This window comes from Protobothrops mucrosquamatus, unplaced genomic scaffold (genome assembly GCF_001527695.2).
Source record: "Protobothrops mucrosquamatus isolate PMUCROS unplaced genomic scaffold, P.Mucros_1.0 scaffold1591, whole genome shotgun sequence".
NCBI classification, from domain to species: Eukaryota; Metazoa; Chordata; class Lepidosauria; order Squamata; family Viperidae; genus Protobothrops; species Protobothrops mucrosquamatus.
Window position 1 is genome coordinate 340,393 of NW_015387754.1, and position 55,178 is coordinate 395,570.

At 39.9% G+C, this 55,178-nt stretch overlaps 1 protein-coding gene across 1 annotated transcript; it reads left to right on the forward strand.

The window, feature by feature from the left end:
* The first annotated feature begins 14,513 nt into the window (after window positions 1-14,513).
* LOC107293340 (rho GTPase-activating protein 42-like) lies at window positions 14,514-45,935 on the forward strand. Its single transcript, XM_015822489.1, has 2 exons — window positions 14,514-14,700; window positions 45,796-45,935. Exons 1-2 carry the CDS (start codon window positions 14,547-14,549, stop codon window positions 45,933-45,935), a joined length of 294 nt encoding a protein of 97 aa, XP_015677975.1. The 5' UTR covers window positions 14,514-14,546.
* The last annotated feature ends 9,243 nt before the right edge of the window (window positions 45,936-55,178 follow it).

The window sequence follows — 55,178 nt, forward strand, 5'->3', positions numbered from 1 at the left end:
TGAGGAGACCCACTCTGTGGGAGCGTACCGGTCTGTGGGAAGGAATCTGCGGCAGAAGGCGGTCTCGGAGGTAACCGGGTCCTATGCCATGGAGCGCTTTAAAGGTGGTAACTAACACCTTAAAGCGCACCCGGAAGGCCACTGGCAACCAGTGCAGCTCGCGCAGCAGCGGTGTCACATGGGAGCGACGAGCCCCCCCAACACCGCTCGCGCGGCCGCATTCTGGACCATTTGAAGCCTCCGGGTGCTCCTCAAAGGGAGCCCCATGTAGAGAGCGTTACAGTAGTCCAGGCGGGAGGTGACAAGAGCATGAGTGACTGTGTGTAAGGCGTCCCGGTCCAGAAAAGGCCACAACTGGTGAATCAGGCGAACCTGATAAAACGCCCCCCTGATTTTATCATGTATCTTGTACAAATATATAATGTAAATTTGATGGTAGTACACAAAATTGCACCAAAATTCATAAATGTTATGATTTCAAAGGCATTGTAAAGCATTTGGAGATAATTGTCTAGCTGCCCTTATTTCTTTTAAGATAAAGTGTCAATTACAGACTGATTTGGATTCAAGTTTGATATCATGGAAGAATTTTACTTTGTCAACATGGTGTGTCATACCAAGAGAGATAATTACTTACATTCTTGGGAAACAGAAATAGTTACCATTCTCCTCTAACTTCTTAGCTTCCTGATTGGCCTCCAACTCATCCATTGTCAAAATCTCACTTTTTTCACCTTTGTTCTCATCCCTTTATAATTTCTCCAATTACTACTGCATTTACTGAATCTGAAATAAAAAGAGTGGCAAAAGAATAACTAAGAACGGAAGGAAAAGAAAGAAAAAAAGTTAACAGTAGGGGGTGTCAGACTACAATGTTAAAAAAAATCCAAGTTTGCTTGGCAATTTTTTTTTTTAAATGCAATATTACATTGAATGCCTGGAATAGTGGGTTAGCTAAGTAGTATTTAATTTCAAGACTTTTCACAAGATTGTCCCTCAAAGAGGATTGTCTCACTCAGTTTTTAATTGATCATGTGCCATCAAGTATCAAATTTCAAATTTGGAAAAAGGAAGAAACTGGGAAAAATGAACTTGATGTGCAGTATGCACAAAGGTGAAATGGACAATAACTGTTAATCAAAATTGATTCTAATCTATCATCCTCCACAAGCAGCTTGCTGATTGGGATGCTAAATAGAAAACTCTTGTCTTGCAACATTTTAGCAGATCCCACTTATAAGAATGGAACGCTAACTGACTTGCAGATCCTTGTCAGGAAACAGTTAAAAATATCTTGCCAAATTGAAATGAAATCAAATTTAGAGATAATAAAAATGAGGAAAACGAAACTAGCTGCTTTTACTGCCCTATAAAATCACATATTCTTATACTGATTTGAACTGATCAGAGCTGGTGTAAACAGAGAAAGGGAGAGAACTGATTTTATGACATATATACATTTGATCCTCAGCACAATGCACAGATTTCCAGGCTCCAATTCCAGGATAGTTTCCAAAATTAATACAATTTTATCACCTGAATAGCACAATCTATTCAGCACAATTATGGGAAATCTTCTTTCCCATAATATTAGATCTGGCAAGATATTGCTCAGTTGGGAATAATTATTTTCCTGGACAATGCATGAGAACTTACTGAGTTATAAACTGTACTGAGCTGAGAAGGCCTTGATAGTACCTTGATCTGCAAATACAGTATTTCTACCAATTGGCGTAAAGTCCTAGCAGGAATAAGACTAAAAAGAGATAAACCATACAGAGCAAGTAAACTTGATTAAGAAGTGGCTAATAGCTATTCTCCTTCCTTCCTTCCTTCCTTTCCTTCCTTCCTTCCTATAGGAGAAAAAAGAAAGACAAACCACGTCTGGGATACAAATATTTGGATGCCCACTGCCTGGCAGCTGAGAAGTAAAGTGTTCTGCATCCCTTTATGAGCATGTAAACTGGTCATCTACCAGTTTGGTCCAGTGGTTAAGGTATCAGGCTAGAAACCAGGAGATTGTGAGTTCTAGTCCTGCCTTAGGCATGAAAGACAACTGGGTGATTTTGGGCCAGTCACTCTCTCTCCACCTAATCCACAGGGTTCTTGTTGTGGAGAAAATAGGTGGAAGAAAAGGTGTTAGGTATGTTTACCGCCTTAAATTACTTATGAAGTAATAAAAGCAAGATAGAAATCTAATAAATAAATAAATCTGGATTTTGGATGGATCGATGGATAGACAGGCAGACAGAAAGACAAATATTATGCTATCAAATCACTGTAATCTCCTAAAGACAATCTTAGCTATTCCTTTTCCAGGAAGATCGGACCCCAACAGGCCTTTCAAGTCTTCCAGTGGTACACCAACTGCCACTACAATTCAATCATTCAACCTTGCTTTGGCCTTCTTCACTTTACTTTCACTTTTCCAAGTATTATAGAATTCTCTGGAGTTATTTGTGCAAACCAGAAGTAAATGCAAAAACAACAACAACAAAAAAAAAACCCTTGTTGCAAATTGCAAGCCGTGTGACACAGGGATACTGCAAACCATTGTAAAACCGAGCCTGTTAGCAAGCCCCCAAAATACAATCATGTGACTGCACAGGAATATGGATGCCATAATTTGAAAAACAGGTTGCAAGTACTTCTGGGGAGGTGTCAAAACTTTGAACTTTTGTTAAGTGGTCAATGGTAAGTCAAGAACGACCTACGGTATATAGTGAATTTAGCTTGGCACACCACGTTTGAAGATGGATATTGTAAAAATGCATTCGGTCCAGAGCAGAATGACCCAAAGGTTCCCAATCTTGGAATGAAATACTTACATAGAAATTGTTGGTGGAGAAATTGGATATGATTATTTTGGAGAAGCAAAGATTGAAGGGAGATTATTTTTTTTTTAGTAATCTTCAAATATCTGACGACTCTCACACAGAAGAGTTATTTCAAAACACAGGACATTAAACAACGGGTTTAAATTACACAGAAGTACATTTTAGTTGGACATTATAGACCATAATAAAAAGCAGTCAGAGGAGGTGCATTTTCATTTTTAATTTCTAAAACTTTATTAACCCCCCCTCCAAATCATTTGAAAAAAACAGCAGTCTCTGTTCTTCAAGCTAATGAAGATTGGAGAGAATCTGTAAATTTCNTTACGACCTTGCTTGCCACAGTTATTAAGTGAATCACTGCAGTTGTTAAGTTGGTAACATGGTTGTTAAATGAATCTGGCTTGTCAGAAGGTCACAAAGGGGATTATATGACCCTGGGATACCGCAACTGTCATAAATATGAGTCAGTTACCAAGCCTCTGAATTTTGATCACATGACCCTGGGGATGCTGCAATGGTCATAAGTATGAAAAACGGTCATAAGTCACTTTTTTCAGTGCTGTTTGACTTCGAACGACCCTAACTGTTGTAAGTCGAGGATGACCTGTAGTCTTGCTATATCAGATATCAAGTAGTTGTAAAATTTCATTATTCTAATTACAAATGTACTTCATATATCTCTGACTTAATAGTTTTGTCAATATTTCAGATTTTCATACTTGCACTTGCTCAGCATCACAATATTCCAGAAAGCTAATTCAAACTACAAAATTTTATGTTATTTAATATTTGATTTTATCATGTATCTCGTACAAATATATAATGTAAATTTGATGGTAGTACACAAAATTGCACCAAAATTCATAAATGTTATGATTTCAAAGGCATTGTAAAGCATTTGGAGATAATTGTCTAGCTGCCCTTATTTCTTTTAAGATAAAGTGTCAATTACAGACTGATTAGGATTCAAGTTTGATATCATGGAAGAATTTTACTATGTCAACATGGTGTGTCATACCAAGAGAGATAATTACTTACATTCTTGGGAAACAGAAATAGTTACCATTCTCCTCTAACTTCTTAGCTTCCTGATTGGCCTCCAACTCATCCATTGTCAAAATCTCACTTTTTTCGCCTTTGTTCTCATCCCTTTATAATTTCTCCAATTACTACTGCATTTACTGAATCTGAAATAAAAAGAGTGGCAAAAGAATAACTAAGAACGGAAGGAAAAGAAAGGAAAAAAGTTAACAGTAGGGGGTGTCAGACTACAATGTTAAAAAAAATCCAAGTTTGCTTGGCAATTTTTTTTTTAAAATGCAATATTACATTGAATGCCTGGAATAGTGGGTTAGCTAAGTAGTGTTTAATTTCAAGACTTTTCACAAGATTGTCCCTCAAAGAGGATTGTCTCACTCAGTTTTTAATTGATCATGTGCCATCAAGTATCAAATTTCAAATTTGGAAAAAGGAAGAAACGGGGAAAAATGAACTTGATGTGCAGTATGCACAAAGGTGAAATGGACCATAACTGTTAATCAAAATTGATTCTAATCTATCATCCTCCACAAGCAGCTTGCTGATTGGGATGCTAAATAGAAAACTCTTGTCTTGAAACATTTTAGCAGATCCCACTTATAAGAATGGAATGCTAACTGACTTGCAGATCCTTGTCAGGAAACAGTTAAAAATATCTTGCCAAATTGAAATGAAATCAAATTTAGAGATAATAAAAATGAGGAAAACGAAACTAGCTGCTTTTACTGCCCTATAAAATTACACATTCTTATATTGATTTGAACTGATCAGAGCTGGTGTAAACAGAGAAAGGGAGAGAACTGATTTTATGACATACAGTATATACATTTGATCCTCAGCACAATGCACAGATTTCCAGGCTCCAATTCCAGGATAGTTTCCCAAATTAATACAATTTTATCACCTGAATAGCACAATCTAGCACAAATCTTCTTTCCCATAATATTAGATCTGGCAAGATATTGCTCAGTTGGGAATAATTATGTTCCTGGACAATGCATGAGAACTTACTAAGTTATAAACTGTACTGAGCTGAGAAGGCCTTGATAGTACCTTGATCTGCAAATACAGTATTTCTACCAATTGGCGTAAAGTCCTAGCACAGGGGTAGGCAACCTCGGCCCTTTTATGACTCATGGACTTCAACTCCCAGCATAGCTGGCTCAGGAATTCTGGGAGTTGAAGTCCACGAGTCATAAAAGAGCCAAGGTTGCCTACCCCTGTCCTAGCAGGAACGAGACTAAAAAGAGATAAACCATACAGAGCAAGTAAACTGTAAATATTTATCAGAGGCTTGATCAAAAAGTGGCTAATAGCTATTCTCCGTCCTTCCTTTCTATAGGAGAAAAAAGAAAGACAAACCACATCTGGGTTACAAATGCCCACTGCCTGGCAGCTGAGAAGTAAAGTGTTCTGCATCCCTTCATGAGCATGTAAACTGGTCATCTACCAGTTTGGTCCAGTGGTTAAGGTATCAGGCTAGAAACCAGGAGATTGTGAGTTCTAGTCCTGCCTTAGGCATGAAAGACAACTGGGTGATTTTGGGCCAGTCACTCTCTCTCCACCTAATCCACAGGGTTCTTGTTGTGGAGAAAATAGGTGGAAGAAAAGGTGTTAGGTATGTTTACCGCCTTAAATTACTTATGAAGTAATAAAAGCAAGATAGAAATCTAATAAATAAATAAATCTGGATTTTGGATGGATCGATGGATAGACAGGCAGACAGAAAGACAAATATTATGCTATCAAATCAGTGTAATCTCCTAAAGACAATCTTAGATATTCCTTTTCCAGGAAGATCGGACCCCAACAGGCCTTTCAAGTCTTCCAGTGGTACACCAATTGCCATTACAATTCAATCATTCAACCTTGCTTTGGCCTTCTTCACTTTACTTCCACTTTTCCAAGTATTATAGAATTCTCTGGAGTTATTTGTGCAAACCAGAAGTAAATGCAAAAAAAAACAGCAAAAAAAAAAAACCTTGTTGCAAATTGCAAGCCGTGTGACCCAGGGATACTGCAAACCATCGTAAAACCGAGCCTGTTAGCAAGCCCCCAAAATACAATCATGTGACTGCACAGGAATATGGATGTCATAATTTGAAAAACAGGTTGCAAGTACTTCTGGGGAGGTGTCAAAACTTTGAACTTTTGTTAAGTAATCAATGGTAAGTCAAGAACTACCTATATAGTGAATTTAGCTTGGCGCGCCACGTTTGAAGATGGATATTGTAAAAATGCATTCGATCCAGAGCAGAATGACCCAAAGGTTCCCAATCTTGGAATGAAATACTTACATAGAAATTGTTGGTGGAGAAATTGGATATGATTATTTTGGAGAAGCAAAGATTGAAGGGAGATTATTTTTTTTTTAGTAATCTTCAAATATCTGACGACTCTCACACAGAAGAGTTATTTCAAAACACGGGACATTAAACAACGGGTTTAAATTACACAGAAGTACATTTTAGTTGGACATTATAGACCATAATAAAAAGCAGTCAGAGGAGGTGCATTTTCATTTTTAATTTCTAAAACTTTATTAACCCCCCCTCCAAATCATTTGAAAAAAACAGCAGTCTCTGTTCTTCAAGCTAATGAAGATTGGAGAGAATCTGTAAATTTCAGAACCATTTCAGAAACTGAGCAGAAGTGGGAAACAAGAATTCTGGGGCAAAGGTCTTTCCTTCCCCTTGCTCAGTTAGCAAGACAAACGTGGGTGGTACAATTTTCTGTATTTACACATTCATACAGATGTGTATCCACGACACAGGACATTCTCTACCGATTTCCAACTTTGCTCATTTTCACACATATAGCATCTTCTGACATAAAGTGGTTTTGCCCACTGTTGCATCTCAAAGGTCCTTAAGACCGTTCTATTCCTATATATGTTAAACCTTCGTCTGTTTGTGAGTGACCAGTATACTATTAATTGTGTATGTTCTTCTGTTGTTATAAACCAGCCATATTGTCAATTGACTGAGCAGTCCACAAGTATGAGGGGTCCTTGGTGCTCTCTGAGATTGTACTGTATTGTATTGCATTATACTGTATTGTATTGTACTGTATTGTATTTTTTTTTGTATTGTATTGTGCTCTCTGAGCTTGTGTCATCAGTGCACTGAAGATTTTACCTAGTTTGGCTAATGAAATGTCTGCAAGAAAACAACCAAGCTCAGAGAACACTAAGAACCCTTCCACAGTGAGCTACAAATATTCTCCTTTATTAGTCTCCTCCTCCTCCTTCTCCTCCATTTTATTCTATTATATGTGAAAAGGATTCCATTCCCAAATTCAAGTCAAAACTTGTTATGAGAGAATCTTGGCTCAATTACTGGCTAACCTGCCAGAAGTATCCCCCAAGTGGCTTACACGGGATAATAAAATAAAATTACATTTGGTCTCTGTTAAAATGCAAAATATTACTCTGAGATAGAATATCAGCATACACCCAGCTCTTTTCTCAGAAGGCCTTTGGAACACTATCCTTAAGGAAGTATAGATGGTGTAAGTAAGCTCATAATCTTTTTGGCACCGGGTAAAAATATTCCTATTTGCACAGGATTTTTAGAGTGGTTTTATTACCTCTGCCTTGCCTCCTGTCTAGACCAGCCTTCCTAAACTTGATGGCTTTAGATCTGCTGGAACCTTATTACAACCTGCAGGTCAACAAGTCAAATTGATCTGTAAGGCACTGCGTTGAGGAAAGCTAACCCAGAATGTATTGGCTGAAAACTTGGTATTCTTAGGTCTCCTCCCATAACTTGACTATTGGCTGCACTGCCTGATAATAATGTTGGATTATTTTCATTGTCTACTCTTTATTGTAATGATTCCCAGTATTTTAAAGCCAGCAGGCAGAAATTACTATTTTGAGATATGACACGGACAAAGAAAACGAATCGATGGGAGGCACGCCAACAGGTAATCCCTGACTTACAACTATTCATTTAGTGACCATTTGAAGTTACAGCAGCACTGAAAAAAGTGATTTATGACCGTTTTTTGTACCTACGACTAGTGCAGTATTCCTTGAGCAGGTTTGTTCTCACTGTCAGGAAATTTTTCCTTATTTCTAGATTGTTTCTCTAATTGTTTCTCAGACCTAATTAGGTCTGCCTGAATCCCAGTGGGCTCAGACAATCCACTTGATGACCTTGACAGTGGTTAGGATGCAATGTTATATATATATTTCTATTTAAAAGATTTTTTTATAGCCCATACACATACTTTAATATGTACAGATGTTAGGCAAAACTTTGCCCTATTTTGCCACATTAGTGTTTTTTTAATCTGGTGAATCTTTTAATTTTTAGCACTGTCATGCACCCCTCTACTAAAACAGCAGCCACCCAAAGCATTCCACCTTAAGGCTACATTATATTTCTGTTTATTGTTCCAAAGCCTTGAAGGCTCTTGCTTCTTAGATTACGTGTGTAAAAAAAAAAAAAGAATTGACCTAAAATTTAATCATGTTTTTTTAAAAGAGAGAGAGAGAGAGAGAGAGAGAGAGAGAGAGAGAGAGAGAGAGAGAGAGAGAGAGAGAGAGAGAAGCCTGGTTTGGACGCTTTGCAAGATAACTTTTATAATAAAGTAATGGATGTGAATATATGCTCAGAGATACAGCCATTAGGCTCCTAAGAAAACATCTACAATTTAAAACAATACAGGGAGTACGTATAAAAAAATATATGTATCAGCAGAAAACCAGCATTCTCTGAATTGAATGCACTGGCATGCAGACTGAGAACTGTTGCTCTCATAATACAATAAAAACACAGGAACTGAGAAAAATAACAAGGGTAGAAAGAAGTCAAGCAAAGGACATTTTCCCCATTAATACTAGCCTCACATATGAAAATATGGAGGGCTTTCCCCCCCTTTCCCTCTCCCTGTCCATCTCAACATCCCCCAACATATACACTCTCTTGTTAAGAAAAGTTCATTTGACATTTTCTTCCTTAGGGTACTTGCCACGTCTGCTTAGGCACCGTGGGAACCAGCAAAGACTTTAATTTGAACATTGCAGCTCTTTGGGCATCATTTTATGAGCTGGAAAACAGATACAGAGCACCAAGTCTTATATTCTCAAAACATGATGAGATTGCTCACTGGGCCCTGACCACGTCATTGTTTGCTGAAAACAATCCTATTTATGTTGAAAAAGTTTCTGGGATTGGTTCCATGGCACAAGCACTCATGCAGATGTTGTTGCCGTAGGCAAAACAAGACAAACTAGAAGAATGCCGTCTGCTGCCCCAGTGTGACATCTTTCTTCGCACTTCTCCTTCACTGCAAGGGCAGGGAAATCATGCACAAATGGAAAGCCTGATTTCATTATTTGTTGTTGTTGTTTTTTAAAAAAAACACTTTGAATTTCATACTCAGCCAAAACTGGAATTCTTCCATCGTGGTTTTGTTAGCTTTTCTACCATAAATCTTATCAGCTCTTGTATTCCTGAATTTCTTATATGTTTGAGTTGCCCAGAAAAAAAAACCCTTACCCTCTCTGAACAATGTTACATCATCCTATGAAGTACAGGTAGTCCTCAATTTATGACTAGTCATTTAGTAACAACAAAAAATGCCCATCCAGGAAGTGGAGTCAACTTATGACTGTGAGATCTGCTTAACAACCACCATAAAACACCATCGAAAAATATCTGATCCCATCACATGGTGCCTTGGTTTACAACTTTGACTACTTACTACCCAGAATTCCAGTCCCATTTCTGGTTGTAAGTTGAGGACTACCTGTACAGGTAGCTTACAATTGGGACCAGAATTTCCACTGCTAAGCAAAGCAGTTGTGAAGTGAATGACATCTGAATTTATGACTTTTTTTGCTATGGTTGTTAAGTGAATCACTGCAATCATTAAGCAAATATTATGATCGTTAAGCAAATCCAGTTTCCCCCCATTGATTTTGCTTGTTGGAAGCCAGCTGGAAGATCACAAATGGTGATCACATGATCCCAGGACATTGCAACTTTAGTAAATACATGTCAATTGCCAAGCGCTCAAATTTTGATCACATGACCATGGGGATACTGTGACAGTTGTGTGAGGTCCGGTCTTAAATTACTTTTTTTAGTGCTATTGCACTTTTAAACAATTGTTAAACATGATTATAAGTTGAGGACGAACTGAATCCTTATAGAAGATTGCTATTGGAGAAATTATGGCTCACCTCTACACTGTGGGACTTTCTGAAAAGAGACTGTCCTTAAAATATCTCCACCAGATGCTAAACATCTAAGAACTATGAGAAGAAATCAAGAGGGATGGGTAAATTTTCTTCAGAGAAAGAAGCACCGGTCCAGGTACTGTTAAGAAGTTCTTAAACGAATTTTACTACTAAGCCTGATTCCAGATGAGATCGTTATTGCATAATTACCAATAATGTTACAAGGGATCCAGATGCCTGTGATCTCTATTTGAAAAGCTTTTGAATTTTTTTCTAGTTTTTTTTTCTTTAAAGGGAAAATTCATTAAGAAAGAAAAGAGAGACGTTATTTGTTTGGAGGCATTAGAACTCTTCCACAGTCTGAAAATTACTGAGGCCCTCCAGCTGTAATTGAACTACAACTCCCAGCATCGCTCATTCCTAACTCTGCAGGCCAGGCCTGTTGGGAGTTGTTCAGCAAGAGCTGGTATGGCAAGCTTCCATTTCGGAGCTCTTTGGCTCAGCGTGTATATAAAAGCTGGGCTTGTGGTGGCTATTAAATGCAGGCCTTGTATTTTTCTGCTGTGTGGTTGCATTACTTTCTCCGATGCCTTTTTTGCATTTCTAAAACTGTTTTTACATATATTTTGAGAGACAGTTTGGTCTAATGGTTAAGGCACCAGGCTAGAAAGCAGGAGACTGAGTTCTAGTCCCGCCTTAGGCATGAAAGCCGACTGGATGACTTTGGGCCTATCACTTTCTCTCAGCCCAACCTACCTCACAGGATTGTTGTTGTCAAAAATAGGAGGAGGAAGATGTGCTGGATAGGTTTACCACCTTGGCTGTTTGTAAACATAATAAAGGCAGGGTACAAATAAATAAATCAATAAATATTAACCACAACATACCTAAATGTTTGAGATGACCTGATTTTATTTTTCTCGTGTTGTTTTACTCCTACAATATTAAAATCTACTCTTCAGCGATGGTCACTGCCTCTAGCATGGCAGATGTGATAGGGTGATTAAAGCCATGTCCCATTTTAGGAGTATGTGATACATGTTAAAAGGGGGGGGGGGATTCTGACTTCCCATTACAGGCAACATTTTGGAGCCAGTCAACATTACTGTGGCTGCCTCAACCCTTTTTGCCTAGGTGCTCATATGATCAAGTCACCCAAGTCTTGCCCTGCTTAGCCCCAGTTGTAAAACTGAATTATATTTCTTCAGAGCCTTATTGGTTAATATCGTATTAACTATATATTAATTAACTCTATTGCTTGTAAGGGTGAGGACTGGTTGTAAATCACTATATTCAGTGCTGTTGTAACCTCGAACAATCACTAAACCATGGATATCCAACAGTGGTGGGATTCAAATATGTGAACAACTGGTTCTCTGCATGGATGCCGTTTCCAGAAGTCCATTCTGGGCCTGGGCAACAAAAATATTAGCTACCAGTTCTGCCGAAGTGGTGCGAACTGGCTGAATCCCACCACTGATATCCAACCTTTTGGCTTGCCTGGGCCATGCTGAGTGAAGAGAAATTGTCTTGGACTACATATCACATAATAGTGTTAAACGTTTATGATCTTGTGGTGACTCATTATTAACTGTCCAGGGCCGCGGCATGTGACCTGCGGCATGAAGGTTGTGTACGCCTGTGCTAAATGTTAAGTTAAGGACTATCTGCAACCTAATGTTGCAGTGGAGCTATGCAGATAATCCTGGACTTACAATCATTCATTTAGTGACCATTTAAAGTTACAACGGCACTGAAAAAAGTAACTTATAACCAGTTTTCACACAACTGTCACAGCATCCTCATGGTCACATGATCAAAATCCAGAGGCTTGGCAACTGACATGTATTTATGACAGTTGCATTGACATGATCACCATTTGTAACCCTCCCAGCTGGCTTCCGACAAGCAAAGACAATAGGGGAAGTCAGATTTGCTCAACAACTGCTTGATTCACTTAACTGCAGTGATTCCCTTAACAACTGTGACAAAAAGGTCGTAGAATGGGACACAACTTGTTTAACAACTGTCTTGCTTAACAATGGAAATTTTGGGTTCAATCGTGGTCGTAAGTCGAGGACTAATTTCCTTGATTTCTTTCTTTTAAGAGTACAGGGCATAATGTTTTCAAAGTCTTAGCTCTCATTGTTTATGCTAATTTCTTGATTTGGGCTTAGAGAAAGGCTACTCCAACAGCAGTAAGCCTGTTTCATCCCCATTTAGCTTAGTCATCATTTGGATTTACTTCTTGGTTGGGACTTCCCACAGCGCCCAACACAGATCCAATCCCCCAATTATCATTCACTATACAGTAAAATTTATCAGCACCATTATTGCATTTTTTGTTTTTAAAACTTACAGTACTATACAGTACTTTGAAAGTAATGGCAACCAGTAAACATGCAGATTGTTTTCTCAGAAAAAAAAGTTTTAGTTACTGTGTAGATTTACATACCTAGAGTGCAAATCTGGATGACCACTAGATGTCACAAAAGAGTTAGTGTTTTCCACCATTTTGCTTCCATTTAATGGCTATGTGGATTTATGCAGACCAGATATGATAAATTTAATCTTGGAGAGACCCAGTTTCTTTAATAAATTGATTTGGGTATTTAAGATTATGAAACAGAGAACCACTATTCCAAGGAAAGTTTTATTTATTCATTCATTCAATTTCTAAAGCTGTTCCTCTCAATCAGTGACTCTGCGGATTATAGCTCTATTATCTAACCCTGATATAAACAAATTTATAAGATAGTCTTTTTTTTCTAGCATATTGACATATATGTAGCAGCTCAATAGGTCAGGCAGAAATCCAACTGATAAAGCTTTTCATATATTATTAGATATCTGTGTGGGAAAAATTTTCCCAGGTAATCTATACTTTCCAGACATTTCTGAGCTGATGATGAATCAGCAAGTTTTGGTGATAATTTTAATCATACCAACCTACCTTCGCTGGTTGTTGCACAAAGCTTCTGAAGATAAACTGCTTTGCTTTTAGCCTTTAAAGATAAGGTGTGCATATTTGTTGTTTTTCATTTTACTTGAATTCTGTAAACTTTTTCTTATATATTTTTCAGCTTTATACACTGCCCAGGAACTATTGAAGTTGGGTGGCTAATAAAATAAATATACAGATTTAAATAAAGAGTGGCTTATCGATTATTTAATTTCTTCTTTCCTTTCAGAACCCCTCCCCACTTTTAAAAATGATGGAGGACTCTAAAAAGAGCTTTTGCATTATTTTGATAATTTTAAAAATTCACATTGATTCAATCATTGCCATTATCATTTCTCACAAACATCTGATGGGGTTTTTAATACTGTACTTTTTCAACATAGGCTGGCAACTCATTCTGATTTGATCTGAGTGAGTTTTGGGGGACTCCAGGGGTCCTGGCAACACACTTTAATTGGCAATCAATCAATCAATCAATCAATCAACTGATTTAAGATAGGGGTGGTCAAATTAATTTTCCCAAGGGGTCACAGGAAAAACTGAATCAGTTGCAGATGGTGGAACCAATAGGTTTTACTTAATTCTGCTCAATATTAATTTTATCATTTTATAAAAAGCAGTAAATTATATGGTTTTGATTAGCTGCTACTGGCAAGAAACCACGATATGCCTTATTTACATCTGATTTCTAATTTCCGATTGACCTCACATGGGCCAGACAGGGGCAGCCAAAGAGCCAGATGTGGCTTAAGGGCTGTAAAATGCCCAGGTCTCCTTTAAGCAATGCAGGATTATTATCATTATTAAATCACCTTGGAAGGAAAGGCAAATTCCTCCTCAAAGCAAGTTTTACCTTCCACCTTGATCCTTAGCTGGAAAAAACAAAAAGGTCAAACTCAGCTGTACTCTCTATTCTACTTGCTGGGGCTGTTTTATTTGATTCTATTTTATTGCTGGAGCACGACCTCATTCGCACTTTAACCAACCTGCTTCTGACGCGGTAACACCGTAGGAGACTTTTTACACAAGAAAGGTGGGCAGAGAAACAGCCACGCGCTTCCCCGGGCGAACTTTCGCAGAAGTGGGTGGTCCCTTTCAGCCCCAAAGGAGGGACGGGGGGGCGTGGCCGGGCAGGGAAAAAAAAAAAAAACCTGGGTGGGGGGCCCAAGGCGGGCTGCACTGATTGGACCGGAGCGGGCTCTGCCTTCTCCCAGCGCAGCTGCTCGTGCTGCGGGCAGAAGAGCCGCCCCGGCCGGCCCAGAAAAAGCTCCGCGGGAGCGGGGAGAGATTTGTGTGTGTGTGTGTGTGTGTGTGTGTGTGTGATCGGCCGGAAGGCGTCTCGGACCCGGCGATGTCCTGCTGGCCGGACCATGTAAGCAGCTGACAGCGACTTCGGGGAGCGCCGCGCCGCTTCGCCAGCAGAGACCCCCCCGAGGCGGGCGGAAGATCCAGCGCCGGGCGCCTGCTTTGCCTGCCCGCCTTGCCTGCTTGGTTCTGCTCCTCTGCCGGGGCTGCAGCCATGGGGCTGCCCACGCTGGAGTTCAGCGATTCCTACTTGGACAGTCCGGATTTCAGGGAGAGACTGAAATGTCACGAGGTGGAGCTGGAGAGGACCAACAAGTTCATTAAGGAGCTGATCAAGGACGGCAGCCTCCTCATCGGGGCGCTCCGGAGTGAGTAAGGGCGAGGGCGAGGCGCGGCGGCGCCGCCGCCGGGATCGGGGAGCAGAGGGGAGCCGCCGCTGGAGTTGTGCTGCGCGGCGGCGGCGGCGGAAAGGGCCGCTCTTTTGTTTCAATGGACCCGGCGGAAGGGGCTCTCCTGCTGATAGCAAAAAAAGAAAGCAAAAAAAAAAAAAAAAAACCAGGGGAAAAAAAAACACCCGGGGGTAGGATGGGTTTTCACACATTCCATTCCACACGCGCTTTTCCGCGTGTGCACATGCAAAAAAGGCCGACGTGCCTTAAGGAGTCGCCGAAGCGTCCCGCCGGCGTTGCGTTTGCGGAGGTTCAATTTCCAATTTCTTTTCTCTGCTTTCGTCCAAATGGGTTTTGGTTCCCCCCCCCCCCCGCTGACTTCTGAGATCGTATTTCCGTGTACTTTTTCCCTTTTGCAGACGTGTGCAGGACGCTGGGCAGACACCAGCGCCTCTCAAATGCAGGTAGTCCTCGACTTACAACAGTTCGTTTAGTGGCTGAACTTAAAAGGGGCATTGGGGGAAAAAAGTGACTTATGACCCATTTTTCTCGCACTTAGAACATTGCTTGGGTGATCTCAATTGAGAAACAGAAGTTCATCATTTTTTTGGGGGGGGGAGGGTTAGTATTTTCTGGTTACTTTGGTGAGTATTGAAATAGGATTTCAGAGTACAATCACTGATGAAAGAATCAGAGGAAAAACATCCTGTATCAGATCAAATCAAGACATGTATTACAACCATAAGATCAGAAAACACGATAAAACTTACTTTATATTTAATTTGATTTTAGAACAGAAACTATTTATTTATTATTGTGGTTTTTAGTATCGCCTGTTCACCGCCCTGAGTCCCGTAAGGGAGATAGGGCGGTATATAAATTTAATAAATAAATAAATATGTATGTGTTTATTTGTATGTGTACATCAGTCTGCCAAAATGCAGATAGTCCTTGACTTACAATGGTTCATTTAGTGACCCATATTCAAAGTTAAACAGCACTGAAGTGACTTATGTCCACATTTCATACTTATCAGCATTGCAGCATCTTCCTGGTCACGTGATCAAAATTCAGATGCTGGCGACTGGCTCATATTTATGACGGTTACAGTGTCCCAGGGTCATGTGATCACCTTTTGCGACCATCTGACAAACAAAGTCAATGGGGAGCCTGATTCATTTAATAACCATGTTGCTAACTGCAGTGATTCATTTTACAACAGTGGCAAGAAAACTCATAAATGGGGCAAAACTCACTTAACATCTGTCTCACTTAGCAGTGAAAATTTTAGGCTGAATTGTCATAAGTCGAGGGCTACCTGTACACTTTCCCTCCCTCGTAGGTGTTTACAATCTTAAGAAACTGTCTGTGGCTTTACTCGGAAGCTAAACATGTGGTAGGTGGTGTGTTCGGTTTATTTTTTTTCCGCCTATGAGCTAGGTTCAAAGAGATTCAAGCTGGGGATTAGTTGCTTTGATGCCTGAACGTTTGTGGGTGTACAACTAAATGGAAGAGGAGAATCACTAAAGAAAAGTTTCCAAGATGCATAGTAAAATACAAAGGGAATACCTTTCTCACAAGGGTTGCAAAGAACTCCTTGACTTACGGCCACAATTGAGCCCAAAATTTATGTTGCTAAGCAAGACAGTGAATTTTGCCTCATTTTATGACTTCTCTTGCCACATTTGTTAAAGGAACCACTGCACTTGTTAAATTAGTAACACAGTTGTTAAGTGACTCTAGATTCACTTGTCAGAAGGCCACAAAAAGTGATCAAATGACACTGGGACACAGCAACTGTCATAAATACAAGCCAGTTGCCAAGCGCCAAATTTTGATCATGTGACTAGGGCAGTGTGGCGAACCTATGGCACGGGTGCCAGAGGCAGCACTCGGAGCCCTCTCTGTGGGCACACATGCTGTTGCCCCAGCCTTGCTTTCTCCCATGACCCCCTCCTCTCCAGCAGCCCCCCTGAAGGAGAGTCGCCCCCGAGCATGGCCCACACAGAGCACAGCCAAGGACATGGCAGCCAGGCAGCGTAGACAAGACTCTGCCCTCACACCCCATCATGCAGTTGATGCTGCAGGGCGCGGGCAGAGGGTGTGGCCACCATAGCGCTGCTGGGCTGCCTGGGCGATCTGCGGCGGGCCCTGTAGGTGGTTAGTGGTCCTATGGGCAGGCGGGGCAGGGGATGGGGGTGCAGAGCGGGGGTGGGGCAGGGGGTGGAGCAGGGGCGGGGCCAGTTTTTGGGCACTCGGTCTCTAAAAGGTTCGCCATCACTGGACTAGGGGGATGCTGCAGAGGTCGTAAGGGTGAAAAATGGTCATAAGTCACTTTTTTCAGTACCATTGTAAATTCGAACAATCACTAAATGAAAGCTTATAAGTTGAGGACTAACTGCTAGAAGTATTTTGGCACTTTCAATGTTGGCGTATTGCAACTCCCGCTATCCTAAATGGTATGGCTACAAAATACATGGTGAGGATAATTGAGTAGAGTAAAGTTTTGTAGGGCACCAGAATCCCCACCCCTAGGAAATCCTATAAAAGCAGCCAAAAATGAAGACTGCTAAATGATGCTTCAGTTATCTATTTTACCTGGAAGTGAGTTCTGGCAGCAAATTCAGCTGGGGATACATAGGACAGAGCGCATGGATGCTGTGTGGGGCTGTGATCTTTGTATGCAAGAAATACATGTTTAGAAATGCATAATTACGCTAGGGAAGCAGACCTGGCTGTCTTCCCAGGATATTTATTTATCTCATTTAGGAATTATTTTTTTTTAGGCTACCTTAACATTTAGGCTACCTTAACAGCTCTGAGTGGCTTATATAAATGCAAAAACAGTGATCATAACAGCTAAAAACGAAGCCCAAACAATTGTAAAACACTTAAAAAATGAAAACAGTAAGCATGTTATAGAGGGAAATGCATACAGTATAGATTTGGTTCCTTCCTAAGCTATATAGAAGAGACCTGTTTTATTCCGTATGATGGCACCAGGAGAGTTAACATTTTAATATCGGACACATCTGTGACAAGGCCTGAAAAACTGATTCCCTAAAACTCGTAAAAAGATGGGCTGTGGATTGTTGCAATTGTGATTAGGCCTAAACTTTGTATATTACAAATGATTTTTGTGTATACAGGTAGTTCTTGAACTTGCAACCATTTGTTTAATGGCGTTCAAAGTTACAGTGGCACTGAAAAAAGTGACTTATGACCAGTTCTCACACTTATGACCACGGCTGCATCCCCACAGTCACATGTTAAAACTTCAGACATGTATTTATGATGGTTGCAGCATCCCAGCTTTCTGGGAGAGTCATTTACAACCTTCCTAAGGAGCCTTTGATAAGCAAAGTCAGTTGGGGAAGGGGGGACACAGACTTGCTTAACAACTGCATGATTCACTTAACTTCAGTGATTCACTTAACAACCGTGGCAAAAGGTCATAAAATGGGGGCATGACTCACTTAATAACTGCCTTACTCAGCAATTTAAATTCTGGGCTCAAAAGGATTACCTGTAGGTATATGTATTAGAAAATGTCCATTGAATACTATGCGTTGATAGATATAGGCACCACGATAAACCATCAGATAATTCACATGTGATAATTGACTCTGTGCATCAAGCTGGGTCAACTCTGGGGGTTTTTCCCCCCAAAAGAATCTGTTCCCAATGTGGTCCTTAAGATTTCTCAAATGATGCAACCTTGTTGTCATTCTGTACATCTTAGATTGGTGCTGGCTGTCCTGCTCTTCTGTTTCCTCCCACCTTTTCCAGCATTATATTCTGAGAAAGAGAGTGTGAACCTGCAAGTTAGAAAGATAATTATAGCATGGTTATTTATGCCTCAAGTTAGGAATTTTGAGTTGACGTGTTCAGTTGACAATTTTTTAGGTCAGTTTTTTTTTCCAACTTGTGGTAGTGCTGTTGAAAATCTTTTCTTCCAAAGTAATGATTTCATGGAGAGGATATTTCCCAGTAAAACTGGGAGGGTTTTCCTTAAAACAGCTATCACCTTTGGGGGGATTAATTCTTCTTTTAGACAACACTGGACTAGTTAAACTCCCCTCTCTGTTTGCTGCTGTCTCCCTTCCACAGTGCTATTTCTTTTAACCTATGCAATAAACATAGGGAGGTTTTTAACTTCCTGTATTGTTTGTTTGACCCTTATCTAAAATACGCCCAGGAGACAGAAACACTTAGTAGAAAAGAAGAAAAAAAAAGTCTTTGTTTTTTTTGTACTGGTAGTCTGTTTTGAAGGGGAGGGGGACAAGAGCTTTATTTTGTTGTATAGATCTTATGGTCCCCAAATGTTCTGTCAGCAGCCTAAAATAAGCAGCTCTGTCTCTCCCCCCCACCACATACACAGTTAATAATTATTCAACATATTTAAATTTGTGTGAAGCTCACAAATAATCTATGAGCAAATGTCTATGCTGTAAAACTTAAAATGACCACTAGCTGGCAGTAAAGAAATCCGTAAAGCTAACTTTTTGCCGCCATCTAGTGTTTACCCAAATTTTGTAGTCTAAATCTGGTATGCTGGGTGGGTTGACTGTCCTCATTTGCCATCTTGTGATACCTAAAACGACAGAACCTGGCTGCGGAAAATATTAAGGCTGTGGTCTGGTGACTTCTGTGACATATTTTAATTCAGTTTAGTGATAATTCATAGAGAATTGATATGTTGTAATGAATTTGTTATGATAGTTTTAAGACTTGGACCACTGAATTCTTTTAATCCTCGTGCATAGGGACTATGTTCACACAGACTAGAAGCAAATAAATAATCATATTGACAATAAAATTGCCCATCCTTATGGAAATAAAGTCCCTACTCATTTTCTCTAGAAAAGTATCTAGGATCCCATGGTCCTTGGTCCCATACAGTATCTGTGATGCCATTAGTGGCTTCTTCACTGTAACAAGCATTTGAGAGGTATGTTCTGTATTGCTAAGCTTAGATATAGATTCTGTATTAAGAGACTAGGTTTTTTTTCTTAGATGGTTGATTAACTGGGTTTATATGTTCACATAGCAGGAGCTGGGATTTTTTAAATATATGGAATTAATTAAAATCGTGGGAAAATGAGTCTTCATTTAAATTTTAGGTTTGTTAAGCACGTTGGACTCAGTTTCAAGAAAGTGTTTTGATACATGGAAGATTGCAAATATAGAAATTGTCTACAATTCTTTAAAACAGCTATGTCTTTGCAACTTTTATTTTTCCTGGACTTATACACAAGCACTGCACATCTCTAGGAAATTTAACCTCTCTGTTAGTTCATAGGATCAGGTAACCTTACTTGGATGTCTCAGATACACAGCATTCATCTAGTTAAATCTTTGCATTGAGACTATAAAAGCAGGTGCTTTTTATGAGTTTGAAAGCTCAGAGGGAAAAACATAATAAGTTTATTTATCACTTTGGGGTCTGTCAATCCGATACCTCTGTTTATAGGTATACATTTATTTCAGTGCTTCAAAAATGTAATATTTGGGATAACTACTGACATATTTTAATTGATTAGTTTGGTTGCATGAATAGAAGTGTTGATCCATTCCCTGAATTTATAGGATCTTAGGGAAATATACCTATGTCCCCCTTTTAAAAAATTACTGGTTACATACAAAAACAGGATTCTTTGTAGTTGTTTGCTGTTACGTAGGTTAATATCAGAACATATGATTACAATGAATGGTCCATAATTCCATCATTAGTATTAATGTCACATTTTGAGAAATATCATGAGAGGCATTTTAAGAAATAGATCTTTAAAATCTTTTCTTAGGTTGAAGCATTAGGCAGGGTTTTCTTCAAAAAAAGAAAACAGTAAAATGGTTTACTGGCTTTGATTTCTTTAAAGTTTCTGATATAATGACATAAAGCAAAAGATTATGGCTTTATCAGACCTAAAAATATGTTAGAATGTTTCTGTCTGCTACAGCAAAGCCATCAAAGAATCTTAAGACAGTTTGAGAAATATTATTTTTATTATGGATATAAACTTTCATGACGTTAGTCTACTTCACTGTACAACCGATGGAGTGGGTTATTATTCTATAAACATGTGAGAATAAATGATCTTTTTAGGGTGACAAAAATTTGGTACTCTATTAAAAAAATCTGGAAAACATAACCAGTTATGTCTGAAGTAGACTTGACAATGTACAGTGTGTGTGTGTGTGTGTATAAACTAGGTAGCAATCTACTTTGTGCTAAATTAATGTTGAATATTATAAACCATATATCTCCTGAGCAAGACTTCTGCTAAAACTATTATCTTAATCTCACTTCTAATCTAAAGAGCTTTAAGCGATGTACAATTACACATGGTTTCTCTATTTTATCTTTGCAACAACTCTGTAGAAGAAGGTTAGTTCAAAAACCGGCCACAAAGTAAGATTTGCGACAAAACAAGAGGTTGTGATCTGTTTTTCCTTGCCTATATATGTTTTCCGATCGCTTAAATATGCTTAAGAGATTTAGAATGCCCTGTGGATTTGCCCAGCTCCCTGCTCCTTCCTTTCCCAGGCTAAGTTTTGGTCTGTTCTTCCCAGTGTTGATTGTGGTGTAGTTTGCTTGCACCAAATATAGTGATGGATTCCACTGTGTTTAAACTTTAGCTCACATCTGAATACTAACACTTGCTATAGTTAAAAATACTCTGAAATCTAAGCTTAGAAAAAGCACATATTTCTCACGGTTCTGCAGAATTTGTTTACTTTGATAGGCCTTTGCTTGAAAGGAAGGCGGGGGGGGGGGAATGATTTCTTCTCCAGGCCTGAGAAATTCCACTGAATTTTAGAGGAAACTACCTTCTGGAAGGTTTTTGGCAGTAGCTCTGGTTTCTGTGTGGTAGACAAAATCCTTTCAAGTTCACATTGCGTGAACCACACTCTCCTCTTATATTGTTAATGTGTAGTTTTCTTTGGCTGATCAGCTTTGCACCCATCATTTTGAAATTCTTCAGAGTCCAGGTGCAAGCAGAGTTCTGGGTCGAAAACTTGCAGGGTTGATGGTTGGAGACTTTGGAAATATTGATTTACAAGTAGTCCCCAACTTACGACTACAAATTGGGACCGGAACATGCGTTGCTAAGGGAAATGATTGTTAAGTGAGTTGCGCCCAATTTTATAACTTTTTTTTTGCAACGGTTGTTAAGGAGATCATCATGGTCATTAAGTGAATCATGCAGTCATTAAGCAAATCTGGCTTCCTCCATTGATTTTGGTGTTGGAAGCTGTCTGGGAAGCTTGCAAATGGCAGTCACATGACCCTGGGATTCTGCAAGTGTTCTAAGAACACACTGGTTGTGAAGCTTCTGAATTTTGATCAAGTGACTACAGAGACCCTGCAACAGTCATATATGTGAGGTCATATTTAAGTCATGTTCTTTAGCATTGTTACAGTTATGAACATGAGTGAATTGATTGTTGAGCACCACCTGTATCACCTTCTCTGGAATAATGTTGCATGCACTGAGTTTTTAATTTTCATACTTTTCTCCTCTATTTACTCCAAGTAACCTCAAGTAATCTTTATTCCATGCAGAAACATTGCAAGAGTATATGGCAGTGATGGCGAACCTTTTAGAGACCGAGTGCCCAAAACCCGCCCCTTGCTCCGCCTCCCACCCTGCCTGCTCCGCCCCCGCCTGCCCCATCTGCCCGCAGGGCCACGCACCTTGTCCATGGCCTGCCGCAGATCGCCCAGGCAGCCCTGCAGCGCCATGGCAGCCACACCCTCCGCCCACACCCCTCAGCATCATCTGCACACTATGGGGGTACGAGGGCGGAGTCTTGTCCCTGTTGCCCGGCTATGTACTTGGCTGTGCGGGCCGTGCCTGGGGGCGACTCTCCTCCAGGGGGGCTGCTGGTGAGGAGGGGGCCGTGGGGGGAGGCAGGACTGGGGCGACAGTGTGCGTGCCCACAGAGAGGGCTCCGAGTGCCGTCTCTGGCACGCGTGCCCTAGGTTCGCCACCACTGGTATATGGTGTGTTCTTTTTATACTTCCTCTTCTTAGCTTACTTAACTTAATGAATAAATTGGGCAAAAGGTTTCTTAAAATATTGCCCCTTCATCGAGAATAAGGCACTTGAAAGTAAATACAGTAATTAAACTGTGCAGAATGTTACTCAGAAGTCAAGTGCCATTTGGGGAAATGAGAGAGTCTTGTATTTTTCCAAGCTGCGTAGCTCTTTCAGGATTTCAGAATAGTAAACTGTTGCCAGTAGTTGGTTTTCTCCTTCAGCAAATATTTGATCAAATGTAATGTAAATAGAGTACTTTCTTTTAATAAAGTCTAGTATTCTAGAACTTGAAAATATTTGGATGCTTGAGGTTAGTACATTCAAAGCTAACCAAATGCTCTGTTCTTTCACTGCAGCTATTTTTTTCTTAATTTGTCCATCTGCTTGGAGGCCTGAAAAGTGCCAGAGGTTCCTCCTTTTCTTAAAATAATAACAAGAAAAGTCCCATTGTGATTACACTAACATTATACAGTCACAGATTGCTGTGAATGTTAAAGTGATTGCAGTGCAGCTATGAAAAATAGTAGTCATGTGCCTTTTTGGACTGTTTTGGACTTTTAGGGCAAACCTGTACTTGGAAACCCACTCATAGGTTTGTGTGCTTTAATTGTCTATGGTACATTTGAACAGGACCATAGCTGTTGTGATTCTCTTTTTTGATGGAGGACCTTCTCAACTTACTGGTTTGCTTTGCAAGTGGGGCAAAACTTTGTTAGGCAACCCTGTGCAAAGTTAGAAGGTTCACATGGGGTAGCTTATAGGTCCATTCTCTGCTCTTCAGTAAATCAGAGCCAGCTATGATAGATTGACATTAATGGCCTTAGTTGAAATGCTTGGCCTCTGGAAAAGCCTAGAGCGAGGGTAGGCAACCTTGGCTCTTTTACGACTTGTGGACTTCAACTTCCAGAATTCCTGAGCCAGCCACGCTGAGGGGAAAGGGAGAGGTTTCCAAGCTGAGCCATGCTGGCTCAGGAATTCTGGGAGTTGAAGTTCACGAGTCATAAAAGAGCCACGGTTGCCTACCCCTGGCCTAGAGGTATTATTGCGAAGCCTGGCTTTAACCATGATTGGATTGGAGGCTAAAACATATGAAGAACAGTTGCAGAAATTGGGTATTTCTAGTCTAATGAAAAGAAGGACTAGGAATGACATGATAGCAGTGTTCCAGTTTCTAAGGGGCTACCACAAAGAAGAGGGGTCAACCTATTCTGCAGAGCATCTGAAGGCAGAACAAGAAGCAATGGATGGAAACTAATCAAGGAGAGAAGCAACCTAGAAATAAAGAAAAAATTCCTGACAGTTAGAACAATCAATCAATAGAATGGCTTGCCTCCAGACGTTGTGGGTGCTCCATCACTGGATGGAGGTTTTTAAGAAGAGATTGGGCAGCAGACAATCTGAAATGGCAAAGGGTCTCCTGCTTGAGCAGGGGGTTAGACTAGAAGACCTCCAAGATCCCTTCCAACTCTTGTTATTCTGTATTTCTATAATGCAAAGCATAATCAGTATGGGGAAGGGATAGGACAAGTTGTATGGAATTACTGGAAAATGGAAGTATTCCTACATTCATAAACTGACTTTTAATTTTTATCCTGTATTGTGTGTTCTTAGAATGGAAGTGTCGGACTTGTGCTTGAATGTACAAAAATAATAGAATGCAGATCCTCCAAGTAGTATTTCCCATCAGTCCCTAGATCAGGGGTCCCCAATCCCCCTGGTCCATGAACCAGCACCGATCCGCAGCATACTAGAAACTGGGCAAGCAAAGCAGTGTCTGATAGACCATTTTCCTCATTGTGAGATATAAATAAGGCCCATTGAGAAGGATTCTTGATTGCAGCCTATAATATTGCTTTCATTTTACTAGATGCTCACTCAGGATGAGTAAGACGTATTGCTTCAGTTCAGAAGAAAATAGTTTCATGAATTTTGTGCTTTTATTAAAATGGAAAAAATGAGTCTGTGTTATCTGCTTGGGTTTTATAGACTGGAAATTGTTGTCTCCAACAGACTGTTTCCTTTTAGTGTTCAAAATGATTTTCTGCTTTATCTGTGTTTTGTGCCATGAGTTTATTTTTGATTGCTTAAACCAAGGACAAAAACTTTTTATTATTATTATTTATTTTGGGAAGATATTCTTTCTTTGTCGAAGGGCAGCCTGCTGGAGGCTGTGCTAGTAGAATAAAGACTTTCAAGCTTACAAAATAGTTGTATAGTTTTGTAAAAGCTGTTTCACAATAATCTGTGAAAGACGTTACCAGTTGGAGGTCAAGAATTGGTTTATTTATTTTGGTTTGTTTATCATATTTTTTTTTTATCATAACTGGGTAGAAAACCTCTGAAAATTATGGGAATTATATTGCAAACATTTAAAGGACAAGAAATTGCCTACTTCTGACTAAGAGTCAAAGAAGCAAATAATCAGATTTACAGCACAATGGTCTAAAACCATATACATTTAAATCAAGGCTATTCTGTAATTTAAAGCACATAAACCACAGAGCTGTTGAGAATACTTAGTGTTGTCTTAGGAAGAAACATAGGAAAAAAATCTCTACTCTCAAATTAGTGAATGTAAATAAATAAAATTCATTTAAATAAAATTTCGAGAATGACTAGACCTTATAGCACTTTGACTAGACCTTGTGCATTTTCTACACAAAATGATATACCCAGATTCTTTTATGAGAGGAGGGGATGAAAACAATTTACTAACAGATATCCAACCATTTTTCAGCCTCTTCTGCCAGCGGAACCAGCTTCAGTATCCAGAAATCTACCACTCAGAAAAAAAGAGTTTAATATTGTATCTGGCTCATATTTTGTCATTTCCAAACATACCAACTTCAAATCCTGGCTTATTAGGGAAGCAACATGCCAGAAGTTCCAGTTACATTTTTTTCTCTCTGATGAATTCCTAGAGGAACTGTATGTAGCAGGATATGAAAAAGGAGACTTTCCTTAGCAAAATAATGAAGGTTATGTCTGTGTTCCTCTTTGACCCATTGTAAACAATGCTTTAATATTTCCTCTATTCAGGAAGAGTAGAGGGATTCATATATAGCTACTAATCTTTGATAAACTTAAGCTCTGGAAAACATCATGGTGGCCTCCAGATGTTTTAGATGACAATTCCCACAGTGCCTTTTCATTGGTTACGCAGGCTGAGGCTGATAGAAGCTGAGAACTAAAACATCTGGAGGGCATCAAATTGCCTGTTCCTAGGAGAAGCTAAGTGACCTCAGTGGAATGGGTGAGTAGACATGAACAGGATTATGAAATTGTCTACTTTCTTTCTTTGTAAATTCAAAGATCACTAAGTTTTGTGCCAGTGAAATTTCACAGGCTGTTTATGTATTCTGCAACTATTCTCTTCAATAAAACTCTTTAAATTTCAGAGTGATTTAAAAAAAAGTATTCCGATATTCCGTAGTTCTTCCGTGTCGTTTCCCCCCCCACACACACACACACTCCTTTGGGGCTTTTTGAGAAATTCTGAGTGTAAAGTTGAAACATTCTTCTTTTGTGGAATGTATGTGCTGCCCTGACTTTATAGGGTCCTCCATAATAAGCAGTGATTTTATTTAAATTATTTTTATTACTCTTAAATGCTTTGTTGCTTTCTAATTCATCTAGGAACTTCTACCTTTTTAACTATTTTTTAAAAATCCCCTCAAAAGTATCTTTAGAAGTTCCCATTTGTTTAGCTGTCTGTGTGTTCCATAACTCACTGTCTGACCTAATATATTGAACTGTGCATCTGCTTTTTATTCTACATCTGGGGGTCCAAATGATGACTGAAAGTGTTTCACTTTCAACATGAGGTTACTGTCTGTCACTTCCTGTTTACATTTCTTGGAACCTTTATGGTGATTAATATGGGGCATGGCATGTCTGTTTTTGTCAATTTAAAATTTAGTAGGTGTCTGTTTCTGAGAGGTGATATTACATGTCACCTTCCCAAAATAATGTCCTGATGTTACTCCAGTTGAAATAGTATTTAAAAAACTATGCTATGCAATGCAGGGAGAATTAGTTATATATAGTTTAATGAAGAGAAGGACGAGGGGGGACATGATAGCAGTGTTCCAATATCTCAGGGGCTGCCATAAAGAAGAGGGAGTCAAGCTATTTTCCAAAGAGCCTGAGGGCAGGACAAGAAGCAACGGGTGGAAACTGATCGAAGAGAGAAGCAACCTAGAACTAAGGAGAAACTTCCTGACAGTGAGAACAATTAACCAGTGGAACAATCTGCCTCCAGAAGCGGTGAATGCTCCAACACTGGAAGTTTTTAAGAAGAGACTGGACAGCCATTTGTCCGAAATGGTATAGGGTTTCCTGCCTGAGCAGGGGGTTGGACTAGATGACCTTCAAGGTCCCTTCCAACTTTACTACTATTATTATTATATATATAAGCATAATCTAATAAATAAATCATAATCCTGTAGCAAACAATTTAGTTTTCTGATTATAGAGTGATTTGGGCAAGGCCAAGTTTACATGCAGATGCTTGCTTTGTCTGTAGGAGGGGCTAATTATTATGCATATGATGCATTGCATTAATACAGCAGAATATTTTGCTGATTTGCACAGCTTCCCTCACTAAAATTTGGTCTGAAAAAAAAAATGTTGCAACTGTTGTAGAAAAACATGGAACAAATAACTCTGCATGTGTTAAAATGCCCACATCCTCTTATTTGAATAATCCAGCCTAATTAGTTGTTCCAAGTCTATGTAGTAAAAGCTCTTAATGAACTAATTGGAGAAGAGGGCTATAATTTCAGAGAGTCTAGCCAGTCTGAATACATCATTGTGGCAATGTCATTTGCATCATTTATGGTTGTGGCATGTTGTTATTATGCAAATGACCACGATGGATGCAAAAGATGTACATTTTTGTGTAATGACTTCATGGATGTAAATTGCAATGGGCTTTGTTTTGTTGGATGTAAAGTCTGTTGCTTTGAGGTCCAGAAAAATTGAGGTTTCACTGTATGCGTAGTTAGAGGATTCTGCACAGCAGAATTGTGACCAATATTTGTTGCTGCTACTCAAAAGCCTGGAATGTGCCATATTCCTATTAACCGAGCACCAGAAATGTTGAATGGAAGAGTCACTAATAAGTGAATGTGTGTGTTTTGTAAGAACCTTGGAATGCAGGTGGCCTTCATATTGCCAGACTGGAGGAATTGTTTATCAAAGACCAAGATCTCCAAATCAAAGAGATTCAAATTCAAAATTCAGAATAGAGCTGGAAGGGATCTTGGAGGTCTTCTAGTCCAACTCCCTGCTCAAGCAAGAGACCCTATACGAGTGATGGCGAATCTTTTAGAGACCGAGTGCCCCAAAACCACCCCACCCACCTGCAGAGCCACCCATGGCCTCCACAGCCCGCCGCAGATCGTCCAGGCAGTCCAGCAGTGCCATGGCGGCCACGCAGAGTCTGTCCCCGCTGCCCGGCTGCAATGTTCTTGGGGGGGAGGGCTGGGGCGATGGCGCGTGCCGACAGAGAGGGCTCTGAGTGCCACCTCTGGCATGCATGCCATAGGTTCGCCACCACTGCCCTATACAATTCAGACAAATGGCTGTCTAGTCTCTTCCTATAAACCTCCAGTGATGAAGCACTAACAATTTCTGAAGGCAAGCTGTTCCACTGGTTAATTATTCTTATTGTCAGGAAGTTTCTCCTTAATTCTAGGTTGCTTCTCTCCTTGATGAGTTTCCATCCATTGTTTCTTGCCCTGCCCTCTGGTACTTTGGAAAATAGGTTGACCCCCCTCTTCTTTGCGGCAGCCCCACAAATACTGGAATACTGCTAACATGTCACCCCTAGTCCTTCTTTTCTCTAGACTAACCATGCCCAAATCCTGCAGCCATTCTTCATATGTTTTAGATCATCACCTTTTGACTTGGCTATTACTGTTTTTAATCAATTATTCATCACTCCTGTCAAAACTTAGGTTTGAATTGAAGCTGATTCACTGTAGCAGGGGTGTCAAACTGCCAGCCCGCGGGCTGGATGCGTCATGCCGAAATGTCCACACCCATCCCAGCTCCGGCAATGGGGAAAAAGTCGCGATACGTCGCAACATGTCACGTGACATGGCGAGTTTGACACCCCTGCACTATAGGATTCTTTGTCCAAAGAGGTTGTTGATACAGGTCTGGAGAAGAAAAAATTACATTGGGCCCTGGAAAAGGGGACTTGAAGACAAAATGGGTGGGAGAACTTGGCTTTCAGTTATAACCAAAATCAAGTGAATAGCATAGAGCAGTGATGGCGAACCTTTTAGAGACTGAGTGCCCAAACTGCAACCCAAAACCAACTTGTGCATCGTTGGGTGCTGGGTGGGTGTGGCCCATTGGGTGGGCGTGGCTGCAGTGGTAAAGGCAGACTGGGTGGGACTAAAAAGTTCAATCAATCAATTCCAACTTTGCAAGATCTTTTTTTTTCCTGTGAAAAGTTGAAATTGACTGATTGAACCTTATTTTTTTGCACATGGCGGCGGAGGCCTAAAGTGAAAAGGTTTTATAAAACCCAGCTGAAGGCCTAGGACTGGGGCGACGATGCGCGTGCCCATGGAGAGGGCTCTGAGTGCCGCCTCTGGCACCCGTGCAATAGGTTCGCCACCACTGGCATAGAGGCTGATAGATTGGTTGGTAGGCTGTGGGAGAGTTAATCACCATGTCCAAATCCTTACTTGAAATTTCCAGGAAAACTAGCTGTTGATCAGTCTGGTACATAATAATTTGTCTATAGCATCTGAAATTTACTAGATGAGATGACTAAGAGGTCAGGAAGTTTATTTATTATAAAATGTTTCTTATTTTTTTTAACTGAATAAATACTCTGTATTTTATTACATAGGAAAAATGCATGAGATTGAAATAAGAAAGTATACATCACTATTCAAAAGATAATTAACAGGAATAATCTGTTTATTCCTAACAGGAATAAACTGTTTCAGTTTGGTGATTATTTTGATTTATTCTGAAATAAATAAATCCAAGTGAACATGCACATCTCATTCTGATAATTTGTGAAGATTTGTTGATTACTTGATCTACAAAATGCTTAGATTTGCTGCTATTGAATCTAACGCAGTCTAAGTCACCTGGTCCCAATTTCTCTTTATTATAATTTAATAAAATTTTATTAGAAATTTATAAAATGAACAGTTTTAAGGAAACACAATATGCTTCTGAATCAAAGATAGTATTTCATTTCAAAATGGTCAGACGTTTGGGCAGAATTGCTTGATGCATGAAATGAAAGAATTTGAATTTAACGCCTACCAGTCATGTAAAAATACGATAAAAAAAATTTAGTCAGTGATAGATTATCTTGAATCATGGTTTTTCTAATAGTGATTTCCTCAAACTTTAATTTCCTTAGATGTATATGTGCCTCAGCTGCAGAACTATCTAGGGAAAATGAAAACTTTAATTATTAATTAACTAACCAGTATAAAAAAATATTGGTAATTTATAAGCTGTGCTTTGTAACAGATTTCTGTGTAGTGTCTAAGAAATTCTTTATAGCTTTTCTGCTAGTTGTATGTGAACATCTTTTGAATTAGTATATAATGTGTCAAAATAGTTTGTCTGACATACTTAGTTTAACGCAGAAAAAGAAAGGGAATTTTCCTGTGTTGGAGATATTTTTCAACTACAGGCTTCCATTCATGGTGTAAGGCAGAGGTCCCCAACTCCCAGTCTGTGGACCGGCACCGGGCCGCGCCATGCCAGAAACCGGGCCGCGCAAACAAGCGAATCCCCACCTATGAGATGCAGGCAGCACGCAAAACCACGCCCTCTCTGGTCAGTGAAAAAACCTCTCCCCACAGAACCGGACCCTGGTGCCTAAAAGGTTGGAGGCCTCTGGCGTAAGGGATGTAATGTGCTTGACTTGGTATGAATTCCCCAACTAGGATTAATTCTGCATCTCTAATCTCCATTTCTTCAGATTCATAGACCCAGGTTGGCTTTGATTTATTTAGTTAGTTTATGTCCTTCTTTTAAACAAATCAAGGCAGCGAACATAGAATAGAATAGAATAGAATAGAATAGAATAGAATAGAATAGAATAGAAGAAAAACAGAGTGGGAAAGGACCTTGGAGGTCATCTAGTCCAACACTCTGCTTAGGCAGGAAACCCTATAGCAGGAGTAGAGCCAGCCATGCTGACTCAAGAATTCTGGGAGTTGAAGCCCACAAGTCATAAAAGAGCCAATGTTCCCTACCCCTGCCCTATACCATTTCAGACAAATGGTTGACCAATCTCTTTGTAAAAACTTGTTGGAGCATTCACAACTTCTGGAGGCAGGTTGTTCCACTGATTAATTGTTCTAACTGACAGGAAATTTCTTCTTAGTTCTAGGTTGGTTCTCTCCTTAATTACTTTCCATGCATTGCTTCTTGTCCTGTCCTCAGGTGCTTTGGAGAATAAATTGACACCCCCCTTTCCTCCTATTTTCCCCACAACAAGCCTGTGAGGTGAGTTTGAGTAAGAGAGAGTGACCGGCCCAAAGTTACCCAGCTGGCTTTCATGGCTAAAGTAGGACTATAACTCCCGTTCTCCTGGTTTCTAGCCTGATCTCTTAACCAATAGACCAAAATGGCTCCATATAAATTCATGCTGCATCAGAGCTGAGATCAGAGCTTGCACTTCAAGTGTGCAGTCTAAATGCACATAAATAGTGCTTGAACATATTCCTTCTCTTTTTCTTTGTGTGCTTAAAAAAATGCCACCCTAAAAATGAGGTGATCAAGCCAGAGTTAATGATCAAAGGCTAATCATTGACTGCTTAGAGCCTAAAGGAAATTACCTTATAATGTGCTTCATTTCCTTTAAAGCAAATTAGTTTGCTCTTTTTTTCCTCTTGAAAAATAAGCTAAATATGGCAATGGCTTTTTAGTTCTCTGTTTTGTAAAACTCCGATTGCTCTCCACTCAAGTGTAGAAAATCTTGGCAGGAAAAAAGGATGGACACAGCTTCTTTTTCCCATGACCCTCACTCTGGATATTGTTGTTCCAAGGACTCATTACTCAGATAACCACTTTAATTTCATATGTATTCCTATTCCATCCAGCAACAGAGTCACTACCCAGAGAAGGATCTAGGACAATTTGAACACGGCTGCCTTAACACGCCCACTTCATCCTGGGGCTTCCACCGAACTGACCCAACATGGGCATTCATACTTGGCTGGTTCTCCGCTAGTACTCCTCTCCTGCCACTGGTCCACCAAGGTTCTTCTCCCGCCCCTTTAGCTCAGGTGATTCATAGAGGGATACTTTTTCCCGGCCAATATCCCTGTGTGGGATATTTAAAAGCGCATCCAGGCAACCAATCCGTATGCCGAAGGGTCTCAGGCACGGGGAGACGGGGGTACGCATTGGTTGCTTTGCCAGCAGTTGTTTTTGGCCTATGCATAAGGATAGAGAAAATAACACCTACCGGGGAAGTCATTGGGGGCAGAGCCTTTCCATTCCCAGCTTTTCAGGAGGCTGCCCTCATCCCCACATAATGAAAAATTTAATGACAACCTGATGTGGCTTTGCCGCACGGCTCCAAATTAATACAAGGACAATATTTACTTCCAATTATTAATGACATACAGCAAGGCTGAAACAATTGCTACTGATTCCCAGATTCTACAAATGGCAGATCTTTAAAAGGAGATTCGTGCAATCACAGGGAGACAAGAGAGGGGGCAAAAATGACTGGGTAGTTATTGGTGAAAGGTTAGACCCTAAGCCCCCCTCCACAGCCAGCCTATGTTGAATTTGCTATAATGGAGGGGAGGTTAGGATAAAATGGACATCTTAAGGCAGCGCCCTCCTAAGTATACCCATTTTGGTGACTTAACCCTAAGTGGATTTTCCCCAAGTGGGATTTTCTCATGTATTCTACCAGGAATCATATATAAGGCAGGCAGAAAAAGTCATTGCCCTCCTAAGCATACCCACATACTCCAAATCCATTAGCGATGTCCATTTTGCTGTCCAAATTCATGGTGACCTAACCCTAACCCTAAGTGGATTTTTCCTCCTATAGGATTTTCCTATGTATTTTACCAGGAAACGTCGATAAGGCAGGCACGAAAAGTCAGCACCCTCCTAAGCATACCCATGCCCTCGGAATCCACTGGCGATGTCCATTTTGCTCTCTGAATTCATGCTGACCTAACCCTAACCCTAGGTTGAATTTCCCCCAAATGAGATTTTCACAAGTATTTTACCAGGAATCCTAGATAAAGCAATGGTCCACTGGGTCCTGCCAATGGTCCACTGGGTCTCTTCTCCTGCCCCTTCATCCCAGGTGATTCACAGAGGTATATTTTTTCCCCCACCAATTGGCTTCGTGGGACAATTAAATGCACATCCATGTAGCCATGCAGTCAGCATCCTCCTAAGCATATCCATGTGTTTTGAATTCACTGGCAATGTCCATTTTGCTGTCTAAATTCATGCTGATCTAACCCTAACCCTAAATGGATTCCCCCCCCAGGTGGGATTTTCTCATGTACTTTACCAGGAATCATAGATGAGGCAGGTTCAAAAAGTCAGCATCCTCCTAAGTATACCCATGTGCTCTGAATCCATTGGTGTCCATTTTTCTCTCCGAATTCATGGTGACCTAACCCTAACCCTAAGTGGATTTTCCCCCCCATGGGATTTTCCCATGCATTTTTACCGATAAGGTAAACATGAAAAGTCAGCGCCCTCCTAAGCATACCTACTTGCTCTAAATCTGTTGACAATACCCATTTTGCTCTCAGAATTCATGGTGACCTAACCCTAACCCAATCTCTAAAAGTATTTACCCCGAATTGGATTCTCCCATGTATTTTACCAGGAAGGTATATAAGGCAGACTCGAAAAATCAGCAACTTCCTAAGCTTCCATGTGCTTCGTATCCATTTGCAATATCCTTTTTTCTCTTCAAATTCATGGAGCTCTAACCATAAGTGGATTTGTCCATAATACCAGGTAACTTAACTGAGTCTGGGACAATTGATCACAGCTGCCTTAACATGCCCACTTCATCCCGGGCCTCCTACTTGAGCTGACTGAACGCGGGTGTTCATACTCAGCTAGCTGTCCGCCAACTCTCTTCTCCTGCCAATGGTCCACTGGGTCTCTTCTCCCGCCCCTTCATCCCAGGCGATTCACAGAGGTATATTTCCCCCACCACCAATTGGCTTCGTGGGACAATTAAACGCACATCCGTGCAGCCAATCCATCTCCGAGCAGGTTGCCCACCCCTTGGGACATGGATTGGCTGCACGGATATGTGTTTAAATGTTTCACACATCCAATTTCTGTGAATTGCCAAGGTTGAAGTGGCGGGGGAAGAGCCCCGGTGGACCAGTGGTAAGAGAGAAGCGCTGGCGAAGACCTGGCCTAGTATGAATGCCAGCATTTGGTAAGCTGTGGTGGGCCCCCTGAGATGAAGTGGGCTTGTTAAGGCAGCCATGTTCAATTGTCCCATTCTGCCCAAAGAAGACAGTAAAAAAAACCACCCATCTGACCTCAATCAAGTTGCTTTGCTTCTACAGTGTTACAGAGCTAGCAGTGTTTCAGTGCTGATTAGTGGCATGACCAGGGCCTTTTTTGTCATAGAACGCACCGGAACAGAGTTCCGGCACCTTTTTTCGACGGATTTTCCAGAGTTGCGTTCTTTTCCTATTGTTTCCCTTCCTATCCTCGTTTGTTTTTGAAAATGCCCCGCTGGTGGTACGGTGCAAGTGGGGTCCCCTCTGGCGCTGTCTGCCTCCTCTAGGAGGAGCCATGAGGCGCCAGAGCACCACAGCCAGAGTACGGCTTGATTGGCTGGGTCGGACCATGTGGTGTGGAAGCTGATGGTGGCGGTGGGAGACACATAAACATGGAGGCCATTTTTCATGAGAGGGTGAGTGAGCCTTTTGCCTTCCCTTACAGAAGGTGAGGTGTGAGGTTAAAAAGAGGCGAAGCAAGAGGAAAGAAAGGCGGCTGGCGTGGAAGCTTGCCCTACAGCGAAACTTTGCTGTTTCGGTTCCTTGGGTAGTTCAAAGGCTGGAATGTCTACGAAAATCTCTTTTTAGTCTTTTATACTTTATATTCAAACTGTAGAGGGGAAGAATAAGAATAAAGCCAATGTCTTGTGATTTGGAGGTATTATTATTATTATTATTATTATTATTATTATTATTATTAATATATATTAATTACGTATTGGTCAGATGTAAAGGTGGACCTACAGTATGAGGTTTAATCAGATCTATTTATTAAATTGGGTTTAACTTAAAGGTACACTAAAAGTAATCTGTTCACTGACAAAGTTTCAACTTTAATTTGTTTCAAGTCAATATCCATATTAAACTCCAAATGTAAATTTTTCCACCTTGTTTGACAACTTCTTAAAAATAAATCAATCTTTTACAAGCAACCAAATTTTGTTTTATTGGGCCAATTTCATTCCACATAGAAAGCTGACATTTCCACTCATTAAACTAAATGGGTATGCCAATGGTAAATGTCCCAAAAGATTAATAAAATGCCTTCTTGCAATTTAAAGCCATACAGTGCATGGTAACATTAATAGTATTAACTTACCTTGAACAAAATCCTAGTCTTTTAGATACACTAAAAATTGAAGGTTTTTTTTTTCAACTACAAAGGTTAAACCTTGTAGGGTAGGCAAGGCGGGTTGTATGACATGTGTGAGTTCCGGCACCTTTTTTTTTTTTTTTTTTACAAAAAAAGCACTGGCCATGATTTCACATTTTATTTCTGGGTGTGGTTTCTTATTATGTAACTTATAAAAGTGTTGGGGTAGTCCTTTACATTCTATTTGTATAATGGGTGTTTTCACAATTATATAGGAGCAGTTCAATGTTCATTGAGTAAGGAAGCAGAGCAAGTAACTTGGTGATGATCGGGTTGTCTCGCCTGTCTATGATACTTAAGTTTTTGTGGTTTATATATTGTTTTGGTTAGATTCTCTGTGTTTATTGTTCTAGCCTGTTATTATGGAGTTTTGTTAGGCAGCCACAAAAATTTCCATCAAATAATAAATCTTGGCATTGTAATCTTCTGTATAGGGTTTTGTTGTTACAGATTGACATGACAAAACCATGATTTATTAATCCAAGAATGAACATTATTCCTATATGCTTCCTCTTTGGTTCATGTTTGCATCTTATTTCTGTATTTCCAGGTTTCTTTAGACCTCAGTCCTGTAATTCATGTGAACTAAGAAACTTGTTTAATCTTGCTTGAAATCAATAAATAATGAAATGTAAGCAAATTCCTCAGTTCAGATTATGTTGAAATAGATCTCATGCTGAATAAATAAATGTGTTTCATGATCACGCAGTTGTCTTTTCCCTCCCCCATTCCTGACATACATCGGTTGCTTGCACTTTTACATTTTTAAAAAAATTGCTGTATCCACATTAATTTTAGATATATATATTTAATTCCATAGGCATTTCGTTTAGAAAAGTGGGTGTAATAATACAGTGTGTTTCAAAACTGGAGAAGAAGTGAAAAGTTACGTTCTTTTGTTTGTTAGCCAGGAGCTAAAGAGCATTAGGGCTGCTTCCATTAATTCAAGCATAGTTATGAATATTCTTCTGACTGATAAATAATTTCTGAAACTTTAGAAAAGAGGTTAAGGAACTTCGGGATATAGAAATGATAGTTCATGGGGTTATCTGCTGTCCAAAAGTAAAAAAAAACTTTTAAAAACTCATTAGGTGTGTGCAAATTCCTGGGTGTGCCGAACTTTGTTTGGATCCCAGCCTATAAGCTAAAGAACAACTTTTTAAACTCAGAAAACTCCCATGAATTTCCTGTTACACCTGAGCTTGGTCCATTTGGGAGCAATCATTAGCACAAGCTATAACAAAAAGTTTGTGGTATGTTTTACAAACTAAAACATGCATCATGCCTCAATTTATCATTCCCCTATGTGGATACGTGTGTGTGTGTTTGTGTGCATATTTGTATTCAGGGAATCCTTGACTTATGACCACAATTGAGCCCAAAATTTCTGTTGCTAGGTGAGACATTTGTTCAGTGATATCTATGGAGATTCTCAGTCATCCAAGCCACGGCTGTCCCAAAGGTGCTTTTTTTCAAGAAGCAACTGGACTTTCTTGTTTTTCTTTGAAGACGTTTCACTTCTTATCCAAGAAGCTTTTTCAGCTCTGAAGAAGAGCTGAAGAAGCTTCTTGGATGAGAAGGGAAACATCTTCAAAGAAAAACAACAAAGTCCAGTTGCCTCCTGAAAAAGCACCTTTGGGATTTGTTCAGTGAGTTTTGCGACTTTTCTTGCCAAAGTTCTTAGGTGAATCACTGCAGGTGTTAAGTGAGTAACATGGTTGTTAAGTGAATCTGGATTCCACATAGACTTTGCTTGTCAGAAGGTTGCTAAAGGGGATCACATGACCCCGGGACACTGCCACAGCTTATGTACAAGTGTTTCTTGGTTACAATGGCAGTTGAGGCTAGGAACTCCACTGCTGAGTAGTGCAGTCATCCAGTGCAACATCATGGGACTGTTTCGCTTAGCAATGTGGAGTTCCCAGTCCCTTATCCCATTATTAAATGAGGACCATGTGGGTTGTTAAGTGAGGGCATTAGGTGATTACAACTGCCGGCTTCTCCATTGACTTTACTTGTGGGAAGCCAGCAGGGAACATGGAAACCGTGATCACATGACCGTGGAGTCACTGTGCTGGCTGGAGCCATCATAAGTCCCCCTTATTCAGTACTGTTGTAACTTTAAATATTCGCTGACTGAAGAGTCGTAACATGAGGACTACCTGTATTTGCATGTTATTAAAGTTAGCCGTGTCTTTTTGCAGGATCACATGTCTGCTGAATAGTTGCTCCACAGCAATGCAGTGATGCTGGAAACATGCAAGGGTGTTTTATTACATTACAGAACGATGGTGAAGGAGTTTTTTGGGACTGAATCCGAGGCATTGCCCATCTCCACCTACCTATACCACATTGATGTTAATATGGCAATAGACATGTAGTGACAACATCACATAAATGTCACAGTTATGTAGTTTTGTCATGACAGAAATCCATAAGTTGCAGACACGCATGATGATACCAGTCATGTTCCATTACTTTCCTGTCCTTCCCCTTAGACTTATTATTTCATTGAAAATGGCTTTTGTTAATGATTTTGTCACAAAATTGTTAAATAACAGCATCACCAATATTAGTATCATCAACATCTTCTTTTGGCTTTGAAACAATAAGTTGAAAATAAATCTGTGTACATGAATATCCAGCCATTTAGGTTTGGTAGAAGCATGATAGAAAACTGATGAAAATAAAGGACTTCCCAAGACATTGAAATCTCAAACCAGACTACAAATGCTGGATCTAATCCAATTTTATCCTAGCATTTATGTGCCCTTGTAGAGTGCTGTATCCAGAAGTAAAATTTGCGCTCACATTTATTTGCAAATGAAAATAGTGCTCTGTAATGTGAAAGAAAATATTTGAAATACTTTGATGGGCTTTGAGATATTTAAAGCTCTTTATGAAACCTGCTGCTACTAAAATAATCTTGAGAGGTGCACTTATTTCTACTGTACTTGGAAATTTGCTTAATTGGAGCTAGCAATTTCAAGCTCTATTCTGAAGAGACTCCACTTGTATCTTCTTTAAGAGCTTCCTACTACATCAGTGTTTCTCAAACTTGGCAACTTTAAGATGGACCTCAACTCCCATGTTGATTGGGGAATTCTGGGAGTTGAAGTCCACACATCTTAAAGTTGCCAAGTATAAGAAACATTATACTAAATGATTAAACCTTTTTCCTATTTTGAGTGGTCTTGGTCAGAGGAACAAAAACAATCACCACCACCCTTTTGTGGCCCATAGAATCTTCTCAGAGGGGGAGGTCAAATAGTTTGACTTTTTTTTTAACCCCTTTTTGAATTTTGGGGTGGTTTTCAAAGAGAGAAATTAAGAGGCAAAGCCTTGCCTCCAAACTGGAGTCCTTACATTGTTCACATCAATTGCTATTAAATTTAGAAGTAATAATATTTCACATGTGATTACATTTTTTTTAACAAAAATGGTTAGATGCTGGTAGGGAGGAAATATGAAATACTGCATGTAGGGTTGTTATCCAGTTGCTAGCAATGTCCTAGATATTAAGGGGAAACGTGGGTTTAATTAGGGTCAATCCACTCATCTTGTTTGTCACTGCTATTTTATTATGAGAAGAACAATCAGACCCTCTATCTCCCTCCCCCCTAAACCCGGTTAAATATTTTGGCTTGTTGTTCCATTGCTTGCAAGCTGGCACATAGCAGAAATGCAGAATATGTGAAAGACCACTCATTATAGAAGACAGTAGATCTACTGTTGACGCAGGCTAATCAGCCTGTAAATTTTTTGGCCAGAAGTCTTTCCTTTTTTGCTGGTTAGGTTCTGCATTTGCTTGTATCTGATTCCCCCCCCTCCACTGCCAGGCCCTGGTTTTATTATGCAAACTATCTGGTTAATAAGTTCTTTAGAAAATTGGCCAGAAAGAGAAACAAGTGCAGACAGACAGCTCTTGCTAGAAAAGGAAATGTTGAGTTTGGGACGAGCTTCAGTTAAGCTTCTGCTAACAAAAGGAGACGGATGGAGTAGAAAGAAAATCATGTTCTGTGAAAGTGAATGGCTTTTTCTAAATAAGCAAGCCGAACATAAATTGGTTGTAAGTAGTCTGTTGGATGTATTATTCAGCTTTTGGCAACATTTAGCAATCCATCCTTGTCTTGGCAAATTCTAGAATTCATTCTTCGCTTGTTCTCACCTTCTGGCATCGTGACATATAACATCAGAACCTGTATTTAGCTGTCATAACTAATAGATGCAGATAGGATTTAGCATCCTAGAAAGGCACTCAATCCAATGTTATAAGAAATCCTAGTATTTACCGGTAATCCTTGATTTATAACCACAATTGAAACCAGAATTTCTGGTGCTAAGCAAGGTGATTATAATCATGCCTGATTTTATGACTTTCCCCCCATGGTTATTAAACAAATCACTGCAGTTGTTAAGTGAATCATACAGTTATTAAATGGACTGGGCTCTTTCTTTGACTTTGCTTATTGGAAGCTGGCTAGGAAGCTCGCAAATGGGGATCACATGACCCCAAGATCCTGCAGCCATCGCAAATACATGCCAGTTGCTAAGCACCTGAATTTTGATCAGGTAACTGTGGGGATGCTGTGACAGTTGTAAGTGCAAGGACTGGCTGTAAAACCCCTTTTTTCAATGTCATTATAATTTTGGTCATTAAATGATTGGTTGTAAGTTGAGGATTAACTATAATAATCAACTGAGATTTTTTTTTTTAAATGATAACAGGAATTGTTGATTCACTAAATTTTTCCACATGGCTTTCAGCAAATAATGAATAGAATCAGAAAGTCAGAGGCAACGTACAATAAATAAACAAAAAGTAGATAGCCACTCCCAAATAAAACTACTTGCAGTATTTTAAAACTAGGGTGCCTAAATGATAGGAGCTACATTGAAAAAGCCCAAAAGAGCAGAAAGGTTTTTGGGCAGCATTACACAAATTTTCAGGGCTACTTTAACCTATCTGAAAAGAGTATTTCATAGATGCTAGGTGCCCGAATTATAAAGTCCCACTGTATAATGATTACCCAATTTACTTCATTTAGTGAGGCCTCTAAAAGTCTTAATCTTTGAAACTGCCTGTGTTCTTTGTCAGCAGTCCAAAACGGCTTCTTCCATTTTTCCTCACTACACCTCTGTGAAGTAAGCTGAGGTTGAAAGGAAATGGTTGGCCCTAAGTCATTCAATAAACTTTCCTAATGAAGGTAGAACTTGAATTTGGGCTGCTCTAGTGCCAGTCCAACAGCTTAACCCCTATCTTGCATTACTATAGGCCAGGGGTCCTCAATCTTGAAACTTCAAGACTTGTGGACTTCAAATCCCTTCAAAGAAAGCTGGCTGAGGAATTCTGGGAGTTGAAGTCCACAAGTCTTAAAGTTGCCAAGGTTGAGGACCCCTGCTATAGGCCAAATGATTTAGAGCAAAACCCTATCAAAGTATTTTTTAAGCCAGGGTGTCATATCATAACCATAATCAGTATTTTGCCTGCAGAAGATGTAGTCATCCAGTGCCCCTGTGTCATTACTGGAGGGGAAAGTATTTGGGGGGCTTTTTTCTCTTTCCCAGTTTTTATAGCAGGTACATTAATTTTCTTGTGTTCCATGCTTATCTTTCTTAATTTTTTGCTGAAACTTATGAGGTTTTGGGGAGTTAGATTTTAATATGCTGCTTTCCAGTGAACCCATTTGAAGAAAGTTTGCAAATCCAATGAAATCCAGAATAAAGGCAGTTCATTAACTCCAGTAAGGAACTTTAGGAACTCACTGTCAAATGTGAGTTCCTAAAAACACCAATACCCTGTCACTGATCACATGGAGAAAACTAAGTCCAAAAACACTGAAGAATTTCTGGCCCTGAGACAGATCAGCCATTAACAGGCACAGAGATAAACAACATGTACATACCATTCAGAAGAGATAATCCAAAAGTTAAAAGACCACCTCTTTGTGAGCAGTCAAAATCCAAATAAGCAGAGATTAACACCAAGATTATTACTACACCAACAATCAAGCAATAAACAATACCCCAATCAAGGCACTACCAACTCAGACAAAGTCAAACATTATACAATGGTCTTAATCAAGGAACCACCGAGAACACCAATACTGACAGGGGCAAGCCACGTTATGTAAACAAAGAGGGTAATGAAATGTCTGCAAGAAAACAACCAAGCTGAGAGAGGCCCAGGAACTCCAAAGTAATAAATCTGGATAAAAATGTAATAACTAACATTATTTTAAATTCTTCAAGGTCAGCCTCCCGTGTTCCATTAATGTAACCGAGCCTAACTATTAACCATCTCTGCAACTCATGTCACAAGTTAAGTCAAGGGAAATAATTTTCGATCTTTAACTTGCAAGGAGGATTTTAATGTCTTCCTTTTCTTTTTTCCAGATTCACTATCTGTTTGGTTGGCTTAAGGCTGCAAACTTTATTCAGAAGGCTGATTGGGACTTTTTCTCATTTGGAGAATTAGTCACGAAATTCCCTTAACAGCCTACCTGATTCCTGTACAGTAATATGAAGCTACCATATGCTTAATTTGGGGCTCACAAGGAGAGCCCGACCAGCTTGACTAGGGCCTATGATGAATGGATTGGGAACCATAAAACCTGCCTTGCATGTTGCAATATTTATAGTTTGTGGAGTAGACATGCAGGGATTGATGTAAAAAGGATTTCCTGAAGGCATTAAGCTTTTGAAAACCACAACCACTTTAAAGGAAAGGCAATGTTATTTTGGAATGCATATTTTTCAGTATTTTCATCTCTCGCTATGTTGATTAGCCAATGAGGTCTAGTATTTTTGACAGCCAGGGTACCATTTCTATTTATAAAGCTTCCATACACCCTATGTTTCAAACTTGGTGTAGCTAACTTGGTGTCTGTGGGTTGAGGTTTTGTAAGAAGAGGTATAATCTCTGAAGCAATCTTGCTTTCATCCAATTGCTGGTTTCAGTGTTTGGATTTTGGGAAGGGATGTATACAACAGAATATATTCAGTATGGGTGGATGAGCATGTATTTAAAAATTATGCAGTAATCAGCATTTTAAAGAGCCGTGGTGGCGCAGTGGTTAGAATGCAGTACTGCAGGCTACTTCTGCTGACTGCCGGCTGCCAGCAGTTCAGCAGTTCAATTCTCACCAGCTCAAGGTTGACTCAGCCTTCCATCCTTCCGAGGCCGGTAAATTGAGGACCCAGATTGTTGAGGGCAATAGGTTGACTCTGTAAACTGCTTAGAAAGGGCTGTAAAGCACTGTGAAGTGGTATATAAGTCTAAGTGCTATTGCTATTGCTATTAAAAAGCTTGATTTGGTGATGAATTTTAAGCAGCATGAAAGTATAATGGTAATGCTAACTGTTTCTCCGTTTATTAGCTGAAGGAGACAGCATTGTCCAAAGAGGCTTTTGTGGACCAGCATGACTATACACTGGGGCGCACGTAACACTTGTTATCTTCCCACCAAAGTGGTACCTATTTATCTAGTTGCATTTGCATGTTTTCAAACTGCTAGGTGGGCAAGAACTGGGGCAAGAACTAGAGCTCACCCCTTCATGCAGCGCTCCGGTCTTGAACCTGGGCTGCCAGCTGAGAAGCTCAGCATCTTTAACTGTTGAGCCATCATGCCCACATGAAAGTAAAATAGGAAAAGGCATCTTAGATATTAGTACCATGCAAAGCTTTTGAAAGGATTGCTTTGCAACATGCAGGAACACAAAGAGAGCACCTCTCATGAAAACCATGTTGTTGTTTTTCAGCTCTCAAAAGGCTGTTTTAAAAGCTATCCCCAGCTGTATCCTTGTGTGTGTGTGTGTGTAGTCATTTCTTTTAAAAAAACAACAGTTGGAACAGAACATTCTATAGAAAACCAAGGCTGCTTTAATGATTCACAAAGAGTTGTTCCATATACTGCAAAGCAGCTCTTCTGAAAGTTTTGCCTAGGCCAGGGGTAATCAACCTTGGCTCTTTTATGACTCGTGGACTTCAACTCCCAGAATTCCTGAGCCAGCATGGCTCAGCTTGGAAACTCTCCCTTTCCCCTCAGCATGGCTGGCTCAGGAATTCTGGGAGTTGAAGTCCACGAGTCATAAAAGAGCCAAGGTTGCCTACCCCTGGCCTAGTCCTACCAATTGGTACACATGTCCAGATAGTCATTGACTTACAACAGTTTGTTTAGTGACCCTTCAAAATTACAACGGCACTGAAAAAAGTGACTTGTGACCATTTTTCACACTTATCACTGTTGCAGCATCCCCATGGTCATGTGATCAAGATTCAGATGCTTGGAAACCGACTCATATTTATGACGGTTGCAGTGTCCTGACATCATGTGATTCCCTTTTGCGACCTTCTGACAAGCAAAGTCATTGGGGAAGCCAGATTCACTTAACAACCATGTTACTAACTTAACAACTGCAGTGATTCACTTAACAACTGTGGCAAGAAAGGTTGTAAAAAGGGACAAAACTCATTTAACAAATGTCTCACATAGCAACAGAAACTTTGGGCTTAATTTTGATGATAAGTCGAGGACTACCTGTTGTGTATTCCTGAGGGAGAATAAACTTTGGGTTTCACCCTGCAATGAAGTGGAGTTGGGAGCCTGTTAAACCATCTTCTCAGCTGCCTGTGCACCTTGCTAGTTGAATTATGGGACCAAACAGTGTTTTTTTTTCTTTTAATCCCAAATTAATTATGTGGTGGTGGCCTTGGGAAGCAGGACTTATTAGTGGTGGCAGGGTAGGAACAAGTGGGAGCTTTTAAGGAAAGCCTACTATTTAACTGACTTGATTTTTAATTTGAAGAATCCTTCATAGGCCTCTAAGGGAAAACACACTTCTTTCTGGATCACAGTTGGAAAGAATGAGGTCCAGCTTTTGTTGCCAAAACAAACTGAACACTTGGTTGTCAATTTTCAGATGTTTAGTTGCAAAATAAAAATGATATATTTCTTCAATGCGTGTTTTTGTACATTTAAAGAAGAAGAGATATCCGCTAATTTTGTCCAACATTCACTCAATGCCTTTTTTTAATGGAAAATGTACCTTTACAAAAAATGAGATAATACAGTAGCTCAACACATCAAGAAGGCCACCAGATGAACTTCTGTTTTTAATAATCATAATTCAATTCACAGCTAGTTTCTCAGAATTTCTACAGGCAGAGCAGCGGAGAGCAAAGCCTTGGGATGAATTTATAGGAGTTTCTGCTTTGCTTTAAAGGGGAATATGAAGGTCCCATGGTGAGGGGAAGTGTAAGATTACACACTTAAAATGATGGCCCCATAAAAAAAATCTGTAGATAGATAATTTAATATGGAAAGAGACAGTTTGATCTACTGGTTAAGATACCAGCTAATAACCTGGAGACTGAGAGTTCTAGTTCCACCTTAGTTGTGGAATCCAGCTGGGTGACTTTGGCCCAGTCACAGACTCTCAGCTACAACATGAGGCTGAGGTGACAAGCTGGTCAGTCAGTGCCTGTCACAACTAATCAATCAACACTCTTTGATCCTCCCCCAAAAGTGGACCCTGCATTGTGAGGAAATAAAACACTTTAACATCTTTCTCTTCATCTTCCATATCCAAATTATATTGCATGAATAAATGCCCATCTTGTGATAAGTGATAATTCACAATTCATTTTACTCCCCCAGCCTTCAAAATCTCCATATTTAGGATACAAGGAGCAAGAAAATTTATACCATATATATTTGCAAATAAATTAAAAATTTTAGGTGCCAATATACACCCATTGCATTCAGCTTATCCGCAGGTAGATACGGTAGTAATCATATATCCCTTATGTACTCACGTATAAGCTCATTAGCAGACAAGATGACCCTCAAATTTTTAACCAAAATCCCATGAAAAAAAATCAGGGATTACCCATGGATAAGCCAATGGTGAAAATTAAAATATACAACATTTTAAGGGTCAGCTTATTTGCGGTGCATTTTTCATGGTGTTTTGGTTAAAAATTCAAGGCTCAGCTTATCCATAGATAGACTTATACAGTACATGAAGTATATATGGTATTTGTTATACTTTTATAAATGTAAATTAAATTTTAAACATGGAACTTGGAAAGTTATTTGTGAAAAAAATGTGTCTATTCCTACCTATGATGTAGCATGCTGTGGAATTCCAATAGAATAGACCAGCGGTCTTCAAACTGGCTGAGGAATTCTGGGAGTTGAAGTCCACAAGTCTTAAAGTTGCCAAGTTTGAAGACCCCTGGAATAGACTATCTTTTGCCTTTCCAAGTATTGGTCAGTGTTTTAAATTTTGTATCTTTAACTTTTCTTGTTTCAGTGAAACACTGCGTTCTAAGAAGAAACTCAAGACTAACTTTTGCTCTTTTATTTTACAGCTCTCTCAATGGCAGTACAAAAATTTTTCCAGTCGCTTCAAGATTTTCAGTTTGAATGCATTGGAGATGCTGAAACAGACGATGAGATCAGTATTGGTAAGCCTACTTTACTGCAACTTGAATTAATAAGATTTAACTGACTATAGGTAGTCCTCGATTTACGGCCACAAATGACCCCCAAATTACCATTCTAAGCAAGGCACTTATTAAGTGAGCTTTGCCCCATTTTATAAAGTTTTGGGTTTTTTTGCCAAAGTTGTTAAGTGAATCGTGTGGACATTTAGCAAATCTGGCTTTTCCCATTGACTTTGCTTTTGGGAAGCTGGCTGGGAAGATTACAAATGGTGATCACATGACCCTGGGACAGTGCAGCGATCATAAATACATGCCAGTTGCCAGGTGTCCGAATTTTGATCATATGACCACAGGGATGCTGCACGGTCGTAAGGGTGAAAATCTAATAATAATAATAAAGTTGGAAGGGACCTTGGAGGTCATCTAGTCCAACCTCCTGCTCAGGCAGGAAACCCTATACCATTTCAGACAAATGGCTGTCCAGTCTCTTCTTAAAAACTTCCAGTGTTGGAGCATTCACAGCTTCTGGAGGCAGGTTGTTCCACTGATTAACTGTTCTAACTGTCAGGAAATTTCTCCTTAGTTCTAGGTTGCTTCTCTCCTTGATTGGTTTCCATCTGTTGCTTCTTGTCCTGCCTTCAGATGCTTTGGAGAATAGCTTCACTCCCTCTTCTTTGTGGCAGCCCCTGAGATATTGGAACACTGCTATCCTGTCACCCCTCGTCCTTCTCTTCGTTAAACTAGACATACCCAATTCCTGTCATAACTCGCTTTTTTCAGTGCTGTTGTAACTTTGAACAGTTACTAAATGAAGGGTTATAAGTCAGGGACTGCCTATACTAAAGTCTCAGAATCAGCTGTAATTGGTTAGTATGAAATGAACACATGCTAAGGATACCACATAATTGATGAATTTCAGTTGTTTTTCTGATCTTGGTAAAATCTTGGGATAGATTTTTTTTTTTAAATCATCAAGAAAGAGTGATCATGTCTCCAAATATTTAATGGATTATAAATATGGTGCAGTGCAAGCCGCTATCCATTATGTTCCTGTATTTCCTGATTTTTGTATAAATATTAATTGGAATTACCATTGCAAGATATTTTTGCAGGGGTGAGAATGAAGAGAAGTAAACATTTGGTAGCTGATCTGAGTGCATTTCTAGATTTTTTTATATATCCCTGCAATATTAAATAGATTCAGCTGGTTAACAATTCTAAGTTGTTTTCTTGTATTGTATGACATGACCAATCAGTTTATTCCATTAATGAAAAATAACATGGCCACTGATTGGGTTTAAGGTCGGATATGGACTGGTGAGAAAAGTTAATTGTTTGTGTATGGGATGTTAAAGATAGTGGAAGGAGAGATTGATGGGAACAAAGAAATATGGCTGAGAGTTGATAGTTGGGAGAAGTGGGAAGGATTAACTGGATGGCAAAGGGGTCAAAGGATTAGAATTCATCACATTCACCCAGACAAAAGTTTATTTGAAGAATAACAAAAGTAAATCATCTAGTAAACATTCTGGATAATTATCCATAAAGGTCACACTAAAAGGATTTGAACACCTTCCTAGTACTTAAGTCAGGCTCTGCTGTTAACAGTAAGAGGGACAACTATATTGCAACAGGTTTCTTAATATTCTTACAGCAGTTAAGCCATTCCAGAGTCTGAAGCCGTAAATTACAAGAAGTTGAATAAGTTACCTAGTAAACCTATACTCACCTACGGATCATAGAGTTGGGAGAATGTGAGCTGTTTGAGTTACACAATAGTAGAATTCTTCATTCCCTGTGATGTTGTGGAAAGTTTTGTGGTAGGGATCACTGAACTGTAATGGCCGTTGTAGTCATGACATTAGATCATTTTTGATCAAGTATCATCAACTAAAATATACATTGCCGGCTCATAACTACCTATGACAGTGATCCTCAGGCTTTGTCTCTGGGTTCACCTTTCGTGCGGAATACTTTTTCTTAAATGCTAAGTTGATAAAGAAGATTCTTTTATAAGTTGAGACATGTTTTGGGGCCTTCTTTTCCTTCTTTCTAGAGCACATAGAAAATGTGCGTTCTTGTACATGAACTCAAACAGAAACTTTAAAATGTTGGCTAACAAATCATGGCATTGAGCAAACCATAACTGGCTGAGCTTGCAAATATGCAGAGTCACAATCCATGATTTACAAAACAGAATGGCTTATTCAGCCCACTCATGAGTCTTTGATCTTGGGCAGATATTTTGGAAGGGGAAAAAGGAAAGGATCTAAAAAAATATCTGTATCTGCGATTGTCCCAAAGGTGCTTTTTCAGAAGGCAACTGGACTTTCTTATTTTTCTTTGAAAACATTTCAATTTTCATCCAAGAAGCTTCTTCAGCTCTGATTGGATGGTTTATCTGTGTCCTCAGGGTCACCTGAGTAGTACAAGTGTGTGTGGAGCCTTCTTAGGTGCAGGATGTTTTCTGCCCTGGCTGTGTCCCTTCACTGTTGAAGACAGGCGCAGTCTGTTGGGGATGAGTCTATGTTGTCTGCTTCTCAAACTGAAGTCCAAATGGTTCCTGTAGTCTTCAATGTTTTCTGGAAATCCGTTCATACTCCCTCATTATTCGAAGGGTATTCATCCCAAAGTGCATGGCTAAATGTCTATGGAGATTCTCAGTCATCCAGGTCATGGTTGTCCCAAAGGTGCTTTTATATAGGAGGCAACTGACTTTCTTGTTTCTCTTTAAAAAACTGCCCAGCACCTGGATGACTGAGAATCTCCATAGACATCTATCTGTGATTCTGTATATTGTTCTGCTTGCTGCAGTTCAAAAAGAATATAAGAGCCATTAAAGGCGCAAGCAAGCGCATTCAAAATCATCAAGGTGCTCAAAACACCTCCTGTTTTAATGTGGAAAATGTGGAGTGTAGAAATGTGGAAAAGACTATGCTTAAATGGGGGGGGGGGGGAAGGGGGACCTATGGGTCATGCCTGTAGAATATGGATCTTGCATGATCCAGAGAAAGGCTGTTATATTATGAGGGCATCCAATGAACTTGATGAGAAGGAACTTTAAAATAGTGCATAATTAGTCTGTAGAATTCTTTGCCACAAGATGTCATGATGGCTAGTAAATTGGATGGCTTTAAAGAGGGAGTGCATTACGTTATAGGGGATAGTTCTACTAAGGGCTATTAATCTCAGTGTTATCTCTGAAATGGGGCAGCTTGTCTCCAAAATATCAGTTGCTGGGGAACAGCAGTATGAGAGGTTCCTATCCACTTCTCCTACTTTCCTGGAACCCAGAAGCACCTAGTTAGCTACTAACCTTCAAACATTTTAAATCTTTAGTCCTCACATGCATTAACTGAGTTTTTCAAAGCTGTCGAAGCTTGCATAAAGCACAGATTAACTCCCAAATTCTTTTTATTTCTTGTTCACCTACATAGGACCATCCATGTTTAAACATGATATAGCTACAGTCATGGAAATATCAGGGGTTTTCTTCTTACTTAAGAACTGGAGAGCAGAATTGTTTCCCTTATGTTAATTGTTTATACAAATATGTATACAAAGTGTAGAAAGCAAACTGTATCTGGGAATAGCTAAGGTCTAAACCAGGGGTCTTCAAACTTCAAACTTCCTCAGCCAGGCACGCTGGCTGAGGAATTCTGGGAGTTGAAGTCCACAAGTCATAAAAGGGCCAGGTTTGAAGACCCCTGGTCTAAACCATCTTTCTCTCCGTGTCTTACTAATTGGCCCTTTCAGATATGGCTCACAGTGTCTAGCTGAGAGTAGCTGTCTTGACATCTAGAGGGTTAAAGTTTAGGAACGTTGGTCTTCTAGCTTGACCAGTGTCACTGTTGGTCATACCCAAGTCATTGTCTAATCTACATCAAACTTAGGTTGAAAATTCAACTTGAAACACTTAGATATTATTGCTCTGAACTTGTTTGGAAAAATAGGAGAAAGGTGGAGAGAACAATGATGACAAGAGAGTGACAGAAGCCTCACCAATTATACATAGGCACATTAGAAGTCTTTTTTAAAGTATAATTTTGGTTTTGTCTAAAGACTGCTTCCTGGCTGTTAAAGTATACTTAACTGTCCTTAAGATTCTTTTTTCCTCCTAAGCTGAGCAAAGTATTACAAGGAGACTCCTTATCCAATGTTTAAATTAGAGGGTGAGAGTTTCCCACCAAGTTTAACAAAACCATTATCTTGCTGTCTTTAAATAGCTCTTAAGAAACCCTTCACAAAAATATAAGGAAGTTAATTCTCTGGTTTACTTGTTTTATGTAGGGAGTTGCTTTGTTTCAATTCAGACCATTGATCAAGGGTCAGGGTGTTGTTTTTTAAATTTTTAAAATTTCTTTGCTGCCATCTAAATGATCCTATTTTAGTCTTTTTTTAACTGAAAGCACTTACAGCAGTGATTTATAAATTCATTGCCATGTGTTTAACTTACTGAATGTGCTGTATGTGGGCTGCTTACCAAAATGATTTGGAAATACACTTGGAAGGTGGAATTCAGGTGCACATGGAAGCAAGCCAATTAATAGGCTAGTGCCTGTGCCCTAATCACTGCATGTGATTACAGCCAGTTTGGTCTAGAGATTAAGGTACCAGGCTAGAAAGCCGGACACTGTAGTCCCACTTTAGGAATGAAATCCAGCTGGGTGACTCTCTCTCAGCTCCACCCAGCTCACAGAGTTATTGTGGGGCAATGTGTAAAAATAATAAAGACAGATAAAAAATTTTTTTTTGAAGGAATGTACACCAGCAAGAGAAAAAGGAAAAACCTTAGGCATCATAGAGCTTTCCCAGAAAGAGCCCAGATTAAGAGACTACACTGTCCCAAAATGGATGGGCAGGTGTGAAGAGGTTCAGGGTAGCCACACTCTACAACAGGGGTCTTCAGACTTGGCCCTTTTATGACTTGTGGACTTCAACTCCCAGAATTCCTCAGCCAGTGTGCCTGGCTGAGGAATTTTGGGAATTAACGTCCACAAGTCATAAAAGGGCCAAGTTTGAAGACCCCTGCTCTACAATCTCTAGGATAGATCTAGTAGGTTAGAAAGTTGTAGCTTTAGTTTGGAAAGATTCTGTCCATTAAGTATAAGCAAATAAAGGATTTGGCTCAATTGGATCTTGCTGTCTCGTCTCTGGATTAGGGCCTAATACTACAAGGATTATAAATAAGGTTATGGGACGTATGCAAACTGCTAACATTTACTGGTAAAAATCTACATGCCTCGGTCCCACTTCTTGTAGGACTATCTCTCCCAGGTTTAGTCAGTCTACCTTTGAAGGATTCTTGTGTAGAGGTCATCATGCAAGAGACGTGAGGAAAAGACAGTGATGGGCAATCCTTCTCGATGGTGCTCTCAACAAGTTCATTTGGCTTGAAACCATTCAGTACAGATCACTTCCGAGAGCCATTTGGACCTTAGCAAAGGACTTTGATCTTTTAGCTTTCTTCTGGTGGCTTTTGTGATTGTATTATCTTGGCATTTAATTTGTTCCACTTTGTCACTGTTCTTTTTGAATTACCCAGAATTTAATGTAGTGGTTTTTTTTTTTGTTTTGGTTTATGAGGTGAGTCTTTAAATAGAGCAGAGAAGAATGGAAAAATTACTTCCTTTGATCTGTACTCTTTACTGCTATTAATATACCCTAATTTAGCATTTACCTTTTTAATAGCAGCTTCTCATTGCTGGCTGATGTTTAACTTGTAGTCCAAAAGAACATCCAAATCCTTTTCACATGTTCTACATCCAGAGCCAGGTCTGCTCCATCCAATATGTGATCATTTTATGTGCAGTATTTGAAAAGATATGGCCTAAGTTGAATCTTATTTGTGGGAGGGAACAAAGATGTTCAATGCAAGCTGATAATCCATCTGGAGGAGATAGACCTGGATTGCTATGGTTCATTTTGATTACAGTGTCTCCAGATAATCAAAGTAGAGAGATGGCAGATAGGAGGGTTGTCTGAAAAAAATTGAATTGGATCATTTTTCAGCCAAATCATATACAGGTAATCCTTGAATTATGACCACAGTTGAGCCCAAAATTTCAATTGCTAAGCAAGGCACTTGTTAAGTGAGCTTTGCCCTATTTTATGACCTTTCTTGCCACAGTTATTAAGCAAAACGCTGCCGTTAAGTGAATCATGCAGTCATTAAGTGAATCTGGCTTCCCTCATTGACTTTGCATGTCGGAAGCCAGCTGGAAAAATTACAAATGGTGATTACATGATCTCAGGACAGTGCAACTGTCATAAATACATGCCAGTTGCCAAGCACCTAAATTTGGATCACATGACCATGGAGATGCTGCAACCATTGTGAAATCCGGTCCTAAGTCCTTTTTTCAGTGCTGCTGTAATTTCAAATGGTCACTAAATGAACAGTTGTAAGTCCAGGACTTACCTGTATGATATATGGAATGGAGTAATTTGGGGGGAAGTGTACTCAAACCTTTGTATAGATTAAAAACTGATTCAGGTTAAATCCAAATCTATTATCATGTCTCAACACACTTGGACAAAATCAAGAACTACAGCGATTTCAGTAAGATTTCTTTAATGTTAGTGAGATTGTCTCTGGTCCCATCCTTGTCAGTTAACTCTACTTCATTCAGAAGGGACGTTATCTTCCTTTACAAAAATGACTCACTATATTTGCCTAAGATTTGGCAACAGTACTTTTACATAGAGACTTTAATAAAGTTGCAAATTTAATTGCAAATTGTTGCAAGTAGAAATTGTTATAGTACTTCAGATTTTAAAGAGGCATAACAAAATCTTCTATACTGTTCTCCAATGTTTAGGAAGCTTCATTCTCTCTAATTAGCTTTCTTGCAAATTATAACCCATTCTGTTTTAAACTAAAACCTCAAACTATAAAACAGTTTTTTTTTTTGTTCTTCCCACTTTAGATAATCAGAGAATGAAGCTGTTTATCCAAATCTTACTTTGGATATAAACTTGGGTTAGCCTGATCTGAACAACATCTGCCCTTTTCTAAAGCTCTTGTTGACTCTTCCAAAATAATTATGGTAGACTTAGCATACTCCTGCTATACAAATATCTGAGCCTTTTTCTATATTAGAGCAAACTAACTATTTTGTTTTCTTCGATTGTTTTATTTAAAATGAGTAGCAAATTACAACTTTTAGTGGAAATTCATTTTTATTGAAATACTTATACACTTAAAAATATTCAGTAACATTTGTTTGACTTAAAGAATCATTGTTAAAAATTAGTATACTGAAACTGCTTAATATGGTAAGGCCACACTTGGAACACTGCATCCAGTTTTGGTCACCACGATGTAAAAAAGATGTTGATACTCTAGAACAGACATGTCAAACACAAGGCCCGGGGGCCGGATGCAGCCCGCGAAGTGGTTTCATGTGGCCCGCGAAGCCATCCTGGAAACAGTGAGCGAACGGCCCCTGCTGCCTTGGCCCTGGCCCTGGCTGTATTTCTTGCCTGTTTTTCTCCCTTCCTCATCTCAAATATTTTCCCACCATTCTGTACTTAGGAAGGAAGAAAGGAAAGAAGGAGAGGGAGGGTCTGAGGGAAGTCCTGCCTTAGTCCAGTCCTGCTGCCCTTTTGCCATCCCCTTGCCCCCTCCTCCTGGGGTCTCCCATCCTATTGCTAAGGAAGCTTTGGATACAAAGCCGGATCTCCTCCCACAGAGAGGGAATGGGCCTCCCTCTGACTTTGCCCTCGTACCCATCATGAGCAACCTGGCTAAGGAGAGCAAGCACAGCAGCAGCAGCCTTGAGGAGGAGGTAAGTGCAGCTGGGCACCCCCTTGGGGAAGTGGGGCTGGGCTTGGTGCCGCGGGTGCTTGAGGGCCAGGCTGTGCATTTGACCTCTGCTGCCCAGGGCTCCGGGCAGCCCGTACCACCATCCACCACCCCCCACATGGCCTGAGAGGAACAGTGAGGCTCCTCCAGTGAACCATGCCTTGGCACTTGCCCTAGTCCCACCCCCTTCTGCCAGAGACCCTCAGATCTGTCCCAGGCCCCCACAGAAACCCTTGACGTGAACGATGTAGAGCTGGCCATGCCCACCCAATAGGCCACACCTACTCCACGCCCACCCAGTAGGTTGCACCCCACCCTGGCCACACCCACCTCCCCCCCCCCGAGGGTAACTGCAATGCTGATGCGGCCCTCAATGAAATTGAGTTTGACACCCCTGCTCTAGAAAGAGTACAGAGAAGAGCAACAAAGATAATCAGGGGACTGGAGGCTAAAACATATAAGGAACGGTTGCTGGAACTGGGTATGTCTAGTTTAATGAAGAGAAGGACGAGGGGTGACATTGAGAGCAGTGTTCCAATATCTCAAGGGCTGCCACAAAGAAGAGGGAGTCAAGCTATTCTCCAAAACACCTGAAGGCAGGACAAGAAGCAACGGATGGAAACTAATCAAGGAGAGAAGCAATCTAGAACTAAGGAGAAACAGCTGTGAATGCTCCAACACTGGAAGTTTTTAAGAAGAGACTGGACAGCCATTTGTCTGAAATGGTATAGGGTTTCCTGCCTGAGCAGGAGGTTGGTCTAGAAGACCTCCAAGGACCCTTCCAACTTTATTATTATTAATAATATAGCTAAAGACCTGCATCTGTGAATATATATCTTCTTAGAAGCAGTCAGCTGGAAAAAGTTAATAACATTTTAATTTTAAATTGCATCCATATTGATTGTCTAGATTAATTTGCATTCTGCCTTACTTTATGAAATGATGGATTTCTAGAAGCAGGAAAGATATCTCTTGCATCACAGTGAATTAGTGAAATAACGTCTATACCCATCTGCTTTGTGTTTAGCCAAGTAGTTTGAAAGAGATGCATCAGCAGGTATCATAAGAAATATTGCTGTGATATGGTTGTAAAGGTCTCAGGTATTATTTTAGTAGGCAAAGGCCAGGGGGTCCTTACTTTGTGCCCATTGTATTTTTTCATGCTTAATTTATGCCTTGCTTTTGTAAGTCCATGTTCTGACCTGCGACTAGTGCCTCAGATAAAAAGTAACCATGCAAAAAAATATTGTGTGCAAACTTGTGTCAGAAAAATCTTAATGATTCCATTTTAAAATGTGAACTGTTGAGATCTACGTCGGGTCAGAGGCCGCAGCGGCACGACTCGGTCCAGTGCTGCGGCTGCGGCCACATCCCAGGCCGCAGCCTGATCTTCCGCCGAGTCGTGACCTAGCTCCTCCGGATATGGCCCAAGCTCCGTCAGAAACCTCTCCGGGTCCATCAGGAGCCTGGGACGGAACCATCTAGGCGGTTCCGTCTCCCT

Bases quoted from the DNA above. Each gene is read 5' to 3' on its own strand.
- LOC107293340 (XM_015822489.1), top strand. From the start codon at position 14,547: ATGGGGCTGCCCACGCTGGAGTTCAGCGATTCCTACTTGGACAGTCCG. The intron at 14,701-45,795 runs GTGAGTAAGGGC...TTTATTTTACAG, and splicing joins CCTCATCGGGGCGCTCCGGA to CTCTCTCAATGGCAGTACAA.